Below are 72089 nucleotides of genomic sequence, written 5' to 3'. Positions count from 1 at the left end.
GTGCACTCAAGTTAATTCATGTCAGAAATCATCATCAGTTGGCCGACATATTCACTAAGCCATTGCCTCGTAATGCTTTTCTTAGCATCTTGTCCAAGCTAGGCATCGAAAACATTTTTCTCCCATCTTAAGGGGGGTATTGGATTAATATAGATTAGTTAGTTTTGTGTTACTATTGATAACAGGTTATTATACCTTGTTTACCTATTATTGTAGGTCTTTAATATATATATATGAGGGAGTTATAATAACACCGGTGTAACTTTTACTAAGTGTTACACCGCTCAATAACTTTATATTAAATACGAATTTTGTAAATCCAACCGTTAGATCGAAAGTTCATATCTCTTAGATCATATATACAAAATTTTATATTAATCCAAGATGATTTGATACTTCATTTTTATAAAACAAAATTGACGTAATATATTCATTTCAAAATATACTAAAATATGAACACTTTTATCACCTTCAAAATGTTGTTCAATTTTAACAAAATTTGATATACACTTATAAAGTGATATGAACTTTCAATCTAACGATTGAATTTACAAAATTCACATTTAATATAAAGTTATTGAATGATGTAACACTTGGTAAAAGTTATACCGGTGTAATTATAACCCCTATATATATATATATATAATTATACACCTTCACAAGAATAGAGTGATATTTAAAGTATTCACATAATATTCTTCTTCTTTTAATTTTATCGTATCATGCATTATTCAATAATAAGTGATAAGATGCAAAGGACAATAATAATAGTTTTTTCTTTTTAATTAGTAACTCGCATTACTTACTCTATGCATCAACTGTAGGGATGGCAAACATTCCCGTACCCGCGGGTAATACCCGAACCCGTCCCAATTTTGACGGGAAATACCTGGTTTGACCAGGTATGGGTACGGGTATGGGTAAAACCCGATATATTAAATCGAGTACGGGTACGGGTACGGGTATGTACTTACCCGCCCCGTACCCGTACCCGTCCCCATTCTCATTTTTAATTTAATACTCACTTTTAATTTAATTATATTAAAAAAATTTAATAATTTTTTATGTGATTATTTATTATAATATAAGATAAAGAAATAACTTAATTATGATTATAATATAATAAAAAAATAAATTAAAAATATCATTTTTTTTATAAAAAATAAAAAATAAAAAAATTGACGGGTACAGGTATACCCGATACCCAACAGGGACGGAGATGGAAATGAAAATCTATACCCGACAGGTATGGGGACGGGGACGGAGATGAGTTTAACTCGCGGAGACGGGAACGGGTATCATGAAACCCGTACCCGCCCCGTCCCGTTGCCATCCCTAATCAACTGACAATAGAGATTATTTATTTGCATTGCTTGGGATGAAAGTTTGGCTTTTGAGAAGTTCATGTTACCAATAAGGGTAACGCTCCATTTACCAAGAACGCGTTATACTCCTTTTTTTCTTCTTCTAGGATTCGAATACTAGTTTTATGAAATACATTAGATAGAAGATGTATATTTATAGTCTTTAATAAAGATTAATTATTATGAAAATGGATATTTAATTATTATTTATGACATAGATATTTTATATTAATATTATAATTATTTAAAAATACCTATTTATACTTCTTTCACATAGTTAACTCATAACACAAATCTTTCAACTAAAACGGAATCTTGTAATGTGTAGTTGTTTTTATTTTTTATTTTTGAAAAAGCAAAAACATTATTGGATCAAGGGAATATTTAGTGAAGGGCAAAAAATATTGAAAATCGTGACTTGTAAATTTTATATGTACGATTAGATCATATAAAACACTAGTAATTGAATATTAGTTTGTATTTGTAAGCTATAATTTTTTCTCTTTAAACATCAGTTTAATATTGATGCGATTTTTGTTTCCATTGCCATCAAATATTAATTTTCTAGTCATTCATAAAAATAATTAAATTATTTAGTAAGCCATAAACATTTTAAAAAAATGTTAACACATATTTCTTATAAAATATATTACATGTATTTTTTTCCCGATATCTAATTCTATTTTTTTTTATATATAATAAGTTAATTTTAAAAAAATTATAATAATCATATTAAAAATTATACTAATAATGATTTATGATTGGTTGACCAGGTTAAAAAAATTATAATGTAATTTTATTATATTAAATTGATGGTATATAAAAAATTAAACTCAAAATTCTTATATTTAGTTTCAATAATTTTTAATATATATATATATATATATATATATATATATATATATATATATATATGAGGGATCCGCTTACTTAAGGAGTAAATCTATCTATACTTACTTCGTTCAATAACTCATGTTTTATATCAAATTTTAATAATCTAACCATTGAATTTAAAGTTCTTAATATATAGATAAAGTCTGCAAATTTTTTAAAAAATTAAAAATTATTTGATACTTTATTTTATTAATTCAAATTGACGGATAATCATAAAATTATTTTATACAATGATTTGAACTAATGAAACTAAGTATCAAATGATTTTTAAATTTTTTAAAAATATGCAGATTTGATTTATGCATTAAGAATTTTAAATTCAACGGTTGAATCGTTGAAATTTGATGTAGAACATGATTTATTGAACAAAGTAAGTCTAGGTTGACTTACTCCTGGAACAAACAAATCTCTTTATATATATATATAGATAGATGGATGGATGGATGGATTTTGTTGGCAAATAACTTTTAATAAAATAACTTCATTCAATATAATTACTTTAAAAAATTATTATTTTATTATTTATTTATCATATGAGAATATTTATTACTTTCTTTTATTTTTAAATAAATCATTTTTAAAAATATTTTTATAATTTCACAAGATATTTTTTCATACATGTGTATTTTTTTAATAAAATTAAAAAAAAAACATTTATAGTTTTCACAAAAGTAGATCTAAAATAGCTTTCATTGGATACTTATTTATATATAGATGTAGTCCGGGAAGTGGGGGATCATTGAATCATCACAAGTAAAGTAAATACACATTATTTTTGCAATAACTTAATAAGAAGCAGACAAAATGGTCATCACTAACAATTTTTTATTAGAAAATATTTAATTTAATAAGATAATAGTTACATTATCTTATAAAAATTAAATAATTTAATAGTTATATTATACTTATGTAAAATTTATTTTAATTTCTTATGTAAATTATTCATCATTAATTTTCCTTATGTCAATTGATCTATATATATATGTATATGGTTTGAGCAACTTAAGATTTGGGTCTGGTGTTGTTATTGGATATTTTGATGGGCCATGGTGTATAAAAAGTTGTACAAATATCCTTCTGCCATAGAATTGAAACAGTAAAGTACTCTTGTTATTGGGTTTTCATGGATATGGGTAGTTAAATTGTTGCTGGAGAGTCCCTTTCACCTTCACCCTCTCAACCACACTTTCATTGCATCATCGTACTACTACTATGGATAATTTGTTTTATTCTATATGTGGACACAAAATTTTCAAAATATTAATAATAAATGCCATGGGAGCGTTAATCACGCTGTGCCCTTTCTAAATACTTTAAGATTGGGGCGTGGAAGACGTTAGATCATTCTTGTTCGTTGGATCTAGAATATGAGTGATGAAAAATTACAAGTGTTAGACACCTCAAATAATTATTAGGTGATATGATACAATACGAAGAAAAAATACATGTTTAAAAACTATTATTCATGAAAAATCAAACCAAACGGTCCAAATAAATGTTTTATTATGTGACTAAAAGTGTGGGGCAAGCCTAGCTAGATGTGGACATGCAAATAGAAAAAGAATTCAGCAGAAGCTGCATGGTAATTCAAAGCTCCCCGGACTTTATGGTCAAACTTTTTTTTTTCTACGTATTTTTTATTCTTGCACAAATGATAATGGTGTAAATATTAAATAGCGACATTATTAGAAAAGTATTATGTCCCACCAACTTCAATTATACTCTTTGTTAATTGAAATATCAAATGTGACCTAGGGATTTTGGCACTGACAAAATATGTGTACCTTTAAAAAAGTACCCTTAATGGTAAGATATTTTCTTTTGTGATCTAGTAACCACGTGCCTAGTGGATAAACAATGGGAGGTGCAACAAGCACACACGTAGATTTCACGTAAATTACTTTCTGCACCGTTTATAAGCCTCCCTTAATTTTGGGATTTCAAAATCAACTCCAAAACATCCATTTCGATAAGGGTGACGAAATTTATTAAATCTCTTTGTTATTACTAATTAGAATTTAAGACTGAATCCAACTTCTCTCGTCTCATATTGAAGATGAGGTAAGTAATTTGTACAACATTAAAAATATTCAAAGGAATTAGTAAATGACTTGAATTTAAATTCTATATGGAGTTGTATTTTATTCTAATTTATTTTTTTAAAATAAAATACATTTATATATAAATAATGCTGTCTTTATTCAACTTACATAATTAAAAATGTAATGTAACAAAAATTGATAACAAAGTCTATGTGTTATATTTGAGTGTATAAATAATATTAAATGTTAATTATAAAAAAGTGATTAACATTTAATCTCATTTATATATACTCACAGCTATAAAAATAAAATAAAATGAAGAGGATATCGATTCATATAGGTTTTGACCGTTACCTTTAAGAAACGTACCATAGGGAAAAAGACACTTACTCTCAACTTTTGCGGTTCTTGTGTTATTTCTCTCTTTATGATGGTTTAAGGACCATGTGTTAATGTTTCCTTGCATTAAATCAAAGTGGATATATAAGATTATATAGTGAAAAGGCTACAATGAAAACGTAAATCACACTCAATGTATGCGTCACGGAGACCTCTTATAAGTAATTTCCTATAATATTGAATGCTCAAACTAAAAAGGGAGTTGAATCATTCGAATTCACCAACAAGGTTTTCATTTCTTCGTTTTTCTTCTTATTTTTTGATAAATCAAAATTAAGTCGAGTTAAATGATTGGAACTCATCCAAAGTTCTTATATTGTTGATAAAAAAATGTCTTGTAAACACTAAATAGTGTTTGCTTGTTAATTTTATTTTTTTTTCGTCCATGAAATATCCACCGTCGATAGCGATAACTAATCTCGTAGGTTAGAGGCACTTCAAAAGATGAGATAGATGGTCCCAAGATTTAACGCGACTACATACAATCTTATGTTAGTTTTATAATATTACATAAATTATTTTCATGAAAAAAAAAATATTATCAATAAAATTTGAATGCACGTTTTATACAATATAGTTTAATCCTTATTAAGATAGATTCAAAAAAAAAAAATGAGATGAGAAATAATCCATAATATTTTCGCAGAAGAAAAACATAATATATTTTATAAAATGCATAATTTTCTACAAATAAAAATTGTCTCAGGAATAAAATAACAACTTATCATTTGTGTAGTTAAAAAAATATTTCCAGCCATAAATATTTGTATAGATTTTGTGAGAAAGTTTATTAGTTATAAAAAAAATTGTTTTACATTTTCTTAATTCAAGCAAAAAATTACATTAAATTGAGTACAGAAACTATATTTTATAAAAATAGTTTTATTAAAAATGTTTGAATGAAAATAATAATGACGAAATCACACATTCAGTTAAAGATTAATTATTTTAGTTTTAGTTGTTTTGTATTTATATTGTGATTTTTTTCATCTCTTATTAACAATTTATTTTTAAAAGTTAAATATAAAAACTCTTTGAACCTGTTTCTTTGAAATCAATATTTGAAAATTTTAAATGATAATAAATTAAAAAATATTATATTAATTTTGAAACAAATTTAAACTTCTGTAAACATATTTGATATTAGTGGTCTTAAATTTTTTTTAATTGAAGATACTAGAAAATGCTAACAAAAGAAAATAATATTTGTTGGCCCATTACAAACGTACTAATGTGAACTTTTAGTTAAACAACGAGTGCAAGTCCACCTCCTCATAATCTCATATACTTGATTGTTTCACAATTATATTACTCAAGTAAATAATTTTATTCACAATTATATTTACAAAGACCCATTATTTAATATAACAAGAGATTAAGCAAGAAACAAATTAAGAGGAATTCAGTAGTAGAGAATTTGGGATTAAATTTCGCATACTACACTCCTTTATAATGTCAACAAGCATATATGTGATAATTTACGATATTATTTAGTGTTAGTGCGAATTCTTTAATTGCATATTTTTCCATTTATATTTTATTTTATTATCAAACTTTTGAATTTGTATATTTTGTCATCCAACTTTTAAAAAATTGTAAATTTTATTACTCTAATAAATTAATTATTTGACATTATTAACTTATTAATGATATGATACTATTTACTAAATTAATTGTTGATATGATTAGTTTATATTAGTAATTATCATATTATATCAATACATTATATCACTAATTAAAATTTTTAATATGCACTTTTAATCATCCAATATAAGATATATATTTTTATTTAGTGGTTAAATGTTTCATCATTAAAAATTATAACTTTAAGTCATGTTAAGTAATGTTTAACGTTACAATTTTAACGAACAACAATATCAAAAGATAAAAATCATGAACCATAATTGTTATTAAATATTAAATTTAATTGCACATTTTATTACTCATGATTTATGAATTTTTTTTTAATTTTATTACTTAATTTTTAAAATTATACATTTTATGACTTAACTTCCAAAATTTCACACACTTCATTATTTCATAACTATTTGATTTAATTATTAATTAATCATTAATATGATACAATATTTAATAATAAAATATGTTAATTATCAATGTGACATAGCATGTTACCTCATCAATTAACTTTTTTTTTTGTTCGTTCCTGGAGTATCCACCGCCGATAGCAGTGACTAATCTCCTCGCTACGTTGGAGGCACCTCAAAAGGTGGGATAACTGGCCCCAAGATTTAATGCGGCTGCATACACAAGGCAGGATTCGAACCCTTGACCTTATTTAAGCGTGGATCAACCCCTACCGCTGAACCACACGCTTGGGGTTACCTCATCGGTTAACTTGAGCACATGAAGAAAATTTAATCCAAAAAATTAATTCATTAAGTAAGAAAGTTTCATGGATTTAATATTATACTAAATTTCATATTATAAACTTCTAACATGTCTCATGTAAGACAATTAACAAAGAGAAACAACTAATTAATAAAATAATAAACTATGCTAAAATGTAAGAGTTAAATGATAAAATATATAATTTCAAAAGTCACACAGTAAAATTATAAAAAAAAAACGTAAAACTTGTGTTGTAAAAGGCACAATTAAACTTAAATATTATAAAAAAGAAACTAAAACTACAATTTATTCTACATAAGAAATTTACAAAATCAAACGCTGGCCTTAAAGTCTATCTATATTTCATCATGTATTTTACAATAGTCTTTTGATTGACATGAGTAAATCTGTTTTTATTAGAAAAATAAATTTGTTTTGAAAAAATGTGCAATATTAATCTAATATTTAAAAAATGAAAGTAGAAAAAGGGGAGCAGGTGAGAATAATCGGGTAAGACACATGGAGTGCAGTGTGCGGACGCAGAATCATACTTAAAACCGATTAAATCTTCCTTCGTGAAGTGACAAAGACTGTACTCTTCTGTTTTCTCTTTTAGCTTCTCCCTATCACCATTCACCATTCACCATTCACCATTCATTGTTCACCTTCCTTTCTTACCCATCTTCCACTCGCACAGCAATGGAACCAAACCAGACACATCATTATTAACACACAACAACACAACAACTTCACTCTCTAGGTAAACACTTAACACTCATGTCCCCATTACTTCTTTTCTCATTGCAAACCACCACACACCTCCATAATGCACGTCACATTAACTTCACATTTGTTTTCACTTTTTTTTATGAAACGGGTTTGGTAACTTTGGTTCTTAATTTTCCAAAATAAAGACGTTACTTTCTTCAACCTGAAATCTGTCACGTTCCTTCTTTTCTAGCTCTTCCCAAAAGTGCTTTTTGCCTGTTAAAACTTCAAAGTGATGCCTAAACAAACTGGTGGTGCTGCAAGGTTTCGTTGCTTTGCTTTCATGTGTCACATATTTTACTTACCCTTTTTTAAAAGCAAAGGGAATAAATTAAGAAAAAGGGTTATTCCACAACGTACTTCTTTTGTCTGTTTCTTTCTGTGCTTCTTCCGCTTTTCATTTCATGCTTTAGTAAATTAATATCTCTCTCATTTCTATTCTCAAAAGATGGGTTTTTTTCTTTTCAGTCTTTCTTCCTTCCATTATCTTCTTGTGTTGCGGACTTTAACGTTTCTGCGTGCTTTCTCTTTTGTTGTAATGCAACATTCGATTCCCCTTGTTCACAATGAGATGAGATTCCTTGCATGAAGTGACCTTCCGCAGGTTTTTCCTTCTCCATTTTGTCGTGTTTCTGTTCTGCAATGCACATGTTATAGAACATGTTTTGCTACGAAATTCAGCTGCAAAGCCATCTTGTTTGTTTCCTCGTTGAAACAATCATGTGAAACATGTCAACGGGTTAGAGCCTAGTGATCATTTGGCTTTCGCGTTTGGCAGACAAAATCACAAGGTTTGAGCGTTTTTAGATAAATTTATTGGTGTTCATATCACACCAACTTCACATCCAAAACTCCCATTGAATAGACTTGCCTTCTTTCACGGCAAAAATGGGGGCTTAGAAAATTTTGTGTTTTTACTATAATGCCCCTTGTACATGTATGAATGAGAATAGAGGTTTCAAAATGAGTTATCCAACCCATTGTGGGCTGTGGATTATAGTAGGTCAGACTTAGATAGTCTAGATTCAAATTGGGTCTCCAAAATGAAGCCTAAACTTTCCGATTAAAGCTCAATTTTTATTTTTTTTCGTGCTTTTGTCAGGTGTTTTGTTCATATCGAGCTAAAAAATCCGCATTTAATTCAAACATTTAAAGCCTAGCATTACATTTTTTTTTTCTGCAAACCTCACGCATTTTGTCACCTCTAGTTTGGGATGAAATTGGTTCATTAGCACATAGGGGCAAATTGGTATTTTGTATTTGAGATGGGGGAGATTATGGGCACCTATGTAATTTCATCATTTTCTGTTGTTGTAGTTGTAGGCCCCTCTTGATCATTACTGGCTGCTTGTTAGCCTGAAAGACCTTATCATAGCATCAGTTGGTAGTAATGAGAACAATTTCCCTCATGTGTGGACCTCTGCTTGACATTTTGTATTAATGCCAATCTGCTTGACTTTTATTTTTCCATCCTTTGATAGTGGTGCCCATCCCCCCTACCTGCACACACCTTTCTAGTGATATCTTTTGACACATTCTGCTTTTATTTAGGATGGAGTGAACTATAGTGAAATCCGGTGAAAATCTATGAAGGGTTTTCTTTATTAACTATCTTGAAAAAGTAGTGATATTTTTAGGTACTTAGTCACTAGTAAGGTTAAGGTGCTTTTTAAGCATTTAAGTGAAAATCACAGTGAGGAAATCTTCTGCATTTATAGCTAAGGCGGTGAAGATAAGAAGATCATCCCATCTTGCATGAACACATTTATTTTTTTTCCCATTATTTGAACAACTGAACCTTCTCATTGGATTCTCTTGTCTCAGTGTGAGATATTTGTCTGAATTGCCACAGTCCTTGTGGGTCAGGGAGCATTCAAGCAGTGAGTGAGGATCAAATTATTAACCCATTTCTCTTTACTTGATAGAGGGTAGTTAAGCCATGCAGACCCCGAAAACAAGGTAACTTGAATTTTTTTTCCCTTGCTCTTTTCCTGATTTATTAATGTTGCTTCTTTGCTAGTTCAAAAGGATGTCTGCTCTTAAAATGCAATTAGAAAGCTATATCAGCTCTCAGTGGTATTGTTTAACTTGATATGTGTTTTATTTCACTATTTTCTCATATATTAAAATTTAGTGTCATTTAGTATTTCAAAAATAGAAGAGAAAATTTTAATCAATAATAGGCTTTATATTTATTTTTCATGTCGCTAACAGCAATTAGTGGACCAAATGTTCGTCAAGTCTCCTCCTTCAGGCTTCAAGCTTGGGACACTTGCTGTTAGTGGACATTTGTTGGGAGTTAAGCTTCCTTTTATTTTCTTTTGCCTTTTCTCGTTCTAAAAAAATCTCTATTGGCCACGGTAGAGAATGCTTCTGGTGTTTCTTTGCGTCTCAACATGCGCAATGCAAGATCTCATGCAATATTAATTTTGCTGGAGAATTTATCTTGAAATATGATCAATTGCTGAAAGCTAATCAAGATAACATTACTCTTCAACCAAAGAGGAGTATTGAGTTTACCAAAATAATATGTTATTGATCTATCTGGCAGACAAGTTAGGTCAATTTGTGTTTTAAGAAAGAAAGAGTTTGATGGCTAAGCATATTTGTCTCCAAAAGGCCTAATCATGCCACATTCCCACTACGAGTTTCTTTTTTGGTTCCATTATGTTTCGTTATTTGACTCCTCCCTTTAACCGCGGAATGGGAGATTGGGACCGGGCAGTTATTACCTATTCTAATGAGGAGTCACAAAACATTGATTTTTCCATGGATCAACAACCTTATTATTACTTTTTTTTTTCTCTCTCCCAAATGATTACCAAAATTAAAAAGCATCACATCATTTGGTTGGGGCAGCATGTAGCACCAACTAACTGCATTGAGCAATGGTGATGATATATCTTGAAAGACCAAGATTCTCTGCCAATTAGTAGAAATTTGTAACCGAAAATACACTGTTAATCACCTTGTTGATTAATAGTCGAAAGTATCTCACTGTTTGTGCTTGGAAGACATTTTTATTTTCAAACTGAATTTATGTAGTTGATGACACCCAAGTTATATAGGAAGACTTTCTTGTAATTTGTAGAAAAAATTTCAATTGTGTTTGGTAGACATTCCATTTTCAAACTGAACTTATGACGTTGGTGACTCTTATGCTATACTATTAGGAAAACTTTCTTGTAAACTTTTAAGAGTCTTCTATTTTGTGTTTAGAAGGCATTTTTCATTTTCTAACTGAATTTATAACGTTAATGACTCTATGTTATATTAGGAAGACTTTCTGAATCATTCTCACGTGGTTTTTGCACTCAATTACTTCGTTTTCTTTAGCCAGTATTTGTGTATTTTTAAATTAGTCTTGAAAAATGGTTCGACTTATCTAGTCTCAATTCTATATCATCTAAAGAAATTGCTACTACGATGTGACTGTGGGGATATTGTTTAATATGGCTACAAGGTATTTATGAGTAGAAATTGAGAGATATGGATTTCCCTTCCCCACAATGCAATTCACTTGCTTACATTTGTATATTCTGATTTCAGAAGTGGCTCCTCTGAAGTGCCTCAAAAGGTGTCTCCACGTGCTGTGCGCCAACTCAGGCCTACTACTCTGGACACAGACTCTGTATCTTCTTTAAGTCAGGCTACTAAATCATCAAAGGAAAGAAGTCCCAAAGTCACTGAGCGCAGATCACCCAGAAGCCCAATTATTGAGGTAACAATTATTTTACAAATATCATGATATGTTGGAACTGTTGTCTGTCAATGAGAACCATAATCCCTAGATGCATTTTTTCCTTTGATATTTTAGTAGCTTATGAAAGAAGCTGCCCCAAAGGTGTTTTCAAGTGTAGTATGGGACTGTTTCCAGGTTTTCCTTTCGAAAGTACCAGTTGATGGGTGCTGTTAACTATTTGTCTGAAGCTTACTTTAAATTCATTTTAGGATGTAGATTGTCCTAGTGCACTTAAGCTATTTACTGGATGGGTAATAAAGGGACCTTTTTAAAGGATTATATGCATAAACATTTTAAGAGTATTCATATCACTGAAGAGAGTGAGTAGAATAAACTACTGGCGTGTCATATAACTACTTGTTATTGTTTTTATTTGTGCGTTTGACATTGTACATATATACGCGTGAAAGCCTTGTGTGTATATGTTCCAGAGCCTCTAAGGTATAAGTTATCTTGCGTCATTTTTCAATTTTGTTCTACTTAGAAGATGCACCACTATGGTGTGTTGTTTTCTACAATTTGTCTGTACATCACAATTTTCCTATTCTTGATATTTGTGGAGAATTTTAAACCGTGATTTTATGCTGCATTAGAGGAAGCGCCCCAGCAAAATATCGGAATTGGAATCTCAAATTTCTCAACTCCAAAATGATTTGAAGAAGGTAAAGGACCAGCTTATTTTATCTGAATCAAGCAAGAAGCAAGCTCTGGAAGATGCTAAGGTGTCCAAGGAACAACTATTAGCCATATCTGCAAAACTTGAAGAGTCACAGAAACAAGTTCTGGATCTCTGTGCTGCTGGAGAAGCTCGTGTTGTTGAGCTCCAGAAAATTATAGAAGAACGTGACATGGCATGTCAATCTGAGCTTGAGGCCTCCAAAAAGCAGCTCTCAGTTGACTCTGCTGCCTTGGCCTCTGCAATGAATGAAATTCAGATGCTCAATGCCCAACTTGAATTGGTAGCTAGTTGTGAGAATGTGCAATCTCAACATGCAGAATCAGCAGACATTGAGCTACTAAACCTGAAGCAGTACTTGTCAGAAACACTCTCTCTTGTGGACAACATGAAAAACCAATTGATGGATTGCAAAGAATCTGAAGCTCAGGCCCAAGCATTGGTCAATGAAACCATGTTGCAACTTGAGGATGCAAAAGGAACTGTTGAGCTCCTCAGGTCTGATGTTGCAAAAGCTGTTGATGGCTACAACTCTATTGCTCTAGAGTTAGACCAATCCAAAATGCGGGTGAACTCACTAGAGGAACTTGTTGGCAAACTTGAGACACACCCCATCAATAATAAATCCGCCCCTTCTGAAAAGGATGATCATAATTTTGAGCACCAACCTGAAATATTGAAAGAGGGAGAGGATACTAATCAGCTAGAAGCAGAAGTTGCTTCATTGAAGTCAGAGGTTAAATACCTGAGATCTGCTATAGAGACTGCTGAGACTAAATACCAAGAACAACAGATTCAAAGCGCGGTGCAGATCAGGAATGCCTATGAGTTAGTAGAGCAGATAAAATCAGAATCAGGTCAGAGGGAGTGTGAGCTAGAGGCTGAGTTGAAAAGTAAGAAAGCTGATATTGAAGAGTTGAAGGCTAACCTAATGGACAAAGAAACTGAGTTGCAAGGCATTGTGGAGGAGAATGAGAACTTGATCCTAAAGCTTACAGAGAGCTTGTCATCCCAAAATGAGCATGAACATAAAAGGGAAATTCAAAGATTAGAAGACTGTGTGGTGGAATTGAAGGCAGATATGATGGACAAGGAAACAACCCTGCAAAGCATATCTGAAGAGAATGAAATGCTGAAGATGGAAATCAACAAGCTCTCAGGTGGTGGAAAATTGAGTGAAGAAGTTGCAGCAGAAGTGGAAAGAGCTAAGGCTTCGGAACGCGAGGCGCACATGAAACTCAGCATTGTGATGGAGGAGGCTGATAAGAGCAACAAGAAGGCTGCAAGGGTGGCTGAGCAGCTAGAGGCGGCGCAAGCAGCGAACTCGGAAATGGAAGCAGAACTGAGAAGATTGAAGGTGCAGTCTGATCAGTGGAGGAAGGCTGCAGAGGCTGCTGCTACTATGCTTTCAGCAGGAAGCAATGGGAAGATCACAGAGAGAACCGTGTCTTTGGACAACAACAGCTACAAGTGCTCACCCTATGCTGAAGACATGGATGATGACTTGCAGAGAAAGAAGAATAGCAACATGCTGAAGAAGATTGGGGTCTTGTGGAAGAAGCCTCAGAAATAGTGGCACTCTGATATGTATCATGTGTTGTGAAATTGTAGTCCAATAACAAGTGTGTGTTCATGTCATGTTTATTATGTCTTTTGCAATTTTGTCTGACCACAAAAAAACCTTCCTTCTGCACTGCGCTGTAAATCCTGCCTCCATCACAAACTGTTTGTGAACTGTACTTTAAGCATTGCCGTTTACTTATTCAATGAATTAAGCACTTGACATAATTCTCCTTCTCTTCGAACTATGTTTTACATGTTTATTTTGAACAACACCCAGAATTAATTTCTCTCGCCGAGGCATACATTGTTATTTACAAATTACAATCTATATATGTTGGGATTCATTCCAAGTCTCACATCTGTAAAATAAAGGAACATTGACTAGTTTATAAGGGTGTTCACCATTCCATATAGTATGAGACTTTTTGGGAAGGAGTCCAAAAAATAAAACCGTGCGAGCCTATCTCAAAGCGACCAATATCATACTATGATGGAGCAACAGGTGGACTATCGGCCCAATGATATATTTAAGGATATTCAGTACATTGGGTAATTTTTTTATTTTTATTTTTGTAATTTTATTGTTAAAAAAAGTAGTATATAGCCTTTGTTTTTTTTACTATAGTAATTACCTTCCTCATAAGGATATTCACTAATATTTGACTAATTTTTCGGTTTCCTAAAGGCTATCTCGTTTTACAGTGAGCGAGATGTTAAAACACTTGTGCTAATAAGTATAAAAAATAATAAAAAAATTTAAGTGTGTGGTTCAGCAGTAAGGGTTGATCTACGCTTAAGATCAGGGGTTCGAATCTTATCTTGTGTATGCAGTCGCGTTAAATCTTGGAATCAGCTATCCCACCCTTTGAGGTGCTTCCAACGAGATTAGTCACTATTATCGACGGATTATTTAAATGGGAAATGGCCGTTTTTGTCCAAGTAGGCTTTCGACCTAGCCCATATAATATACATTTGGGCCGTTAAGATGTTTTCAGTGGGCTGAGTTAAAATATTGCTCAGAGAAGGAGAAAAAAAAAACGTTATTAAGGTTACGTTAGGTTAGGGTTTGAGTGTGAGGAGGTGAGTTGAGTGAGTGAGTAGCTGTAGGTGGTTCTTACTTCCCCAATCCGTCCGGTTCAGAAGTTGCGATTCGTACTCGCCACACGCCACCATGGGGTCAGTTTCATTTGGCTTAATGAAATTAGTTTTTTGAGTTTGAATTGTTATTTATGTTTCAGCATAACAATCATTACCTGCTGCACAACAATTAGTTCATTCCATTCATCAACTCACTTAAAATTCGTGCCATAATTTCTTTGCTCTTACCAATTTACATAGATGATTCATGATTAAAACGGGGTTTGGAATAGTATTTAGCCCCGCGCCAGAATTTGAAGAAATTTTAAAATTTGATTTTTTCTTCTTTATATATAACTATATTCATTCTGTGTAATTTTCTTATTGTCTCTATATATGTTTGTTCCATTAAGAACTGGTCTTGAATTTTGATGTTCTTTGTACTTAGCAGTTCTAGTTGTGGAACTTCTTAAGAAAATTATGTTTCACAACAAGAATTGCCAAAAAGATAAGATTTTTCTGCAATCAAAATATACTTTTCGTCATAGATTTGTGGCCTTATATCAAGTTGTATGCAATGTAGCATGGATTCAAACACGAGAAAGACACAGGATCCAATAAAATCAAAAAACATAAGAAATGTAGACATGACATATATATAATATATAATATGAATAATATGATAAAAAAATTTATATATTGATACGAAGGACTTTGGTTCCCTTACATGAAGGTTAAGTAAGGAGATTTTTGTTTCTATCGAGATTTTTCTTTTTAAAAAAAAAAATCTCAAATCCACGCGTCCACACGTATTGGGGTGTTTGACTGTGTCCGTGTCTACATGTCCACGACTGGGCGTCTTGGTTAGGTGCTTGTTTGCAACTGGGATGTCCATTTTGTATGTGCTAGCGATTAAAATGTGTCCAATTTGTGCCGCGATTGTGGCATGTCCGCTCCAAAACAGTGTCGGACTTGGGACACAATACCATGCCGTGTCCATGCATCATTAGGTTCTATGTATAATTTAGCTGAGTGTTTGCATTACTGTTAGAGTATTTGCTTTAAGCTGAAAATGCTTTATATTTGTCCAAATTATTATTTACGTAGTCTACTTTAGTTGTCCATGGATGTTTACTTTTGGGTTGTGGAAGGAGCAACAAATGGAATATTATGTTTCAGGAGCCATTTTCATGTTTGGATCATCTTGTGATTCTTGTCCTTTAAAAACGTCATTTTGTGATAAATTGACATCCATTGGATAGCAACTGCAGGAGGTGCCCTTCATCTATAGTCAAGAAATTTTGTATTTAGTGAAACTTAATTTGTTCATTAGTTCATACTTCATGGGGAATATTAGCATAGAGTCTGTTTGGATATATGTTTAGAAGAACTTTTCTACTGAAAATAAAGAGTTTTTCCTAATAGAGAAGTTCTTAAAAGCTCTTTTAAACTTATATCCAAACAAACTTGTATAATAGCACAACACCTTCCTTGTGTATTGCTTTTGTTAATTGAGTTGCTGTTTAATGTCGTCTTCAGTAGTAAACTTAAACTTCCATTATCGGTGGACTAATAATGATTATATGCCCTGTGCTTTTTTTTTTTTTTTAATATTTTTTTAAGAAATGTAAATTAATTAACAGCGGCTGGCATTTTTTCCTTTGTCAGGAAAACACGTGGTATGGGAGCGGCTCGCAAGTTGAAGTCCCACCGAAGAAGGCAGAGGTGGGCAGACAAAGCATACAAGAAATCACATCTTGGAAATGAATGGAAAAAGCCATTCGCTGGATCCTCTCATGCAAAAGGCATTGTTCTTGAAAAAATGTTAGCCTAATTTATCCTTTTCTTTTGATGGCATCTTGAAAATTTTACATAAGCTTTAATGAAGGATTTGTCTAAATTTGACTTCTTTTACAGTGGCATTGAGGCTAAGCAACCAAACTCTGCTATTAGAAAATGTGCTCGTGTTCAATTAATCAAAAATGGAAAGAAGATTGCAGCTTTTGTGCCAAATGATGGTTGCTTGAACTACATTGAAGAAAATGTAAGTTTTCCTAAAACAGGATGAAAGGGAAGGTGTTGTTGGGGTGAGTTAATTTTGTTTCTCTTTTCCTTTCTGCTTAAAGATTGATGTTTGTTATGATTATGCAGGATGAAGTACTTATTGCTGGTTTTGGCCGAAAAGGGCATGCAGTTGGAGATATTCCTGGAGTCCGATTTAAGGTTGTGAAGGTATCTGGGGTGTCTCTTCTTGCCCTCTTTAAAGAGAAGAAGGAGAAACCTAGGTCTTGAATTGATGCTTTTAGGATTCCCAATCTTTGGTTTTTCATGATTTTCAATTTTAGAATTTGGGAGAAGTAGAACATGGTTCTCTTTATCCCTTTTTGGCCCTAGTTTCTTTCTAGTGTTTTATCGAACATTTCACTCATGTGTCGATTTGCAAGAAAAACATGTTTATTTGTTAGGTTATTGATTGTTTTGTAAACATGGACTATTTGAATACAAGCTTAGAAGTGTCTTTCGAAGGTTTTTTTCCCCAAAAATTATTCTTTATTTTTATTAGAGAAACTTTTAAAATTGTTTCAAACTTGTATCTAAACATACTTATAATATAGCTTCTATGTTAGTCTTTTGCCAGTTTGCTCTTTCTTCAATCACCTATGGTTGGAACTTGGCATTAAAGAGTGCAAAATTCAGCAATCGTGTTTATGGCCCTGCACGTATAAGCATTTTCCCTACCTTATTGCCACTGTGGTGAAAAATACAAATCTTTCTAAAGTTTATATAATGAATAAACCATCACTAATAATATGCTCCGTTAAGTATCTCTCTTTCCTAAATAGTACAATTATCAAGTAGTTCTTAAAAGTATTAAAAATTTATCAATTAGTTCCTACATTGATATATTTTATTAACATTGAGGGATTAATTTGAATTTTTTTTTAAATAAGGAATATATAACGATTTAATATTTCAAGGATTATTTATATAATTTTATTATTTAAAGGGCTATTTAGGATAGAAATTAATACTTTAATGATTAAATTAATGGTTTATTCGTAATATAATGATATAGGTTTGTTTGGATTGATAGTCAAAATCATTCACGTGGAAAATTTTAAGATGTTCTATATAAATTTGATCATTTATGGAGATGTATAATGTACTTGATACAATCTGGAGATGTATAATGTATTTCAAATTTCACACGTTACTGTCTCTGCTTTGGACCTTATTGGGGTCTCATCCCCTCGTTCCATTCCTCTTTAGTATGCGTTTTACCTTTCTGCATATTAAAATAAATAAAGTTTTCTTAACAGATCTTAGATAATCACATTACGATCATTACTTATTTTTTTATTAATATTGTTTTAAACTTTTTCTTTACATCCAATCACTCACAATTCCCTTGTGGGATATCCGTACCTATACTATAATGCTTGCACACGTAATTTATGTAAGTTGATATCATGAAATTAGTGTCTATGTTTTAGTGGAACCTGAAACTTAGGTTCTACAGGAACTTGTCATTTAAATTTAGATATTTTGATGTAATGATTATCCAACATCGGAGATTTTTAAAGACAAAATATCTTGTTAGTCTTCTCTGAGGATTCTCTCTGTCGTTAATTTGTCACATTTTAAAAGTGTATTAATAATACTATTAAACTTGGAAGAACATGTATGTCTGTGTTTTGTGCCGAGTGACTCAAGTGTCAAGACAATTTATACGTCCCTTGGGCCATTAGTTACGTTACGCATCAGCATTTCTTTTTGTTCGAAAATGATATGCTTCAACTTGGATCCCAAAATTAATACCTGGAGACTGCTGCATCATTTTCTGAAGTGTTGTTTTTGGTTAGGTTGGAGTATGTCAAAAATCTTACACCTGTTTCCAAGAAAAATAAAAATATGGTAATTATTTAGAGAGATATTTCGTTATTATCAATTTTAAAATATTTTGTACTTAATTCCAAGGAACAGAACTAAGTTTTTTTCTCCCTTTTTCCCTGACATTTCCAACTGCTATTAGAATATTAACGTATATCAATTTTCTCTTTAACTTCCTTCCTATTTCTCTTTCCGTCACATTACTTATCACATGTATATTTTAATTCTTTACTCTTTGTTTTTTCTTCTTCTTTTTCATTGGAATGTATCCAATTCCTTCAAAAACACACAAGGGTAGACCATTATTTAAATTATAAACCCTTGTGAATAACAGATTTAGAAAATAAAAGAAAAATAATTTTACTGTTGATAGCGACCACATAGAATAATATATATCAAACCATGTTAGTGCCATGTTCAACAAGGAATTAAAATGTTGACAACCCTTTTTGGTTATTTACACTGGTGCTTCATTTTCTGAAGGGCTATTTTTGGCTATGTTGAGTGTGTTGAAAATCTTTCCCAAGAATATTAGAATATATTAACTATTGAGAGATTTTTGGCTATTGTTAGTTCCGAAATATTTTATTCACTTTTAGGAACAAAGCAAGCATTTTCTTTTGTTCCCTAACACTTCCTACTCCTATATATATCAAATTCCTTCAAAAACACAAAAGGATAGAGCATTATTTAAATTGCGAACCTTGTGAATACAGATTAAGAATCCGAAAGGAAACTATTTTTACTTTTGATGGCAAGCTCATAGAATAATATCCTACCATGTTTGTGCCATGTGCATGTCAGATAAACAAGAGATAGTGCTAGTTGAAGACTTTGACCAGTTGTACTTGCTCCACCTTGTTCTCATTTGAAGTCTCAACCAAAGTAGGCCCAGTACTTGAAGTTGTTGCTCTTTGAGCTGAATGTGATGGTCATTTTAAAATATCACCTTTTTTTCTGTCATTTTCCTAACTCACATGATTAAAGACTAATTCTGCCCGTAGTATTATGATTGTAATTAGTTGATGAGTTTTTATACATGGTAAGAATTAAACATAAGTTTTTCATTACATGAATTACTTTCACAATGGATAAATGGATTGTATTTAATCACTACACCAATCTATTGGGTTAAAATATTATCAATTTAAAATATAATCCTTTTAGTTCTATTATAATTTGTCACAATCATTTAATTAAAAGATCAACCCTTGGCCCTTCTCTTCCCACTAATTAAGGACAAAGCTGTAATCTCATCTAAACCAACCAAGAGGAAAATCACTTCGTCAATGCTATACAGCTACACCTATTTTCATGTTTTCATACGAATTCTCGATTAGTGACAGCCAAACAAATCAGATTCTCCCTCTGACTATATTGAATTTTTTATGCCCCAGAATCCATGTCCTGTTAAATAATTCAAACTATGATGTTGTAGTGTAGCTCATTATCATTGATTAGTGAGGCACATTCAAATAATTTTCAAACTTATTACTGACGATTTTCTCACGCCCAAATCCTAAGTTAGATTTGGTCTGCCAAGTACCAAAGGGAGAAAAAATCCCCCCCAAAGTTGGCGCTCATGCTTCACTGAAATTTCTATTCTAAAATTCTCATCAGCTGATTCAGCTCCACTATCATATCATATCATATAATGTCACATTGGTAACTGCTTTAATTTCATTTAATAATGCATAATAGTCAGTAGTCAGTACAAACATGTTCTAAGAATCTACCCTGGTGAGAATAAGATGCAATCGTAGAAGAATATCTTGAAACCATCACAGAATTATAAATCCAAAGCTCCTGAATAAAATTGATTCTAACTGTTCAGAGAGTTCAGGCTCAGGCTGCATTGAACCATGAAACATCACACTCATTCTCTGTCTTTCTCTCTCTCTCTCTCATGTCAAATTAGGAAATAATGCTCTATATCTACTTCTCTCCAACTTCATTGACTTAGTTAGCAAACAACCTCTTAAATTCCATTAGTCTATTCACCAATTAAAAGATAGTAGTAGTACAAAAAATTTGACAATTTAAGGGGCAAAAAAGAAACAAAAAAACAAACAAGAAAGAAAAAGGAGATGATTCAAGTGAATCAATCAAACCCCTATTAACTCAACACTCAAGAGGATTGAAAGTCCTAATTAGACTGATATTTTTTCATCAAACATCATGAGAGGGAATAATAATTATCAGTGCCTTGTTGTGTCTACATTAGGGGACTATTGATAAGTCCATGCCATGATGGTGTGAGTCCATTCCAACTAGCTCTCCCTGAGTCAATTTCACCCATGTTGGTGTCTCCATTGAGTTGCCAAGGGAAACCCCACAACACCCTATTCTCACTTTGTTCCCTTCCATTGCAAAGTTCTTGTTTCATGGTAGTGACTGACACTGCCTGTGTGGTGGCAATACTCATTTCTTGATCATAAGGCATCATCATGTCTCCACTAACCCCAACCCCACCACAAGCATTGCCATTGTCCACCTCCCCCATGTCCCCATTCCCATATCCATAGTACATATTGTGCATGTTACTTTGGGTTCCAAGGAACCCACTTCTAAGGGCATCCAAGAACCCTGGGTTTGTGGATGAGGGGTTCATGCCATGATTGCCAAGGATGTCACATGGGGTGCTTGTGGGGTTCCCCAAAATTGAAAGGTCATGCTCATCATAACTCAATTGCCCACATGACTGCTTTTGAAGCCTTGCTAGTGCAAGGGTGAGGTCATTAGAGTCATAAGACAGTGAAGGGAGGCCAGTGAGAGGGTTGTGATTGGGTGTGAATGCTTGATCTTGAACTCTCTTTGATGTTGAAGATGATGTTGATGATGACCTCTTGTTCTTCCTGCACCCTCCTCCCACAGGAACATTCCTCAGTGTCCCTCCTTTGGTCCAATATCTCCTGCAAGACTTGCAGAAATACCTTGGCTGAGAGAGGCTATAATTGTTGTAGTAACAAAATTTGGTGTTGGTGGAGTCACATCTGGGGCACTTCAGAGCTTGCTCTGGCTGAGGCCTTGGCTTCCTATCCTGTTGTGCTTTTGAACATGCCAACATGTTCTCCAATGACTGGTTAGACATTTGCTGCAACAAACAAAACACAACATATCCAAATTAACCAATTGATCATCACATGATAAATCATACCCAATAACCAATTAATACTCAACCCAATTTCATGCTTACATACATGTACATAAACTCACAAATGAAGGGCTAATTTTAATATTGAAAAATTGCAATACATACATCAAGTATACATTTAATTAAATTTCCAATTTTTGTACTTTACTGACACTGAAAGAGAATTTCCCTCATATTTCTAGTTGAGACACATATCAATTACATACCCCAGCTGTATTCAAGTATCAGTTTCATAAAAAGACGCCATGAATAGTATAGTACATGGTGTAGAATAACAAGAGAAGGACAGAACTTTCCTATATAAACGTTAAACAAAATAAAATCAATTATTAGAAGTGTGAATTAAGATCATTTCCTTGTTCACTCATCCAAACTATACTGATCTTAGGGAAGAATCAGAACCCAATCAAAACCAAGTAATAAAAAACCATGAAAGACTAAAATGAAAAGGCATAATTATGTAAGATAATAAGACAACATTAAAACTTGTTTGCATACTTAGATATAAATATTTTTGAGAAAAGAAATTCTCAAAAATCTCTTTTAAACAGTATCCAAATAGACACTACTACTAATTAACATGCATGATATTATGATATGCAATAATATTTCACCTGGTGTTGTCCACTAGAAGGATCCATCCATACAACAACGAAATATGAACTCCTGAATTAAGTGATGAGTTAAAGAAGTTGAAAGTAAGTACAAGGTTTAGCTTTTGAGTATGTGGGTATGTGTAGGTAGCTTGGTGTGTAATTTGTATGATGGTACTTGGGGAAGGGAGAAAAGGGTAAGAGAGAGAGGAAAGTGGAGAAGGGATAAGAATAGAGAGAGTTTAGGAAGTCATGCAAAGTGAGGTAATAGAAACCAGAGGTGTAGGGGTGGTTATATATAAAGCAATCCCAAGAGAGAGATAGAGAGAGAGGGTAGTGTAATGATGGGTGTTTGCCGTACGAGATGATGGATGAGGTTGGCTTGCACGCAGAGAAAGCATTAAGAAAATTCGAGTGCCTTCATTCACTTCCCTACTACTTCTGTTCCTCTGCAACGGTTTCATACGAACCAAAAAACACAAAAACAAAAAGAAACAAAAACACACCGTGGGACCCACTCTCGCGTGGATGCAACTATTAGTGGGCCCCACCTCAGCAACGGTCCCCACACATCCACCACTCCCTCTTCCATGATCCACTCCACAATCCATCGCCCAAACACCCAAAAACACCAAAACCTCTGCGATCTTCTCAGCCCCCAAACACAAAACCTCGTCCACCCGCGTCCCCATGCTGTTTTTCTTTAAAAAATTGAATTTTTTAATCATTTCATCTCCCCCATTTTTCTTTTCTATTTTGTTTTTCAAAAGACACAGATAATAAATAAATAAACAAAACACAATTTGGTGGAAAGAGGGGGTGGTGATGGTTTTTGGATTTGTGTATGATGAGGTGGGACCCAGAGAGAAGATGTAGGAAGGAGATATTATTAAATGAAAATGATGGAAGGGAAGGATTGTCGTCGTTTGTTGAATGTCCGAGTGATGTCGACTTGTAATGATGTTGGGGACAGGCAGGGGGACACTAATGACAGTGACAGAGGATCTCCATTTTCATCTCCATTCTTCCTTCGTCTTTTTGGTGCATTCATTCTCTTGTGCACACTCACTCACTGTTTCCCCATTCCCCTTTTTTTCCTACATAATTTCCTTTTTCATCAACAATATTTTCAACCAATAGGTAAAAAACTAATTTCTTACGTAAACAATTTGTTACATTTTTCCTTACATCATGTGTAATTAAGTTAACTTAAGTATGAGCATGTTAGCCGGAATGCCACTTGATCACCTTAGACATCACCATGTTATTTAGAACTTGATTTCGAGAGTCTAGCTTTACTAAAATCTCTTTTGAATATAGAAATCAATGAAGTATATCACCATGAAACTGATTTTTTTTTTATTTATTAATATGCTTAAGGGTTTGTTTGTATAAAAAAAAATTAATTTATACCTAAGTGTTATTTTATACTAAGTTTTTAAAATCTTAATTTTTTTATTTTTTATTTACCAAAACATGTTCCAAGAAGGCTACTATTGTTGATACATAGAAATACCAAGTACTAACATAGATACATACATACATGGGGCGGAAGACGATGTGGGTGGCAGAGGGTCATTGGTTTATTCATTCACACCTAACCAGTACTATACTGTCACCACTCACTCACTTGTTCACTCCATATTCATCAGTCAATTTTGCTTTACCTGTTTTGGGGTCTCATGGCCCTTCAATTTTGGTGCTGGTGGTGGTCCCTATTCCTGATCATGATCAATAATAATCTGAAACACAGTCTCTGACTTGTCTTACTCAACTCCCACTTATTGGATGCAACTCCTGCATGCACTTTGTTTTCCTTGTCACTCTACACCCATTACAATCACTTCAATCCACAACCAATATCTTTTGCCAAAAATAATTAATATACCATGCATAATAATACCCCCCTCAAATCAAATATCTTTTTACATAGCTAACTAATGCTGTGATGTCTCCCCTGCTTGTGCGTTGGTTAGAAAGAATATTTATCTATCTGGATTCTTAGACAACATTCATTAATGGATAAGTTTTGCTCGGATCATGATGTATAATAAACTTTTTTAGAAGTGAAAGAAATTAAAAAAAAAAATCATACTTATTTTATAAATTAATTATTATCAAATTGTTCACCTCAATTTGTGGGAAAATTTCTCTCATTTTACTGTTCAAACAATTAAGGTACATAAGTTAATTTTAATTTATAAAAAAAAAATATTTTCTTTATTGAAAAATTATTTAAACTAATTCCAAAAAATATACATGTCAAATTATAACATCTGATAATCTTCTTTATTCATACATTAATTCATTCAAAATATTTACATGAATTTAAAGAATGTAAAAACTTCTAACTTCACAATAATGAATGATTCTTTTTTTTTATTATTTATTATTTATTCATGAGTTTATATCTTAAAGTTAACAATTAAAAAAGGATATTATTTCTATTGATTAAACATTATTTTAATATTTTAAAATTCAATTATGGGAATATCAAGTTAACTTACATATTCCAGAAAGATCTTACAGTGTCACTGGTTCAGACTTCCTCACAATTAATAAATGATAATTAAAATCTTAAGTACATTTGTTAATTTAGATCAATAATTTATTAAAATCTGCTAGGTATATGTCCAGTTGTTATATTATATACATAATTTATACTTTATTTGTATATACACACTATAGCTAGAGCATATCCTTGCAAATACAGCATGCACGATTGGTCACTCTCCTTTCTTTCCAACTGTATGTAACATAATTTAGCAAAACAACAGACTCGAAGATTCATCTGAACCGCCAAATACATAGGACATGATTGTATGATACTTACCATTATTTGCCAATACAGAATCGAATGATTAATTTCGTCTTCTTCTTTTCTTTAATCCATCTGCAGATTAATTATCAGATGTATTTCCTCACACATGCCGTTTTGTCGCTTAGCTGATAGGAAGAAAAAAAACACAGAAATACTTTCCTTTTTTCACAACCGATCTGTATCTTTGGACTCGTTCTTTACTCAAAAAATAATTAGAGAAAAGTTAAGAGCCATCATTGCATTTTATAAATTTTTAATCCCAAGTTTACATGAATCATGGGGCACACTATTTCTTTCTCTTTAGTTACAATCAAGACCAACATGCAAAAACCACCCGAACTGATTGCTACCTAACAAATCATAGCTATTATGTATACACATCCCGGGAAAATAGTTAAAAGGAGTAACAAATATTCCATGCCATAGATAAATAGATACACATATGATTAAAAAAAATTAAATTCAACTAAATTATATAGTCATATTAATGTTTTAAACTATAACATAGTTGTATGAAAAAATATTTGTTGAAAAATGTTAATTTCATAAATAGATGTTTGTACTTCAGAAAATTAGTTCTTAGTTTTCAACTAAATGATATATTGGTATACCAAAAAAAAAAAACTCATAGTTTTGCTGAATTTTTTGTATTGCAAAAAAATTATGGACAAATGCAACAAATATGGTAATAATGGTGGTTTTTATTGTGCTACAAACATCCAAAAATCTTGATGTTGTAACCGAAATTCTCATTGTAGAACAATTTTTGAAATCTTACTACATATCATAAGGCATTTAAGTATTCTTCCCACCAAAAAGAAAAAGTAGAACAATGGGCCAATTATGTCATGCCACAGTACATTCTATACCGTATGATTTGTTCCTAAATTGGGTGTTATGTCTCCATAGCCATTCTCGTATATATGAGATTCTTGAGAGTGGCTAACGGGTAATAGTATAATACTAACTATAATTCATACTGTCATTATCGTTTTGGAGTACTTGTGGAAAAAAATTAGCAAACAATGATTGATCCCACTTTGGGATCCTTTGGATCCCATGGAAATTTAGCTTTGAGTGCACCCTATGTAACCTTAATAAGTCCCTGGCTAGCTAGCATTCAAAGTAACCATAGATTGAAAGGGAAAAAAGAAAATAATAGTATTATTATATGTTATCATGTGGTGATTGAAATGAACATGTGTGTGAGAATGCAAAAATATGTGGTGGGGCATGGGATGTAGGTGGGGTCATGAGGCATGAACATCATAGGGATCAGTCATGTTGGTTGACTGGTCAAATTTATATCAGTCAAAGGAAACACTGAGGGCAAAAAAAAGTAAAAGTAAGTGATGGGAAACTGTGCCCAACAGCCCTAGGCACACAACATATACGGTAACGTTGTTTGTATTAGCATTTGTGTGAAGAAAAGAATCTGGTGTTCCCACTTCACTCTTCTTTCTTCCACGCAGAATCTTTGTCTCTATGGTTGAGGTTGATATGTCATCTGATTTTGTGTGCTGCTTCCAGTTTAATAATCACAAATCATGCTAATAATTAACGAGTAGGATGTGATGGAGGAAAATAAATTATGCGAAGAAAAGTGGGATTTGAAACAATGAAAACTGTGGAATGTGGATCGTAGAGCTAGCTAGAGGCGTGTGGAATGTGGCATACAATTTCATTGGATTGGCCAATCAACATAACAAAAGGGAATAATGTTAACAACAAATCACAATGCTTACGTTCTTCGTTTGGAACGACTCCAAGATATATATGATAATAATCATGGTGCACTATTAGTCATCGATGTGAAAAGTCGTTTATTTGCATCGTTATCACTTTTTAATTACGCATCCCTTGTTGCTCATGATTTTAAGACCATGAGGTCCTGTTTTGTTTGTTGGGCAAAATTAACAGTAATAGTGTTATGTTGTTTGTTGATGTTTAATTTAATAAATGTTCCATGATATAAGTTAACTATCATAATAATTGGTGAGTACCTAGTAATAATATTTTTTATACATCAAATTGAACAAATTTAAGAAATGAAATGATAACAACACTCTTTCTAATGATCTCTATATTGTTCATTAAAATTGATTAGAAATTACAAAAATTGACGGATCATTTTTATTAAATGAGTCCACTAATTTAAAGACTAGATCTATTAAAATTTGTGACCATTTTAATTAATTTTAACTAATAGTAGAGAAACACAGAGTGGCAAAAACAGTTTTTAGCATTATATGAATTATTTTCAGTTGTTATGACTCGAGAAAAATGATTATTATTTTTATTTATTAAAATTATAATAACGAAAGATTTAAATCTATGATTATATGCATCCTATCCAAACATTTACCACTTTGAAATTTGAAAAGTGATTAATTTGAAATTAACTTTCATTCTATCTATTCATGTAAATTGAATATCTCTTATTAACTTCATTAAAAAAAATTTAGTAGATAACTCTCTTATAAAAAACCTAAAATAGTATTTGATGATTAATTAATCATCAATATATATATATTTTTTTTATCAAATTATAATAACAATAACAAAATTTGAATATAATAAAATTTTAAAAATAAATCTATCCAAATTTACTTTATTTTATAACTCATATTTTATATCAAATTTTAATTATTTAACTGTTAAATTTAAAATTCTTAATATATTTACAAATTTTAAAAAAAAATTAAGAAATATTTAATATTTTATTTCATTAATTCAAATCAACGTATATAATATTTTTATAATTATTTATTAATTTAAATTAATAAAATAAAATATTAAATATTTTTTAAATTTTAAAAAAAATTATAAATTTAATTTATATATTAAAAATTTAAAATTTAATATAAAACATAAATTATAGCATAAATTAAATTTGGATGAACTTACTCTATAAGTAACGTATATCCTTCTTCAAATTATATATACCCACGTAATAATCTTCTGACTGAGTGACTACTACCAACTTCAACGTACAATCAGCATATCTTGTGTAATATTGGGAAAGGTTCTTGTTCTGCCACTTTATTACATTAAAAAAATTGAATACTGTTAAGTTTCTTTTTAAGTAGGGCGAAGAATTGATAACGGAAAAATGAGTTAGATTTCCAAAGTTTTGTTTTAGAGGGACGAATATTTGAAATTCACTTTAAGCCATCAAACCTCATTTTTGGAAAGACCGCGCATGTTGGAGATCGTACATAATATTTTTTGTTTTGCACAAAATGGCAAAGAAAGATTCTAGAAATTCTACCTATATAAAACTCTTTTTAATAAAAAAAAATCCATTTTTGCCCCCCAAAATATGATATGAAAAGCACTTAATTATTATTTCTTTTTCACTCACGTCTAGCACTTTCTTCATAATAAGTTTTAAACATCTATTTGCACAAAAGTAGAACCATTGTGCAAGTTGTTTGATTAATAGATTACATCGTTAATATAAGTTTATACTATCAAAGTAAATGTTATATCTCTTAACAAAACATTTTTCCGTATATATAACAAGATAATATAACATGATTAAGAAAGTCAATTATTTACCAACTTTACTAAATCTTGTTGCTGAGAGAATCTTAACTTGTGCATAAATATTGGAGTGATGACTTATAACTATATTTCACATATTTGTGTAACCAAAAGAAATATTTCACATATTTTTAGTGCAGATAATGCTTTACATCATCTCACAGGTTTTATTAATTGTTTAAAAAAATAACTTTCATTTTTTCAAAACGTCTCTAAAAAGATGAATTATTTCTTCTATAGTTTTAGATAATCTTGACAAATTCAAATAAATTTATGAGTTTGTTACTTTGTTTGTTTGAATTTTTCTTAAAAAATATATATTTGAGTAAAATAAGTAACTTTTTTATATGTTTCTCTAAAGTTTTTTTAAATAATTTAAAAATAATATTTAAATAAACTGTCCTTGTAACTATTCATCGTTGCGTTTTTTTTTTATTTCTAAATTTTATGTTTTTTTATTAGAGATAATTATATTCGACTTGTATAAACTCCTATAAGTTACAAAGTTTTTATTTTCAGTATTTAACATAACTACATGATCTATATTTAAAATTTGAAATCATTGATTAAAGTAAATAATTTTATGCCATTTTTTTCATATATAAAAAATGGTAGAATGTAAAGAAACTTTCATACTTGTCCAAATAATTCCGCCTTTTTTAACTATTCAACTAGTCCTTAACAATTAGAAGATCTCTTTGAAAATAATTTTCTAAAAATGACATTAGAAAGATTTGAAACCCACATCTATAAAAGAAAAAAAAAAGTGAATGTTGAAATAAATTTTTAGTTATATAATTCTACTTTATCTTTTAGTCATTATAATTTAAAATAAATATTTTTAATTTTTATATTTAATATTTTAAAATTATTTTGATTCTTATCGTTAATTTTTTTATAATATTAATTTTTATAAGTGAGATGACTTATTAAATCTACATAACAATAATATATTTAATTTTCTTAATAATAATATATTATTTATTCATTTATTATACAATCATCAATAATTAAATTATTGATTTAAATTACATTTAATCACAATATTATATCGTAAGTTCTTCAAAAAAAATTTCTCTTTCCAAAACCATTAAGTGACCTTAATTAAAAAAAAAAAAAACAGAAAAACATCTGCCTTGATTCACGTAGTTGTTGTACAACATTAAGTTTTGTTTGAAAGAACAGTGTATTTGAAATGAGACATAAAAAAATTAAAAATAAAAAAAGGGCGAAGAGTTATGGTCGGTGTGAGGTGGGACTTGTGACAATGGCAGGTGTGTAGTTTGAACACGTGGCATGGGAAATGAGACGAATATTGCAGTTTACGATGAAAGAAAGAAAGAATGAACTATGAAGAGTGAATAGATAGCATAGCAATGTGCATTATGCATTATGCATTATGAATTATAGAGAGAGAAATTGAAAGAGAAAGTGACACACACCATAGAAATAGAATGATAGAATAGCATACCACTGTCAAATCTTGGATTATAGTGCCCTTCTAGTGGGTCCCCACTAACTTCTCCTCCCTTCTCAAGCAAAGCATCACAAATTTCATACATCATAATCCAATTCCAACAACCCTATATTCATTCCACTATATATTATATTATTGCCTTCCCTCCTTCTCATCCAAACTACATAAATTAGTTTTGCTTTTAATTCTTACCCACCTATTTAGATTTGGGTCAGATAGATTAGTAATTATTGCGAGAAACAAAATAATCTTCCAAGTCTGATTACATTGTCAAGGGTCATCACATTATTGTTTGCTTTATTATTAGTGTATGTAGGCCATCATATAAAGTGCTCATAAATTATTCTTGGTCAGAACTCAGAATGTGTAGGTGTAGCGGAATAATATGGTATTATAAAGTTAAACGTATTTTTCAAGAGAAAAAAAATATTAAATAATTTTTTTTAATAAGCTAAAATTGTTATATCTAAAAAATTTGTAACAACTTTCTCTTTTTAACTTACCTGAAATCTTAATTTTAACTTGTACATAAACTATGATTATTTTTAGAGAAATTTATATCATTTCTTTTTCTATTTTTTCTTTTAAAAACATTTTCTAAAAGATTTATTTTGAATCAAAGACAAGGATTAGTAGGTTACACGAACACATGGGTAGTCTAGATCCTTCTTCTAATTTTAATATATATTCTACCTTATAATCCACATATCTCATTTAAGATATTGCCTACTTTAATGTTGTTTTCAAGTATTATAATTTTGCCTTAAAATATGCCTTGATGAGTTAAAAAAAAGTGTTTATAAATTATTTTTTTACCTTAATTCATAAACAACATCAAATCATATTGATGTATATTGTAACATCTCCAAAGAAAACACACACAGATATTGACAAATATACCTTTAAATATGGTTCAATGAATTTTGAATTATATACATTGACAACATATTTAAAAAAGTTATATGACAAAATATATTAATGTAAGAGTTCAAGTATGAAGAGAGTCTCACATAAATTAGAGTTAGACATACAAGTAGTATATAAGTGTGAAAAATTTACCTATCTAATATCTTAAGGTTTTGGGTTAAAATGTGGTGTCAAACCCACTTGTGTAGTTTACTCACTACCTTTGGATGAAGTTCTCTTCAATGTTTAAACTCCCATACCAAACAATGTTATCAAAGTCAATTCCAATTAGGTGATTGACTTAGACAAGTATTGACAAAAAAAATTGGCAATAGATCAAGAGTGAAATCTTATACAGTATAATTGGTAGAAAATCCAAGAGTGAAAAAATGGATTGGATATCCATCCATGAAAAAAATGTTAATGGATGGATTGAATGAATTTTTTACTTTAAATATATTGGATGAATTTGATTTTCATGTGATTTTTTAATAGACCTAAATGGATTAATGAATTATTTTTATATAATCCAATATAATTTGTCTAAAAATTTATTCGATCTATCCATTTGTCACTCCTATAAGAGATTCACATTTGAGGGAGAGTATTAAAGTTTATGTGTGAAGAGAGTCTAACATCGATTAAAGTTAAACATATTAAATAGTATACAAATAAAAAAGATTCACAACCTAATGTCTTAAGATTTTAGGTTGAGATGTAATGTCAAACTTATGTGTAATTTACTTAATATACATGAATGAAGTTCTTCACAATATTTAAACTCCCTGATCCAACAATTGATAGGATAAATATTTTGTATATTTTTATTAAATAATAATTTTTTACTCTCGATAAGATTGTTATTTTTGTAATAACTATTTATATATAAAAAAAATATCTAATGTAGTTTTTAATAGTTAATACTATAAAAATCTGTATACTTACAATATATGAAAAATAGAAGTCATGTATGCCCTTTTAATTTTAGAAAAAAAACATATTTTTTTTTTATAAATAACTCCTTTAAAATATTTTAATAAAGTAAAAGTTATAATCATTGAACATATTTAGAAAAACAAGTAAAATATAATAATAAACCTATGACATAGAGATATATAATGAAACAAATAAATATATTATGTGGTTGGTTAGATGAAATGAAAGGCTAAGAATAGGAATTGTGAATAATGTGAATTGGGAAAGAGTGAAGGTGGTTGGTGAGGGGAATGAAATGTGTCACGTGGGGAGAATGATGGAAGAGACGCCAGGCACCAATGAAGGAAGTGGCAGTGTTTGGTAACGAATTGGGATTGTCGGATCCCCAAATCCTCAAGTGAGAAATCAAATCAAATAATGAATTACAATTTATCATGCTTATCATACCATTCCTTATTAATATTCCCTTATTTGTATAGTATTACCTATATATAAAACAAAAGAATAATTTTTTTTCTTCTAAATATAAGAAATATGGTCATATTTTTATTTACATTAATTAATAGATTCTTTTTATACCTCTAATTTATTAAAAGAGAAATATCGATTAACTTCTCATATTAGTGACTTTAATTTATTAGAACATTTTCATTTTATTAAGGATGTCAAAATGTGTTCACTATCTTTACTTAATGTAGGTCTTTTTTATAAAAAATATATATATATATTTCATGCAATTTTGTCTTTTGAAAAATTTTAATTATATTTTAAACATTCAATTTGTCAAATTGTTGAATTAATTATGCAACTCAATTAATGATATCCATCAGGAAAAACTAAAGACTTGGAATGATGAGAAATACAATTAGTGACATTACAGCATTTAATTGTATAGGTATTTTAGTAATAAGATTTAAATTTAGTATATATTAATCACAATTAATAACTTAAATGACATTTTCTTAGTTTGTGTGATTTTCTTCTTATGTTTCTTATATATAAGAACGAGGGAGTAACTAATAAAAGTATGTCTATCACATGAATTTATTCAAAAATAAATAAATGATATATATAATTAAAACAAGAAAAACTAGTCAAAGAAATCCGAAACGGCATGAGAAACATTGATAAAAAAAATGGGTAAGTAGCAATTAAATACTAAATACAAATAAAAAAGGTTTATAATTAAGGAAGAGAGAGAGGTTAAATAAACATGTGAAATTATTGTATTTTCCAATCTCTCATTATTAATTAGATGAGAAAAATATTTTAATAATGGATATTTAATATTCGTTAACACTTGAAAAGTTGTATAAGAAAGAAAAACTTAAATAATAAACATATGAATATATATATTTTTATCTTATTTTTAAGGAATAAATATTTATTTTAAGTTGTATTAAATGTTGATTTTTTTTTATACATTCATACATTTATTAATCTATTAACAATACAAATTATATTTATTGGTGATAAAATTTATTTCTTGAATTAAGTAAAATTTCATTTAATGCAATTACTATTTAAATCAATCCATCTAAATAATATTTTAAGAATAAACTTTAATTTTATGAGATTATTAATAAAAGTTAACTATCTTAATTTTTTTTATTGATTTTGATAAATTAATTATTTATTTATTATATAAAAGATCACAAACGAAATTATTTTATATTTATAATTAGACTATATAATTGTTTTTTCTATTGTGTCGATTCATTTTAAATATCATTAATGTTAAATGGTACAAACTATTTGATACAAAAGTTTTTGCGGCACACGTGTTCTAATATAATTGGTTGAAACATAAATTAGAAGATAAAAAAGAAACCTTGATAACTAGTTGAAATCATAGATGATTACTTGCATAGACTAATTTGTATTAGACCAATTTATACTGATAGGATTTTTCTTAAAAAATAAAACATTATTTTTCTTCGTCACTTTATATCTAAAAGTCAAGACAAAAATCAAATCTTGATACTCAAGTTATGAATATAAGTGTCAAAATATTTGGAGTATTAACTTTTAGCATACTATATGTATTTCAATTCTATTATTATTGAGCAAACACATTTTTCTTGGGTCTTAACACATTAAAAACTAAAAAATCATGAGAAATTCAATAAATAAATTGTGAAGTTATCAAAATTTATATTTTTAAATAAAATTTTAACTAATTAAAAGGTGTGTTGAAAAAAGAGTAAGAGAATGTAAATATGTCGATAGAATTTCCCTTCTTCTTCTTTTTTTCTAATTTATTTTGTTGTTATACTGTGATGGTGATTGGGAGAGATTAAATCTCTTAATTTCAACTATTTTGTTCAGAAAAGAAATTGTTCACAAAAAAAAATATGTTTGAAACAATAGGTTAAATTTATAAACAGATTTCTTTTCCTAAAATATAAGTTATTCTTGTGAAATTGAAAATTTGAAGCTTATAAATATTTTTCAGCGGTGTTTTTTTTGCCTTCTTTTAAACTGATTTACTAAATAACTTTTTTTTATCACATATAAAGAAAATTAAACATTTTAAAATCTCTTTTCTATCAACGTATCTAAACAAAATTTTATTTAATTATATCAACTATAAAATAATATAATTTTCATATAATAAATTATTGAAATAATATAATTTTCACAATTAAAAAAAATGCTGCAAACAATAAAACAACTTCTCTTTTATTAACGCAGCCCGGAATCCCAAATTGATAAATAGGCAATGCTCATATATTACAAATTCAATGGATTCCACCCATTCAGTTTTAAGCTTATGATTCGGTCAATGTATGGCTACATTCGTAGCACTTCAAATTGGATTTCTAATATAATATTAGATTATCCAAAATTGCATTAAAATATTAATTATAGTAATTTTTTATAAATAATAAGTTATGAAATATATTTTGATATGAAGCAATTTGAGCGAGTGAGTATTGACGAAATTAAATTCTATTTTTTACAACGAATTTTCTTGTATATGATCTTTGTTCTATTAGTAAAATATCTTGGTAATTAATGGAATACATAGAATATATAGAATATATCTTTGTAATTATTAAGATATTCCACTAATATGTTATGATTCCAATTTAAAGATATCTTTACTATATTAGTGGACTTGATCTCCTCTTTTGATTTTCATGTTGGTGAGTGATAAATAATAATTGTCTTACTTATATTTTTTTTTATCGATTGTAAATATTAAACTTTTAAGATTAATTAGTTTTTAATCTAGTTTCATCTCATATTTAGTGCATGATTAACTATAATATTAAGCATCTAATTCTATATTCAATATTCGATAAAGTAAAGAAGATAAATTGGAGAATTGTTAAAGTCTGATTGTTAAACGATTTAACCCATTTAAAAGATTATTGTAAAAGAATTTCATTTAACAAAGTTTTTATCACTAAATAAGTAAAATATGATTTTATAAATTTTTTTTTTGAAAAAAATATTGCTCGAAACTATTACTTTCAAAGAAGATGATAATTATTCAAAATTGAATCTTAATTAATATAATAATACGTTATTATAATAATATGGAAGCTATATTTGATCACAATATAAAAATAAATAACTTAGCTGAGTTATCTTTTTCTGAATAATGAGAAGTTGAGAGGAAGAAAAGTTAAATGATGTTTAACTATCATTAAAAATATGTCTAACTATAAAATATATATTATTGGATAACATATTTAAAATTAGTCTAAATTATTTAAAATTTAATATATATAATTACGAGTATAATATCATCAAATATAATAATTAAATTTGTTAAACTTATATTTTATATAAAATTATTAAATGTATTATTTCACTAATTTGATCTCATAGTATTAATAGATCCTTACCCATATGAGTGCATAATTGAATCAGTTAAATTTATATTTTATAAAAAAAGTATTGAATGTATTAATTCATTAATTTGACCTTAGTGTCAACGAAACCTTGTTTATATGTGTATGCTTTTGCGTACTTGACACAAATAATTACAACTTATATCTCTTAATCAAATTATCTATAATTTAAATCTTGATTTTAAATATAGAAAGTAATATATTAAAAAGAGAATATTCACCTTGTATATTTAGGAAGATATATTTACTTTATATACATCTATAAATCTAGATATATTTCAATGATCAAATTCTAATGTATCAATTTACATGTCACTTACACTAATATATATATATATATTACTTGGATATATATGACCTCTCTGTCACAGAGCACCAAATTTGCTTATGCAAAGTGGAAGTGGAGAGGATTAAGGAAAGAAGCCAAAAAGGACAACACTTCATCATTAAGTATTCTTTTCCAAAATCCATTTGGTCGTGATTAAAGCCGCAAAACCAAACAATTACATGCACCAATAGTTTCCTCATGGCATAATATATAATTGGATTGTTGATACCAACAAATTATAGATGAAGGGTCTTCTTATAAAAATTTAAATTACATATATCTGTCGGTTCGAAGGTACTATTGTCTAGTATTTTTGTTTCTATTTCTGATGGAGTAATGGGTTAGTTTGTTTCCGCCACAGTTTAAATATTGTGAGCAAAGAATAAAGCATGCGTGTGTTGTCGATTTGGTAATAGTTGTTTACTGGAGGATCTTGAAAAGGTTCAAAGAATGTCTATTGAAATGCATACAAAACATTACACGTGTCTTTATCAACTCGTTTGCGAAATCTTGATTCGGATTTTTCTGAATGATCCACTTTGTTTGTTCTGTGATATTTTAGAGCATAATATATTATATTCTAATTAAGATCACGTTTGAGCTGTTACTCATTGACGTTTGGACACCGCAGTCAAGTCATAATCAGATATTAACATTAGTTTAATAATTTAATTAAGCGAATGCATATATCTGCAATAAATATTTATTTAAAAGAAAAAGACTTACAGAAGCTTTTATATATACAAATAAAAGTGATTAATTATATATGAGGATTTATTTGCTCCAATAAATTTTAGTAAATTTCCTATATTCATAATTTTATTATACATTAAATTTTAATAATTCAATTATTAAATTAAAAATTATTAATACATAAATTAAATTTATAAAATTTGAAAACAATTTAATAATTTATTTTATTAATTTAAATTGATAAATAATCATAAAAATATTTTATATATTAGTTTGAATTTATATAACAAAATATCATATAATTTTAATTTTTTTTAAAAAAATATAAACTTATCTATATGTTTAAAATTTGAAATGTAATGATTAAATCATTATAATATATATATATATATATATATATATATATATATATATATTGACTAAAGTAAAAATATTTATTAATATCATGATGTAAGAATAACTAATAATAATTTTTTAAAAATTAAAATCATCATTGTAATTACTTTATTATTATATTATTAGTAAAAAAAGAGACACTTCATCTCTCTATATATTTATTGTTAAAAATATTATGAAAAAATAAATTTTATTAAATATAAAGATAATAATATTAATATAAAAATTAAAATTAAAATGATAGTTCTTAAAACCTATTCCCTTTATAGATATTAGAGTATAGATATTAGAGGGATAGAAACACTTCTTGCCTCTAATATTTATTCACTAATAAAATATTAGAAAATTGTGTATAATTATTTTAAAAAAATTTAAGATTTTTTACATTTAGAGAAATAACGGTCCACTATAAAATAGAGATCAAAAAATAGTTACATCTCTTATATCTCATTTATAATAATTATAGATTTCTTTTTTTATATTTAAAAGGTATAATAATTCACTAAAAAATAGAGACAAAAATAGTTACATATTTATCTCTTTATAATAAGTATAGATTATTATTGTCACGGATGCGGCGCCACCATTTTATAGTAAGGACAAATATATGCTTAAAGCGATTTATCAAAACTTATTTAAAGTTCTCTATTTAGTCGATGTCTTGTGTGTTGTGTCCATTGTGGCAATATATTAATGGGATATTTCCTGAATAATGCCTTTATTGGGCTTTTGTGATTCATTGTTATGGGCTTTTCTAGGCAGAAGAATAGTGGGCCTGACTTCCAACATGGATCACCGTAGGGCCCTTTCTTTTTGCACCCTCTTTTTTTCACACTATTTTTTTAGTTTCTTTATATTCCAAAAATTCCCCTTTCACTCTCACAGTCAAGCCCACTTACTTCTCACCTCCTTCCCTCCCCTGCAACCCCACTTACATTAGGCTTTAGTCACCTGTGCCTTTAAGTAAGCCTTACAAAATCTTTTAGGGTGTTTGCTTTTTCATTCCTGGAACATAAATTGACATGGAAACAAAAGCAACAAATTGTTACTTACTAAATATAACTTTAGAACGAGTGCCAATGGATACACAAACATGCTCTTAAACTTCAGTCAACAATGCATTTAAGTTAGCCTTATATTTTGAAGATGCTTCGTTTAATACAAAGCTAATTGGTGAAGGTAGGTTGTACGTTCAATTAGGATCTATGTTCAGTGTAGCACCAATCATTTGTTACTATAAGATAAAACTAAGTCAGATTATAATAAGCATATGGGATGAGCTGTCAGTTTGTTACGTCTGTTAGGGAATTGATTATGGGAATATTCAGGATTTTGGGTAGTCATATAAGGATGGGAAAATAAATAAAAGTGGGGAAGATTTTATTTGGTTGGACCCTTGGTGGTGGATAATTTCTCTGAGGAGCCATAGGCATTGCGCATTGTATGCAGTTTTCATTACCTTTCATATCAATAGTGTTCAGATAATTGTTGGAGTAATTTTCTGGTTTCCTAACAGGCATATGCAAGGAGCAAACAGTGAATATTAAAACACAAGAAACCAACCAACCCGCATAGCAATGATTCTGATGGAGTATGGGAACAGACATAATTGAGTAAAGGTTGGAAATTTCAATATGTACACTATGGAAGTCATCTCTACTTCCTAGGTTAATTCTGTTAAATGTTAATTGAATTCTGACAAAAATAATTGTTCAAGTTCATGTTGATTTCCTTCACAAATCATAATAACATGAATATAGCACACCAAAGAATTATAGGATGTATGAATAAAACCGATCTTCACGATCCATGTATGAAAGCATGGCCAAAATCAATTCCAAAGTTTGTATAACTAACTGAGTTCATGATCGTTCAAGAAGTACTTCAGTCTCATTTGACATAAAAATGACCTTAGCATATGCTCAAGAAATGAATAAATAAATGAACCTCATGCTCTCCCTGTCACTGAATTATTTAAAGAACTCATTGATCTATAAAGCACAAAAACAGAGTTCCATATGACACCAACACCACCAATCAAAAACAACAGAAGCCAGTCAATTACGATATAAATATATATTTTTGATTCCAAAAGTTTCAACAATCGCACATGTCACCTCTTGTAAATCAAGAGTTTCTCCCTATACACCATTTCGACAAATCACACATTTCACCTCTTCTAAATCAAGTTAAAGAAAATTCTTATACAACAAATCGGTACGTAACATATCTGCCAGCAGTTTCACTTGGCCGGATTATCTTGACAACTTGTCCACGCTTCAGTCCATAATACCTTGCAACAGGATCTGTCACCTGAATCCTAGGTAGCTGAAATTGAGAACCACCCCATAAAAATTAAAAATAAAGCACCGTATCAGTATCCACAGAAATACGTAGGACAATATCAGAATTGCAACCCAAAATAAATACAGAAAATTAAGATTAACTACAATATTTTTACACAAAAATGAAAAGAGTTCAATTTTAATGCATTATAATTAATCAACTGAAAATTAGAAATCACCCTTAAAATAGCTTCTAAATTAATTATTACAAAAATTAATAGTCATTTGCACATAACCATCAAATGACAATGTAAAAAATATATGAAATGTCGGTGTATTCTAATTAAATTCAAATAAAAATTTGAGTAATCCACCAAATGAATTTCCGAAAATAAAAATGTCATCTCAGATAATTACCAAATTTCAGTACCCTAAATTATTTACATTACTTCAGAAACACCAAGGGACTGTTAACTAATTTCAAAAGATGAATGGATAACCTTCTCCATAAATGCACACAAAACAATAAACAAAGACGAAAAAAATTGAAATCCATAAACTAAAATTAGCTATTTCAGAGAAGCTAACACAGAGACCTTCCAGTTTTATACATAATCTGTTAATGCGTCGTTGAGAGCTTATAAGCTGGTATCCAAAAAACAGATTCATAAGCAAACTTCAGCTTCAGAAACTCATTTTATACATTGCAAACCCTAACCGGTATCCTACATTGAGATTTTCCACCAAATGAGGACAGTTACCTGAGTTTCTTTAACAGTGTATCTCTCAAGCAAGGTTTTCTTCTCCGCGTCGGTGAGAACCTGGTGTTCGGGGACAAGCACGTGCTCTTTAATGTTCACCAGCAGTTCCGCCTCCTGAAATTTCACAACCATTGACTCCGTCAGAACAATCACATTCACGCAGCACAGAACCAAAGCAATGAAATAAAATAAAATAAAATAGAATGGAAAGCGACCTGAAAAACCTCCAAGTGAAATCTGGAAGAGATTTCGCTGATGCAGGTTCTAGCGAAGGGAGTGAGGTTGGTCTGAAGAACGAGGATGGCTCTGTAGACGTTCTCGGAGTTCATGCGGTTGGTGTAGGTCTTCATGGTTTTGACGCCGACCTTGACCTCCTCCGGGAAGAAGACGTAGATCTGGTCGCCGGAGTTGTCCTTCTTGGACTTGTTGATGACGAGATCCTCGCGCTTCATGTTTTCGCCGTACTTTGACTTGAAGTCGTGCTTGGACATGTTGATCTCGAAGTCCCCCACCAGGTACCCTCTGTCCCTCAGCATCTGCATCACCGTCTTCCTTATGCGGTACAGCCTCCCGATTTCTTCCTCCAGAAGCACCATTCTTTCGCCACCGCCACACCACTATTCCTTTCTTCCCACTCTTTTTAGCCCTAGCGTCCTTTTATATGCCTACTTGGAATTTGGAAACGCACTCTACCCTCCTTCAACTCTTTTTCAAATCAAATATTACATTATATTTACAAGATAAATCTTATCCAATTATTAGAGATTATGTATAATTATTATTAAAGATAAATATAGACACCAACTGAATAAATTCTTTTATTCTTAGTATATATTATATTTTATTAATATTATATATATATAATAGATTTAGATAACATTAATCATTACTGAATTTTGAATTTTGAATGATATGTGTCACATTTATAGGAATAACTAACTATAACATTTTTTAACTAAATCTATCATTAACGTTGTAATAAATGATTTAAGATTGAATTGTAAATTATAAAATAAAAAATATATATTAGAGGATATTATGAAATAAATAAATACAAATATTATAGTAAAATATGGTGACAGACGTAAAGCGTGGACAAGTATCAAGATAATCCTCCATTATCTCCCTTTTGAGAAATAATAATAAATAAAAAAAATTAACAATCATATATTGTAAGACATTCCACGTAAGAAAAAATAGTGTTAGAAACACATTAAGATGTCAAAAGTTAAAGAATATCAACATTCATTTTGAATTCAAGTTGGTAAAGACACATTCTTGATAAGTAAATAGCAAGGAGACGAGATGACGCTAATAATGAAAGATACGTTAAAGAAAAATAGTGTAATAGCGCCTAATATTGAATATTGTTGTATACAAAATTTAAGCTTCACTTGATTAAAAATTCTAAAGTTTGTAATTAACTTATTAACAACTAAATATTGATTAGTTGTTTATTTTTTTTTTTTTTTTTGAAAAACTGGTATTTTAGTCTCCACAATATAAATAATTATTTTTATATGATTAACTTTCATAATAAAAATATATTATAATATAAACATGATATTATAATATAAATAATCATACAATATTATTTTGAACTATTCAAAATTTTAATTAAACAAATAATTAAATTTAATTTAGAGATAAACATGATATAGAAAGAAGCCAAATTAAAAAAAGTATATAAATAAAGATAAAAAAATGATATATTTTGGTTAATTATAGGGATAGTATGTAAATATATATATATATATATATATATATATATATTAAAATAAGATAAAATATCTAATTGAGAGAGATACAGATAAAGTGATAAGAGGGTTAACCCAAGTATAAAGCCGTCCAAATCCTAGTTTTAGGCTCCAACAAATATTTTAGGTCAATCTTATGTAAAATAGGCTCCCAAAATGTTTTTTTTACCAATAGAACGTAATAAATTAATTATATTAATACTAACTTTTGTTTGTTGGTCATTATTTAAGTCTAACTTTGGTTCATAATTTTATATTTGATCATAGTATTGTAATTTTTTTGCTAAAAGTTTTTTTTTTAAAATTTTTTATGGGTGACCGTTAAACTAGAGTACTAGACCCACTTTCCTATTAGTTTATCTTTCCCTACTAAATCAGACCCAAATTTTTAAATGTTATTTATCCACTTTCTTATTAATTATTCTTCTCCCACTAAATTAATTCCAAAATTATGAACGTGATTGACTAAACTTACTTTATTCTTCATCTTCTCTCCCTACCTCTTTCTAGTGTCTTTTCTCAATCTCTATTGATTATAATAACTTATTAAGTGATTTTGAATCTCAAAAGGCTCAAAAAATAAATTTAAAATAAATTATTGTTATTAATTTAAAAAATGTTTAATTTTAAAATTCGCTTTAGGCCTTAAAATATGTTGGATCAGCTCTAAGTGATAGTTTCACCTTTTGAATTATGTATTTTAAATTATTAAATTAAATACCATTAAAAAAAAAGTTTACCGATGTAGACATTATTGTTTGTAATATACTAAATTTAAACTTTGTTAATGCTACTTTTATTTTGCACTTTTTCATGTTTTTCAATATATAAATTAACGTGTTTGCTTTACACATCGCTTATTTCATAAATTAATCATAAAGGTTTATTCTTTTAAGAGCTTTTACCTTAATAAATTAAATATATATTATATTGTTTACTTACTTATAAAACGTGCAAAGCAGTCGAGTCACTCGTACAAAACCACGTATATCGTATTAGTTGACAAAAAGGATAAATTTTTAGGCCACGTGGATTTTCCATATAATTCATTTAGAGCATCTCCAGTAGAAGTTGCTTATAAACAAGTTAACTGAAGATGCTCTTAGAATATTGCACTAGTATTTTTTGGCGATTTTAAAATTAATCTTATCATTGAATGAGTTTATACATTAGTCTAAATTTCATTTGTGATTAAACTACGATGAAATCGATATTAATAAAATAATAAAATATAAAATAATATTAAGTAAATATAATATAATTTCATGACACTAAAAAAATTAAATAAATCATCATTTATAAATTTTTTAAAGTCTAAAATAAATATAATTTAATATTTAAGTAAAAAATTTAATGAAACAAAACAATGTCCAATTTTTATATTTAGAATACAAAATGTCAAATCAATATAAAAAACTAAGATATTATATCTTAGTTTTTTCTTATTAATATAAGTGATTAAAATTATATTTTTATAAGAAAAGCATTAAAAATAATTGTTACATAATTTATTTAGATATATTATTATTAAAAAATTAAATAAAGTTTTACATTTAATATATACATGTTTAAATAGGATTGATTCAAATTAATTTTCTATACCGGTTTGACTAATTTTGAAATAATTTGATCAATTCTTTGCTTGTTCAATTCATTTACAAAATATTTTAAATTTTAGTAGTAGTTGGATTGGACATCCGACCGATCGATACGATTCGATAACAATGATATTTTGAAAAGATGTTAGTGTCATTATAATATTCAACGTAAAGACATAATTTATTCAAAATATAATAAAAATAATTATATGACATTAAAAATGTTAGTTTAGTAACATTAAAAATGTAGTCGATATTTTTTGTCATAACAACTCGATCAAACATTTCAAAAGTCCAAATTAATAAAATATTAACAAAAATATCTTAATTTATAAAGGTGTAAAAAATTGTTTGATTCAACAAACTAATTAAATGATTTAATTAATGGAGCCAAACTTAAAAAAAAAATGACTTAAAAAATAATTAATTCAATTTGACTTAATGCATCAATTAAATCACTAATTTTTTAGAGTTGATTTAGTCTAACATTTTTTATTAAGTATAATTTAATAGATAAAAAAGTGAAAGAAAGTCACAAAAATAAATAATCCATAAAAAAATTTCATCGTGCCAAATTAACCCACATATACATTTCAACTTGTAGGGTTTACCAAATCATTTTACTACTAAACTAATTTAGTCCATTAAACTTTTATAGAACAACAATAATAACAATACATCAAATCGTTGATTCAATTTATGCACCAAAAGAAAAAGAGGGCATTATGCTTGACAATGAAACTCACTAACAATTTGTAAAAGGTCAAAACTTAGATATATTAACATATATATTGTTTGTATTAATTTAATCAAAATTAAAATTTTATTTTAGTAATATGTATAAATATATGTTACTAAGATTTATATTAAATATAAATGTATATTATCAAAATAAATATTTATTAGAAAACAATACTAACAAAATAACAATATATAATTTCGTACATAAATTAAATTCTGTCTTCATATAATCTGATGAGAAAGAATTAAAATAAAGAAAAAAACTAATGTTATATTGCCATTTTGACTAATAATTTCAAAATTATATATATATATATATATATATATATATATATATATATATAATAACATATAATAAAGTTTAATGACCGTGTATCAATGTAAAATGATTTTACATTATTAAAGGATCAAGATTTCTATCAATTTTTTTAGATGATTATTGTAAAACTTATAATATATTATGAGTTAATTATCTATACATTGTCAGTGTAAATTTTTTTTACAACAGGCAGTTAATCAGAGTCGTTAATAGTATTTTTTCATCTATTCATTTAATTAAATTAAAAAAAAAGTACTAGTAACGACTCTAATTGACTGCTAGTATAAAAAACTTTACACTGACAATATATAGATGATTAACTCATATATTATATATAACTTTTCTTGACAAAAATAATCATAATGGAATTAGATCTAACTCATTATATTTCTATTGTTCTAATCTTTCTTTCTTAATTATTAGGCTAAGTCAGGAAAAAAGAATTTGATTTAGAAACAAAATAAATAAATTCATTTATAAATAATTTTATAAAATATTTGAATCAGTAAGTATATTTATGTAAAAATAAAACAATCAATATTATGACAAAAATAACTCAAGAATTCAATTGAAAATAATTTATTCAATTCATATCGATTAAATACAATATTAATTAATTTTATATTTAGTCACAATTTTTAAATATTTAATGGTTGTGATTAATTATTAAAAATATGTGTGAGGTAATTTTTTTAACATCTGAAATATATAATGCTGCATTAAGAAGTATATATAATATTACTTTTTATTTAATCTATACTAATATATAAAAGGATATTAATTATTTTTTATTTTTATTTTTATATGTATATTTTTTTTAATAATTATCTTTTTCTTATAAGTAACTTCTTCCTCTTATATTTTTAATTTATTTTTTCTTTTAATAGACGAAGAATACTTCTTTTTCCTAGTTTATTATAATTACTATATGCAGCGTGTTGCTAAATTATGAAAGACCTTCATTTTTATCTGCGAATTAATTAATTATCGAATATTTTAGACACGGGGTTATGGTGATGGCCCCCATCACCGGGAAACAGGTAACTGTGTAGTGTACTTCGCATTTTGCAAAACCAAACACCGTCTCGATGGCGGCGTCGCGAATCGTAGCCCATCCTCCGTCCTATCTCAGCCGTCAATCTCCGCCGTCGGACGCCGTGCCGTCCCTCAACCTCACACTTCACCCAAAACGGTACCGTAACCTCGGCATTCGCGCTTCCCTTCGCGGCCACGAGGAGAAGAAGAACGATCTCGCCGCTAAACCCCACACTGTCGAATTGCGAACCTCCCCCGACGACGTCGTTTCCAGAGATCCACTCGCTCTTCCTCGTACCTTTTATTAATCCACGCTTTCCCCTTTCCGTTTTCGTTGTTGCTATTATTATTATCGATGCCTTTTGCGATTCATTTTTCAGGGCCTTTGACATCGACTCAGTTATCTGCTTCAGTTTCCGATGGTTCTCGGCTTCGTGTTGCGTATCAGGTGTTTGCTTGTTGCATTGCATGTTCTGATTGTTGTCTATTTCCCGTCTATTTTGATTAGTGGAATATAATTCCTTTGTTTTTATTTTATTTTATTTATTTATTATGTATCACTCTGTATGTAAGCACAATTATCAAAATAGTGATCAAATAGATAACAGATCTTGTTTTAAAAGAATTATTTGAATATTATCCTGAGCTTATTTGATTACCTGTGTCAGTGCTCCTGCAAGCATTACTTTCTTCACACATTTGCTTTGTTTTTCCATTTATTCATCCCGCGAAAGAGTGATAGGAGCTAATTATATATGGAATTTAAATTTCATGACATGTTAGAGTAAATTTTTACACCTGACATATTGGATGAGAGTGTAAATTAGGGCGTTGTAATTGAATTTTATATATTGTATGGCTAAATACTGCACTTTCAGGGGGTTCGCGGTGCTTACAGCGAGTCAGCAGCACAGAAGGCCTATCCAAATTGTGAAGCTGTGCCTTGTGAACAGTTTGACACTGCTTTTGAGGTAAAGTTTCGCTGCCCTTTTCTCCTAATAACGCTGAAGATTAAGTGCCTGTTTGGATTGGCGGCATTGATCCACGATTTCATGAATTTGACGCAAAAGCAAGTAATATTAACTTATTGTTTTCACGTTTTTTACGTGAGTTAAGAGTTCTGAACGTGAAACCAAACATACACTAAGATTCATCACTAGTTCAATTGGGAATTCATCATAGCAACATATTTTTTGCGATGAAAGTTATTTAGTACTACACGTTAACACAAGTTTGGGTCTTGTCTTAAATGGAGGAGTTAACTTAAAAATTGTGAATTGTGATTTAAAAATATCAAATATCCTCCCCATCACAATCCTCAAGGGCATATGATGAAGATTGGACAATCCATTTTCATTTTGAGGGTCATTACCATGTCATGCAAAGTCTTGTTGGTAATATCACACACATCAAAATGGAGCTAGAAATTAGTGCAGATCAGGAAATTCACAATCCACTAGGAAATATTTAACTAATTACATATATAATACAAATAAAATTAGTATAAAAAATATTCCTTTCATCATTTCAAGCACTAATATTTGAAACTAAGAAACAAATTAAGAATATTCATTTTTATAATTAATAGAGAAAACAGGAAATGAAAATAGAAGTGTTTTCCCATACACAAAAATCGATCTTTAAGTTGTAAATGTGAATATTCATGAAAACTTTTCTATTTAACAGAGTGACAAAACCTAAGAAAATCCAATCTCCTGTTATACAAACTAGGAAAAGACATTATCTAATACTTTAGAGTGCATACAATGAATTTGTCCAAACTAGTGGTTGAAGGATAAGAAAAAGTAGAAAGGTCTTTTATCTCATTGTGTAGAGGTGTGTAGTATTGGAAGAAATAGATGATCAAGTACTGTACCAGTGTCTGTATTGCCTATTTGCTTTCAATGAAAAGTGAAGGGATTGTGATATGGGAGAAAGAAAAGTCTGGGGACGAATGAAAAACTAAGGAATGAAAGAGTAGGGAAGTCTTAAGGGTTTGGGTGGGATTGTTGAATGAGTGTTATTTATACATTCTACTAAAAGGTCACTCAAAATCCACCATATAACATAATCCATCAAAATCTATATGTTTTTTGAATGTCATAGGACTTTTTGTAAGTTGCAAAAAGTCTCAATTGGATGCCACATTGCCACTAAATTTTGACACACTATTTAAAAATTCTTAATAATCTTGATTAAATACCCAGGGACATAGTTATATAATTTAAAAGTCTTGATTAAATATCATAAAACTTTTTTATCAAAAAAAGTTTTTTAAAAGCCCAATTCAATACACCCTGAGTTTTTTTCAGTTTCCCTTGTTTTCTTTATGGATTTTCATGTTAATCTTGATTGATTTTTGTTGTACTGTACTACTGGTTCTTGTCTGGACAAATTTAACGTATTATTTGTTATTGTTACTCTAATCACTAAAATTCAAAATCACAGGTGCTAGTTCTAGTCTTATTTTATGATTGTTGTTTTCTTACTGGGGTTACCCTTTTTTCATAGACGTTTTCCAAGAGGGTTAATTATTACTGTCTCTACTCTCTAGTCTCTTTATTTACCTCATTTTTGGTTTCCCATGCTAGGCTGTTGAAAGGTGGCTTGTGGATAGAGCAGTTTTGCCAATTGAGAATTCTTTAGGAGGGAGCATCCATAGAAATTATGATCTTTTACTCCGGCACAGTTTACATATAGTAGGAGAAGTAAAATATGCAGTCCGTCACTGTTTGATGGCCAACCATGGTGTTAAACTTGAGGATTTGAAGCGGGTTCTAAGTCACCCACAGGTGTGACTCTAACATTTTAAGCCTTACCTTTTCATGAATCACAAACATATCCTAGACTGACACTTTTTCAGGCTCTTGCTCAATGTGAGAACACACTAACAAAATTCGGATTGGTGCGAGAAGCAGTTGATGACACAGCTGGTGCTGCTAAGGTTAGTATAGAATTATTGAAAGCTATTTAGCTGTTATCATTTTAGGTGTTTCTGTTGACTAATGAATAATGATCATGCTTAAATTTTTAAGGTACAATGATGCTTCTTTCCTTTACCCAATTTTTGTGGTCAGGATCATTTGAACCTTACCCACTTTTTTGGGTTAAGAATTATGCTTCTTTCCTTAAGATTTCACTTTTCAGAGCATTTATATATTTAATTTATGTAAGTAGGTCATCCTTGGTCAAATTCTGACCTGCTTGGAAAATTAGCATATTCTTATCATCTTGTGAAGATATGGTTAGATATTGCACCTTGGGTTATAGGATTTTTATTCAATTTTTACTGGTACTGTTGATTTGTTTTTCATTATCACTTATGCTAACATAGTTACAAATTATAGCATGTCGCCTTCCACAAACTACAAGATGCAGGAGCAGTTGCTAGTTCTGCTGCTGCAAAGATCTATGGCTTGAATATACTTGCTCAGGACATTCAGGTATGGGTCCATGGCGTGAGTGATCTAACTTATGTGGTTGGCAGTTCTGGTTCATGGTAGGTTTGATCACCAATGGATTTGCATTTGCAGGATGATAGTGATAATATCACCCGATTTTTAATGCTAGCACGAGAACCTATAATTCCGGGCACTGATAGGCCATTTAAGGTACTCAACTAATAAATAGATGGAGTTATTGGATGTAATACATCTCATGTCTCAGACTCCCCCATTTATTGGTCTATGCTTTTATCAATGTTGAATATTTCCATTAATTGTGGTGTTGATTTCTCAGACAAGCATAGTGTTTTCTTTAGAAGAGGGTCCAGGGATACTTTTCAAGGCCCTTGCTGTTTTTGCTTTGCGTCAGATTAACCTAACAAAGGTTTGTTGTCTTCCCTAGCATCACCTGTTATATCTTTTGAGGAAGTGACATTGAAAGCGTGCTTTGTAGGCATTCCTGAATCCTGATTATACAATTCATTTGTTTCCCCAACAGATTGAGAGTCGTCCTTTGCGTAACCAACCTCTAAGAGCATCAGATGATAGCAACAATTCCAAGTATAATTACTGAAAATCATAGCTACTGATCTTTTTCTGAACTCAAATACATGCATCATTTAAACTTATTAGTCAAAAACTTAAAATCATTATTATTGTTGTCTGCTAAAAGGTTATATTGTTGATGATTGTCGTGCTGAACTGCTGAGCATAGTTCTTATCTTATACAGGTACTTTGATTATCTTTTCTATGTTGATTTTGAAGCATCAATGGCTGATCAGAGTGCACAAAATGCCCTAAGGCATCTAAAGGTGTGCTTTAATTTAATCCTTCAAAGCACATTGAAAGCATTACTTGAATAGACGTTCTAAAACTGATACACTTTACAGGAATTTGCTACATTCTTGCGAGTGCTAGGGAGCTATCCTGTGGACACCAGCACGTAAATAATCTTCAAAAGATGTGAGTGCCATTTTTCTTAATAATTTTCTTGGAGATTAACCTAGCAAGTTTACTGAATCTAAATGACCTCCAATTTTGGAAATTTGGTACTATACCTCGATTGTTATTGCAAACTGCATGGAACTTTATACATCGTTGCTCTTATGAATATGATATAGTTGCATTCGATGCAAATCTTTTCTGGATATCGTGTCAAATTGTCTAAATTGTCGTGCTTGAACTTCATCAATTCTCTCATATTGGTTCTATTGTGTACGAGTTTACCAAAACCATACTACATGGTGATCGTTAAGAAAATGGTTCAGTGTCTGCATTTCTTGTCCCAGTAATCCCTGATTCCCTGTTGCTTCTGCTCGAATTCCATTATTCTCTCTCTCTTGGTTTGGTTACAACTCTGCATCTTCCCCCTCCTCACCCTCCTAGAAAAAGAAAAGAAAATAGAAAAAAAAAAGAAGAGAGATGTCCCATGTTAATAACAACAATTTTGCTCTCCCGATAGATGTTTGTGGCACTGCTTAAATTGAAGTGGCGTGATGTTGCTATTGGATTATTGCTTTTGCTGGGAATAAAATCTGGACATTTACTTAGTTTGTTAACATGTATGTTAAGTCTAATGTGTGGCTTATGCTAGGTTTTTTATTTTGTAGTTTTCTTTTTTGACTTATTTGCTGTATACTTTTGTTGATGCAGGACTCCTAAGTATAATTACTGTTGTTTGCGGTTGTCAAATCATGTTAATGAATGTAGAGAGCTTACGTTGTTTCTATACAAAATATAAACAAAAAGTTGTATCAAATGTACAAGGTTCTTAAAATTTTGATGGGCCTCCGTTGCCCTTTATTTTCTCACAGCTAGCTAACAATGAATAGACATTTTCCCCCTACGTTAGTTCAAATATTTATTTTCATTGTTCTTGCTCTCAATTTTCGCGTGATGTTTCCACAATGTTCTGGCCTAAATGTGATAATGCCACGGGGACACAGTATTCAGATGGTACCTAAAACTAAAAGGATCCTGCATTTCCTCTAGCATTGACTATTTTTCAAGTAGTCATGATGTACTATTGTAATAATGTTGCATGGTAGATGGCACACATGATAATCACATAGACCGGAAATATGAATAAACTTTGGAGTGAAGGAATTAGAGTCCGTTAATATGAGCATAACTCACTTCCAAATTTAACGTAAGCATTTTTAATTCAAGTTAATATCAAAGTAAAATCAAATCTGAGAAAATCAAACTAGCGTACGGATAAGAAAAAAGTAATTGTTCTACGCCTTGTAATTAAGTGATATATCAGTGCTCACAGACTCTTAAAATTGCATTGTAACGAAGAAAAAACTGAGCAATGTAAAGGATTTCTTACAACTAACCAAAATGTATTTATTGCGAAATTAACATCTAAATGCTTAAGCTTCAGCAGTGACTGGGTAGTCAAAGGCTCAAACGTAAGGTTCAAACAGACTTGACACACTTTTGTTTGGTTTGAGTGAATTAGGAGGGAGTGATTTAAGTTAGAAGGATTTAGAAAAGAAAAAAAAATCATTTCCTTTGTTTAGTGAGTAATTAAGAAAGAAAGTAATAAAAATCTGTTTCACTGGCAATATTACATTTCTTTCCAACACATCCATGATTTCGGATGGAAATGGAAGAAAGTAATTTGCAAAAAAAAATTTCATTGAATACAACCGCGGTGATTGAAAACAGAAAAATTGTCCCCTTTTGCAAATTCTATATTTTTTCACTGGAGATTAAAAAAATACACCCACCCGTGCTTAACCATAATTTTATACTAAAACAGTTTTTGAATTTAATTAAATACGCGATGTTAAAAAAATTAATTAAATAAGATAAATTATAGCATCGTAAGAATAATTTTGTTAACGTAATTAGTTATTTTATGTTTTATGACATTTTAATTAAAAGCTTAATTAAATAAAAATAATAAATATAACCCACATTAATATACGCAACTTATGTAATACTTATTATGCATATTATTGAATTAAATTAGGTTTTAAATTTAATTACATGGATAAAATTAATTTTTTTAGTGTTTCTCATTTCTTTCCATTCACTTTTTCACATACCAAATAAATAAATAAATAAATAACCATTTCATTTCATTTTTTTTCTAATTACATCAATCCAAACAATACAAAATTTCACTTCAAAATCACTTCAATTAATATCCCCTCAATTTCACTTAGTATCTAAAGTCTAAACATAGTGTAAATCAAAGTCTTCTCACCAATCAAGATATAGAAGATGCTCAAACTTAAATTCAATACTTAAAATAAGAAGATGTATTTTAATCTGGAGCATGTTGATCTCAATGTCTTGCCATTAGATCTCTGATCAAGGCCAGGATCTCGCCTCGCATGCTGGCAACGACAGATGGAGAAACCTGTTCCTTCACGACAGAAAACCACAGATCATTTGTATCAGTATTTTTATGATTTACATGCCAGCTACATATTATTCTGGCAATGGCTGTGACATATAAACCACAATCATAGCCATTCTCTTGTAGGGGTGAATCAGTGCATTCCATAAAGCTGGCCTCAGAAGCTGAGCTTGATAACCCCATGTATCCAGAAACAGCTTTATATAGTTGCTTGGCAGGTGCTGCATTCATGCTTCTGCAACTATCATGGTGAACAAACAAATTAGCATTGCGATAGTATGCAAGTAAGCTCCAATGTGAACCACCTTCAGCTCTCTCAACATCATCATTGTCATTGATGGGAAATATAACCAATGTCTTATCAGATAAATGAAGGGGTTCTATGAAATCACTAAGAGCCTCAGCGACAGGGCATTTTAAAATCCAAAATGCAATGGATGGGGGAACCAGCAGAGTATCCTGAGAGGGATGACATGAAGAAAGATAGCTGAAATAAAACTCAATAATTCGATCATTCAAATAATATGGACCACTAAGGATGTCTAGATCCGATCGTCTAAGAACCACATCATTGTAGCTGAGAATCTTCTCATCTGCTTGTGATTTCCCCATCAAGTATATAGAAAAACCTGGTGAAAACAAATTAGGATAAGTCTTGGCTAGATATACAACTTTCAGAGGAAAAGAAAAGAACATGCACGCAAACACACAACCAATACTTAAATTTCAAGCTCTAGTTTAGGTAACACAACATGCAATGCCTAGGTTTTGTCACTTGGGTTTTTCTACACACCCTCATTTATTACTGATCATTAAAACCATGGTTGTCAATTTTTCCAGTTCAAAGTTGAAAATGCTCTCTTCAGACATCCCAATTTCTAACGGTATAATCAATTACATTGAATATGCAACCGCAGCAAAAATAAAATAGAAAACCCAAAAACGAATTCACAAGATAAATCATCGACTGCTGCATAGATGTGTATTAATCTAGCCTTGGACTTTCATTCTATAGCAACTCGAAAGCATTTAATCAAGTCGAACGGGATCGGTGAGGAATGGTTCAAACATTTTTCACCATCAACATTTAACTGATTGAATCCAAACAATAAGTAACTAATCTCCTTACCTGCTTGTTAAAACTTATCTTAATTTAAGTTCATCCTCCGTCCTATCTCCACCGTCAATCTCCGCCGTCGGACGCCGTGCCGTCCCTCAACCTCACACTTCACCCAAAACGGTACCGTAACCTCGGCATTCGCGCTTCCCTTCGCGGCCACGAGGAGAAGAAGGACGATCTCGCCGCTAAACCCCACACTGTCGAATTGCGAACCTCCCCCGACGACGTCGTTTCCAGAGATCCACTCGCTCTTCCTCGTACGTACCTTTATTAATCCACGCTTTCCCCTTTTATGAGGCCCATTTCTAATTATTAGCTGCATTAATTATATATATATATATATATATATATATATATATATATATATATATATATATATATATATATATATATATATATATATATATATATATGCTAAAATCCTATTTTGGTCCCTTATATTAATTATTTGTTTTAATTTAGTCCTATTTTTATTTTTTGTTTCAATTTGGTCCCAAACTAATTAATTAGTTTCAATTTAGTTCCAAATTAATTAATTGGTTTCAATGTGGGGCTTCCGTCCAAATTATTTAAACGGAGTTAACTTTTGGTCATGTGGATATCACGTATATGCATACGTGGATGCCACGTGGATGACAATTTTTTTGAAAATACCTGGACCCAGAACGACCCTTTCCAAAATTGAGAATAAAATATTCTTTGCTTAATTGTGCTTTTGATCGCTCAAGTATTATAATTATGCAATTTTGATCCTTAAGGTTTTAATTGAGTAATTTCAGTCCTTAAAAGATTACAGTTGTGTAATTTTAGTCTCATAACTTTAATTAAACAATTTTAATCTCTCAAATATCATAATTGTGCAATTTTAGTATTTCTTATTAAAAATTTAATAATTTTAAAATTTTAATATATATATATATATATATATATATATATAATGTTTTAAAACTATATAATTGTTTCAGAACGGGCCGTTCTGGTTTCAGATGCATGAAAAAATTAAGCATCCACGTATGCATCCACGTCCACATCCAAGTGGCGTCCACGTCACCAGGAGTTAACCCCGTTTAAATCATTTGGACGGAAGTCTCAAATTGCAATAATTTAAATTATTAGAGACCAAATTAAAATAAAAAATTAAAATGAGATTAAATTAAAACAAAAAATATTATAAAGGACCAAATTAAATTTTTAACCTTATTTATTTTTAACCTTATTTATTTGTCACCTACTATTTACTACTTATTATCTATTACATGTTACGCTCTACATATTGCCCTTTACTTGTTATTTGTTATCTGTTAAGGGGCAATAATAATAGATAACAAAATAACAAGTAATAAGTAATAAATAAAGGAAAATAAGTGACATGTAATAGATAATAAATAAAATATAACAAATAATAAGTAGAATATAACAATAGTAGATAACGAGTAACATAATCAATAAGTGGGGGAAATAGGTAACAAGTAACGATTAAGAAATATCATCTTGCTGCTAGGGTAGTTTGGTGGGTTGCAGACAATAATAACTAGTGTTCATGTTTTTGTATATTTATTTTAAAATAACAAATAAAAATTGACAGTTATGAGAAAGAGAATGAGAGAAAAAAGCAGTTGAAGAGTGACAATGAATGATTTTAAAAACAATAATGAAAGAGAAAATAAAATGTGAAAAAACTAAAGGTAAAATAAAGTTATTAAAACATGCCTGCATTTATTTATAGGTAGGTATATATAGATACAATTATACATGTTATTTTCTTTCGTTTTTTCATAGAACATAATAATAAATAATAATACTCTGCCTGTAAAAATTTAATTTGCTTCGACACATATAATAAACACGTGTGACGAGGATATAAAGAGATTCGACTATAGAAAAGCATGAGCATTAGCTATGGGAATTCTACCACAACAGCAATGTTTATATTTTAGCGAATCAGATTCCGTGGAAGAAAATGTGAAAATTTTCCAATTCTAATCTAATGCAAAATGGCATTGGCAGTTGCGAAAGGGAAACTGAAGCAGAGTGCTCAAGTTTAACAAACCAAAACAAACGCTCCCTTCAAATTCAAACAAAGCCTCACATCACACCACACGCACGCAAGCACTCTCACAGAGAAACGGTTTTCTCAGATCTGCACCCGAAGATCCATTCCCGGGAAAATGGTTCGCTTCATAGAAGACTTGCCGCCAATGGATCTGATGCGCTCCGAGATGATGACGTTCGTCCAGCTCATCATCCCCGCCGAGTCCGCTCACCGCGCCATCACCTATTTAGGCCAACTCGGCTTCCTTCAATTTCGCGACGTAACTTTTTTCTCACTTAGATCCAATCTTCGTTCCTTTTTTTCAAATTGCGTTTTCTTGCTTTTCGCGCCTTTTGTTATTCGTTTTCCGGAAATGTCTTTGTCTGCATTAGTTTTGGCTTTGTTCGAGTCGAGTGCGTGAAGTTTCTTGCGTTTCGCTCGGGAAATGATTGACGTAGCATGCGGCATTGCTTGAATTCGTGTGTTTTGAGTTCAGGAATGTGGTGCTAGTGCGGGATTTGTTCGCACGCGTCGTTCTCTCTTGTTGTTTGTTGCGCGTGATTGATTTGGAATTGGATTTTTGATGCTGGATGCTTCACGCCAATAGTTTATACGAAATAGGATTCTACATTGTATGTTGATGAATCTAGTTACGGTTTGAGAGATTGGTTGATGAACAGTTTTGTTGCATTGTTGCTTACGTTTAATTTTGTGTTTAAAATGTAGAGAAACTCACTTTAGAGGATAAACTGAGTTATCTCGGTTGTTGATTGGAAAATAATGGATGTAGTAGAATATCGAATCCACTCTTTAGATTACTCATTTTATCTTTACTCGCTTTAGAGGTTTCCAATCCACAAAACTAAGCTATTTTTGATAAATAGCTTCTCAGGTTACACAGACTTCCTATTTTTATTGAAGGTGGGTTATACTATATACTTTGTTGTTGAAAACTTGAAATTCTGAAAGGTCTTGTTTACTTTTCTGAGTTTCTCATTTTCAGTCAGTGTGGGACTTAAAATTTTCCAACACTTGTCTTGTATTGGTGAGGATAGGATGGTTTCGGTTTGGGTTCTAACTTCCAAATGAGATTGCTGCTCTCTGTTCACTGTCATGCATTGTTCTTTGTAGCATATAAATTTAGGTTCAGAAGGCGGCTAATTTTAGAAACTTGCTAATGTGGTTTCCTTTTTTACTTATATTGTGCGGCTATGTGTATGTGCTACTGATAGTGGTAAATCCTATTGGTAATCAAGGACAAAATGATGTCACTAATGAATTGTTCACTGTGCCCGTAGTCATGTTAGAGAACTATAAAAGGGTGATCTAGTGCACGAGTTTCTCGCCTAATAGGGTTTGGAGAGGGTAGATGTATGCCACCTTAACCCCACAAGGTGAGAGGGATCTGACCGTGAGACCTCCAAGTCACAAGGCAACAACCATAGAAGGACTCATGGGGGCAAGCAGGGGCCATGCAGCCCTTCCATAAGTCTTTGAGAATTGATATATTATTATGATTTAATCAATATTAAATGATTTATAACTCTGATTATATTACTAAAAAGAATATGCTGATTAATTTTTTCTATACTTCTCTATCTATGTTTTTTATGATGCATATACTATTGTAGTTGTAGGTGAATTTTATGATATATTTAACTATTATAATTTAATTTATTATTAATATTTTCTGGCCTCCCCTTAAATAGATTTCTGGATTTGTCCCTCGGAAGTTGAAGCAATTGTTGTACACAAATCAAGAAAAATTAATAAACAAATGAAAGAGAATACTACAATTTTACAAAATTATGTGAAATTAACTTTTCATTGCTAGAAACGATGTAATACAACAACTTTCTAAAAAATATTACCCCTGTTCCATAATGACTGCATTTCAAAGTTTCTACACACAAATTAAAAAATACAATAAATTTATCATTTTTTGATGTAATTTTGCTAAAATAACTCACTCTATTGATAAATACTTGAAAATTGAGAACATTTCCCGCATACTAAAACTGCAGTCATTTAAGACTGTGAGTGTTAAGAGTATAAATAAAAAAGAAGTAATTAATACTGTATTGAAAAACTAAAATGATACTTATTTTGAGACATTTTTTTTTATCTTACACAACACCTATAATGGGACGGAAGAGTATTACTATAGTTATTTTTCCCGTAATTAGCATCTTTTTTGCATATGAGGATTCTTCTTAGAAGCTGTTTCTTTATGTGATTATGAGAAAAGAATGCTTCTTAGAATTGTTGTACATCTACAGAATTGTAGCTCTTTCGGCTCTAGAGTCTGGTGGATCTAAATATATATGGATATTGGATAAGCAAAAGCTTTGATGCTAATGTTCAATTCGGGTCTATTTTCTCATACATTACACGGACAGACTAAAAGTGGGGGTGTTATTTAAAGTTCCAGGAATATATATTCTTTGCAATATCATATATAATGATGTATCCTATTATAAATGATATTTTGGGTGGCAACTTGCAGGTTTGTTTGAGTGTTGGGAAATGTTTTTAGTTTGTTTCAACTTTTTTCCTTAGCTGTCATATCTTTCTAAAATTTCTGGTTCCGGTGTTGATGGTATAAAATTTTTCTGGAGATTAATCACTGCATTTCTTATGGATTCTATTTTCTTATCTGTAGTTAAATGCTGAAAAAAGCCCCTTCCAGAGAACATTTGTTAACCAGGTAATCTACACTGCGCTAATTATTAGAAACCCTATTGCATTTTGAATGCCCTTAATTTTGTCCCGTTTTGGAATGGTAACTATCAGTATTATTTTTTATGTTAGGACTTAGTCTGCAGTTTGGATTTGAGGTTATTTTATGGGGCCAGATATTATGACACTATCTTCTCAATTTACTAGTTAGAAAAAAATTTGAAAATATCTTCTATTAAGTACATAGTTTATAGTTTATTTCATGTTAAAGAGATTATTATTTTCCAAATTCTCTAGATTGATATCTATATGCGGGCACACACACACACATATATATATATATATATGAGAAGAGATCTTTTTACTCCAGGGGTAAGTCTACCTAGACTTATTCCGTTTAATAACTCATATTCTACATCAAATTTCAACGATCCAACAATTCAATTTAAAGTTCTTAATGCATAGATCAAATCTGTAAATTTTTAGAAAATGTGAAAATCATTTTATACTTCATTTCATTAATTCGAGTCAATGTATAAAATGATTTTATGATTATCCGTCAATTTAAATTAATGAAATGAAGTATCAAATGATTTTCAAGTTTTCTAAAAATTTGCAGATTTGATCTATGCGTTAAGAACTTTAAATTGAACGGTTGGATTGTTGAAATTTGATTTAAAACATAAGTTATTGAATGGAGTAAGTCTAGGTAGACTTACTTCTGGAGTAAAAGGATCCCTCCTCTCTCTCTCTTTCTATCCTCTCTCTCTCTCTCTCTCTCTCTATATATATATATATATATATATATATTATATTTTAATCTGTTTCCATCTATGCATCTCTTAAGGATAAAATTGAGATAAAAAAAAAATATGTATACAAGAAGTTAACTGCTCACTCTATGACGAATTGTCTATTTATTTCTTTATTTTGTTTTTTTTGTTTTGTTTTGATGGAGATACGTAGTGCCTTTCTTCGTGTTAATTAAAATAAGGAAGAAACTGGTTCAAACTTTGGGAAGAAGTTTATTTTTATTGTTTTCCTCTCTTTTGTGGAATTAAAATGAATTTGGTGTATAAAATATTGTCATTGTTGAAATTGTTGGGATTAAGGTAGAGGAAATGGAAAAGATAGATAAAAAAGACTGGAATATGCTCTCTGATGTATATTGATGTGATGCGATATGTGACTTGAAAGACTAGGCACTAATCTTTGTTATATATTTGGCTCGTAATCCTTATTAATTAAGAAAACAAATGATGAAATATGAGACACTCCTAAGAGATCATCAAAGTTATTTTAAAATATTAAGAAATAAATAAAATGATATTATGAGATGTTTTGATGTTTTAGCAGAAAATTTAGCTTTTTATAGTTTCTTTGCACTGGATATATTGTTATCTATCTTCATAAGTCATGATAGTGATAATATTCTCTAAACATATATATATATATATATATATATATATATATATATATATGTATATATATATATATTATTATTATTATTATGCTAACTGCATTTTTCTTGACAGGTAAAGCGATGTGCAGAAATGTCAAGAAAGCTACGATTCTTCAAGGATCAAATCAATAAAGCTGGTCTAATGTCTTCGCATCCGGTCTTGCAATCAGATATTTATCTGGAGGATTTAGAGGTCCTTCTCTATTTCACTTTTTTCCCCATCAGATGTGATCGTTGTCCTTGGGTTTATTCAATATATACATGGCTGGCTGCCAGCAATAACATGATGATGGATCTTATGTTGGTTGTCTTCAATTTTACCTGTTTACATGGGTGGTTATCACTATTGAATCTGACATTGTTAGTTATGCTGTTTTTCTCTTATATCAGATACAACTTGCTGAGCATGAGCATGAGCTAATTGAAATGAACTCTAATAGTGAGAAACTTCGGCAATCATATAACGAACTCCTAGAGTTCAAGATTGTATTACAAAAGGTATTCTCCTTGGATATTGTGGTTAGGATAGTCTCTTTTAAAGTTCTGTAGAGGTTTTGATATGCTCTCTATTATTTCTGGTTACGCTAGTTTTTCCTGTTTTAATTCAATTAGCCAATAGGGGTCTTTTTTGATTGAAACTCAACATTAGTCATTGGAGATATTTTGTTGATCTGCTTTTCTGCTATACTTCTGATTTTAATGTATTCTGTCTTGTTCAATGACATTTTATCTGTAATCTATAATTATAAATGTAATTCTGTTCTTTTCGATGGAAAATACTCCTACATACTTTCTCTCATGTACGGATGATATAATTTTGTGGGCATGTTTCAGGCATGTGGTTTTCTTGTTTCAAATCATGGCAAAGCCATTTCAGAAGAGAGAGAACTGGAGGAGAACGTTTTCTCAAACGAAAACTATGTTGAGACACCATTTTTGTTTGAACAGGTTCCTTAACATCTTATTACTGTTGATATTTTTCTACTACAGAAAGTGTAAAGGTTCTGTTACAAGTTTTTTTCAATTTTATTTTGACATGTAAGGGAACTGTAATAAATGGTTTATTTTCAGGAAGTGAGGCCTGCACCATCAAATCAATCTGGTTTAAGATTTATCAGTGGGATAATTTGTAAATCCAAAGTTCTTAGGTTTGAAAGGATGTTGTTTCGTGCTACAAGAGGCAATATGCTTTTCAATCAGGCACCTGCTGATGAACAAATCGTGGATCCTATTTCAGCCGAGATGGTTTTCTTCCTTCTTATCAATTTAATGAATATTGATAATTTATCTTTAGTTTTGTTAATCAGTATTTAACTTATTACTTTAACCAATCCCATGCCCAGTTTGTTTATTTTTCTAATAATTTCTCTGTCCTCCTGATGACACAGATTCCTGATCCTCTTTTCAGGTTGAGAAAACTGTGTTTGTAGTTTTTTTCTCTGGGGAGCAAGCAAGAACAAAGATTCTGAAAATTTGTGATGCATTTGGTGCAAATTGTTACCCTGTTCCTGAAGACATAAGTAAACAGAGGCAAATAACTTCGGAGGTATGTATGCTCAGATTAAGAAGATATTTTTTCCTCTTCGATTTTATATACCTTTGTGTCATAACATAGAGGTCATATGTGCTCCAGTTTCTAGATAAAACTGAACTTTTTGCTGCTACAGTTTCTTTGGGGAAAAGTTGCTGTCTGAACTTCAATATTTTAATATTGTTGAGATCCCATGACTACAGATATATGAGTAATGTAGTCCTTATAAGGATTAGATACTCCTCTCTTTATAAGTCAATTTTGTAGGGTTGAATTAAGTCCTAATTCCAATTCTAAGATGGGAAAAGCATCCAAACACTAGGGAACCCTCCCTTAAAAGCTAACTGTTAAGGGGGGAGAATCAAGCAGTTAAATACTCAAGTCACTACCAGTTTCTTTTGATGCTCTTTAAGATTTTCAGTATTCAGTACCATAATGTTTCGGGGGATCTTTTCCATCAATATCATTCAAGGGTAAAGAGTAGTATCAAGTAAAAAAAAAAGGAGCACAATAACAACCAGGCCTTAACTCATGATAAGCACCTTAACAGAATCACACCACAAAAGCTGGTTGTTAGGAGAGCCCAGGCCTTGTAAACTCCACACTAGAATCCCAAACTTTCAATGTGGGACTCGAGTCCCATACTATGGAATTGAATCCTAACACATCTCACTAGGTGGTGTAGACTACATGGACCAATGATAAAAGAAAAAAGGTCTACCATTCATTAAATTGAAATCAACGGTGCCTTGTTGCTTTATATCATTACATGTTATAATTGTTGACTGTAAAAATGGGAAGTTGGATATTGTTGAAATTATTGGGTAAGTGTATATAAAAAAAAAAAAAGAAACTAGAGACTAAATAATGTGAAATTGATGGATTTGACGTGATACAACTGACAAACACTAACCCAAATTTACATGAATACTAGATTCCTGATATTAATTTAATAATGAAACAAGTCATGAAATATAATGAAGTATGGAAACCACTCTTATGAGATATGTAACATACTCCAAATTAGTATGAGATACAATAATGATATTATGAGATATTTTTAGATATTCTAACACTACTCTTCAAGTTAAAATTTAAGCTTGTTAAAAAAACAAATGAAAAATATCACAGTGGCAGGCAACAAAATCTGAAGATGGGACCATACTACATTTTGGACTGGAGTTTGAGGCAAAAGATAGTCATCAAACTGCTCTGGGAACAAATGTAGGGGCTAGAATGCATCAGGGGCGAAGATGCAGTTTATGTGAGATGTAGCAAAAAAAAAGTCAACATTGGAATGATCTTGGGAGTTGGGAGAAAAGTCACCATTGGTATGATCATTAGTGGACTATTGGACTTATTGTCAACAAGAGAATAACTTTATATTATCAAAAAATTTTGTCTTTACCATTTGTATCCTCCACATATTTTATATTATCAATAATAACACTAAAAGGGAGGGGCGTAAACCAGGAGAGAGAAATAATCAAGTGTGTAAAGAGATAGAGAGAAGGTGCCAGAAGTAGAACATGACAAGAGAATGAGTAATTGGAAAAAGAAAATAATTGTGGAAATAAAGTGGACTTCCATATTTATGGAAATGCAGCAGCTGAATAGTGGCAGGCTGGTGGTACTGCTCCAATATCATGTTTAGATTATAAGGTTTAGGTAGGGAAAAAAGGAAAGGACGACGGAGAAAATGGAGATAGAATAATCTGAACTTGAATTGATTTGATGCTGTACAAAAAGACAAAGCAGTAACCCCTATTAATATGAATGCTAGACTCCTAAGTTTAATCAAATAAGGAAACAAATCATGACATATAATGAAATATGAAAACCTTTTCTAAGAGATATACATGATATTCTAAACTATTCTAAGATACAACAGTGATATTTTCTGGATATTCTAATAGAGATTGTATGATTTCTAATTAAAAGAATAGTTTTTGGTTACAGGTTTCATCACGTCTTACTGACTTAGAGGCAACTCTGGATGCTGGGATTAGGCATCGGAATAAGGCTCTAGCTTTTGTAGAAGCCCATTTTTCAGAATGGATGGACATGGTTAGAATTAGCTTCTGAATATATTCTTGTTCCTTGGGATGTAGCTGCAAGGCATTCCTAATACCTGATCAGCTTTTGATGGATATTTAATATGAACCAATACCTCTCATTCTTTTCATCTTGTCCTAGGTAAGAAGAGAGAAGGCTGTGTATGATACCCTGAACATGTTAAATTTTGATGTCACCAAAAAATGTCTTGTTGGAGAGGGCTGGTGCCCTATATTTGCAAAAACACAGGTATTCTACCCTCCTTAAATTTCTTTGCCCTTTAATTTTTGAAAGGTTCAAAATATCGGTGATTTATATTGTTTATTAATTATTAAAGAGATTGCAACTTTTGATATTCCAGATTCAGGAGGCACTGCAACGGGCAACTTTTGACAGCAATTCGCAAATCGGCATAATCTTTCATTCAATGGATGCACTAGAATCACCACCTACATATTTTAGAACCAACAGTTTCACAAGTCCATATCAGGAAATTGTTGATGCATATGGGTGAGCCTAATATTTAATATGTTTATTAGCGGCAACACAAATTGATAATGTTTTTGAAATAAATTTCTTTTTTTGAAGTTAGGAATGCGTGGCAAAGTGCTATGCCTGTGTCAATAGATATAGATAGACAAATCTATATTTATAGTTCTATATCTACTAAAAAGGGAATATGTTTTAGTAATTACTTTTTTGGTATCTACTTTTGATTGGACAGTTTTACACCAAAATAAAACATTTTTAAATTACCCACTCTATAATAAAGAGAGAGGAAAAAAAAACCACCCATTCACTAATATACTTGGTTACTTGTTTTCAAATCTTAATTTTTTTTTTTGCTATAACTATTTTAATACATAAAAATAATAAATATAGAAGCACAATACAAAGTGTCTGTTTAGGATAAATCCAGTTTAGGATGGTACCCTTATTTTCCAATTTTACTATAAAAACTAAAAAATTCCTAACACTAATGATCCCCCCTACTTAGCAGTGTTGGATCATAAATGTCTTCCTAGGATGCGTTTGGTAATCAGGATATGAGAAGATATTCTATTATATGATCTATTGTTTGTTGTACCAACAAAATATGATAAGATCTCCTCCCTCCTCTCTATATATTATATTGTATATATAATTTAATATAATATAATATATATATTATATTATATAAAATACAATATATTATATATATATATAATAAGTATAACATATATAATATTGTTTTTAAAGTTTAAAAAAATACGTTTTAAATATTAATTTATATAATATATTATATAAAATTTGCATTCATTATTTTTTCTTATATAATTATAATAATTTTGACACATAAAATTAAAGTATATTATCAATTAAAATAAATAATTATTATATAAATAGTTTATAAAGAAATTTTTTTGAATAATAATTATAATTTTAAAAATATTATAATTTTTATTATTTTGAGAAAAGTAATCACATAAATAAAAAATATTTTTTATAATATAGTTAAAATTAATTTTTTAATTTGAATAATTAAATTAAAACTTATTTTTTAAAAAAATTATATGTAATTTTAATGAAACAATAATTTTGTTATTTGAACATGATTTATTTTATATGATGATGTGTACTAAACATTGAATAGAAATAAAGTTCATCATGCTTTTGTCATATCATACACTTATCTTGTCCTATTCTCGTATTGTACCCTTTCCTATCTCACCACTAAATATGCCCTTAATGTACGGAGTTGGATAAAGCCAGTTTAAGGTGGTACCCTTATTTTGCTATAAAAACTGAAAAATTCCTAGTCCTAACGAGTCCTTGTACTTGACAGTGTTGCAAGATATCAAGAAGCAAATCCTGCAGTTTATACAACTATTATATTCCCATTTCTTTTTGCGGTTATGTTTGGCGACTGGGGTCATGGAATTTGCCTGTTGCTGGGAGCGTTGATTCTTATAGCACGTCAAAGCAAGCTCAGCACTCAGGTATTTTTCATTCTAGCTTTGACATAAATAAAGTAGTGGTGGGAGGATTATACCAAAAATTCATAATGGGTGTTATATCTATTATGGTTAATCTTCTTTGCACAAATACTTGTTAGAGTTGTATCAAATTTGATCAAGATTCATTTCCATCTAATTGTAGTAGGATCATCATATTATTGTTCAGAGTTTAGTATCCAATGTTTTCTATGATTTAGTTGATAAATAGCACAATAATTAAGTTACACTAAATTTATGTCCTTAAATATCTTAATGTATTATGGTAATCAATCTATTGTACTGCATACAAGTGCAAAAGAGTTGCACAATATCCTGTACTTTTCTTTTACTCTTGGCTTTGGAATTAAGTACTTAACAATTCTATTTTATTTCTTCCAGCGACTTGGAAGCTTTATGGAAATGTTATTTGGTGGGCGTTATGTGCTACTTTTGATGTCACTATTTTCAATCTATTGTGGGTTAATCTACAATGAATTCTTCTCTGTTCCTTTTCACATATTTGGCGCATCTGCTTACAAATGCCGAGATAATTCATGCAGGTGTCTTTTATTTTTCTCTCTTTTTTGTGCCAGTTTTTTTTTTTTGGGGTATCATTACCTAGATATACAATGCATTAACTGTTGGTGTTTTATGTTTTTTTAAGTGAAACAACCAACCAACCATTCAATTCCTGCTAAATTCCATTTTTGCTACAATACAAATGTTGATTCAAATCTTTCTGCTACTCACAAGTCATGTACCATGATGCTTCACCAAGCTTTCCACTTGTTTTTTTCAATGTTTTCCATCCTCTTCCTTCTCTTCTACAAATTAACATAAAAAAACTTGTAAATTTCCTAAAAGTTTAAGTTATAAATTAAAGTTAACTTTCTACAAATTAAGATAAAACTAAATCAAATGAATGACTCAAGTCAAAGAAAATTAAGATAAGTACTTCAATTTATGCCCCAAGATTAAAGCAAATATGAGATTTATCATACCATCAATTCCATCCTGGGAAGAATCTTTAGGTTTGACACCATCAGTCATCAGATATGGTTGGGGACAGTTCTAAGTGAGTTGCCTTAATGTCTGTATATTATGATTGTTTCCTTGAAAAACTGAAGTTCTATTTATTTAAAATTGATTCACATTTCACTCAAGAGTATCACCTTCAAATCTACATCATCCGAAATAATTTGATTGACATCTCTTCCACAGTTGCACACTTCAGTTATGCTTTGTCTTTGCTCCTTTCCTCCTTCAAAATGGTGCTAATTTTGGGTGTTTATATTGTCAGAGCTTGCAATTGGAATGTTGTTTTGTAGCCATGTTTTAACTTGGTGGTGTGTGGTTTATATTGTCAAAGGGATGCGCATACTACTGGCTTAGTAAAATACAGAGAACCATATCCATTTGGTGTGGATCCCAGTTGGCGGGGAAGCCGTTCAGAATTGGCTTTTCTAAACTCTCTCAAGATGAAGATGTCCATTCTGTTTGGTGTGGTGCACATGAATTTGGGAATTATATTAAGTTACTTCAACGCTTGTTTCTTTAGCAACTCACTGGATATAAGGTGCTCACTTTTCTTCTAACTTCTCCTAGCAGTTATTGTTTTGCTTTGCTTTCATTAGAATGTTGTAACCTACTCGTCATGGTGCTTTTAGGTACCAGTTTGTGCCCCAGATGATTTTCCTTAACTGTCTATTTGGATATCTTTCCCTTCTCATCATTGTCAAGTGGTGTACTGGCTCTCAGGCAGACCTTTATCATGTAATGATTTACATGTTTTTAAGCCCTTTCGACAATCTTGGCGAGAATCAATTGTTCTGGGGCCAAAGGCCACTTCAAGTAAGATTCATTTCTTTGCTGCTTTGTTACTCAATAATTGTTGTTCCATTTCCTTGTTTATATCATTTTAAATTTCTTTGTGTTCATGATATGCAGGTTGTGCTATTGCTTTGGGCTTTAATTGCAGTTCCATGGATGCTCTTTCCAAAGCCTTTTATACTAAAGAAGCTTCATAACGAGGTGCCACTTTTGCCTCCCTTGTGTATGATTTTCTTGCTTGAAAATTAATTACTTCTCCAAAATTATTGTTTACATGTTAATATGTCTACATTACATACATATCCTTGTCGGTTTGATTTTCCTCTTTTGCTTGTATTTTTTTATTGTGGTTGTCAAATTTCAATTCTTCATGAGGTCCACCATAAGACCGTTCTTCTTTAGACAAAACCATGTTTGTTTTTAAATCACTTGCAACTTCTATTGGCTGCACCGACATTTTTTTAGCTGTATATAGTTTCCCTTGTCCTATACTTTTGTTACGGTTAGTTATTAAATAATAAATTCCAAGGAGTTTGTGAAGTTTAATCTTTTATCTTGATAATATAGAGATTTCAAGGACGCACTTATGGTATGCTTAATAGCTCTGAGGTTGATCTTGAGTTGGAACCAGATTCTGCCAGGCAACACCGTGAGGAATTCAATTTCAGTGAGGTCTTTGTCCACCAAATGATTCACTCCATTGAGTTTGTTCTAGGTTCAGTTTCAAATACAGCCTCATATCTACGACTTTGGGCATTAAGGTTTGGTCAGCTATGATTTTCTCTCATTGCCTTGGGTCCGTATTTTATCATTTTTTAAACCTTGGTTGATATTTTTTACCACTTTGCAGCTTGGCGCACTCTGAACTTTCTACCGTTTTTTATGAGAAAGTCCTGCTTCTTGCTTGGGGGTGAGTTTGATTCATAACCTTTCATTAATATGACATACTATTTTTTGAGCTTTTCATTGAGATGTTTCCTTTAATTTTTTTTAACACCCCCCCCCCCCCCCCCCAAAAAGATGCATCCTGTAATAGACAATAAAACTATAATTTATAATCAAAGTTGTCTGAATGGTTATTACGAAATAGCAATTAAAGGAAGGTTTTCATAGTCCACAAAAATGTGTGATATTTTTATTGTGTGAGCATAAAGAGGAAGGGTGCTGGAATAAATTCCATCATTGATATTTATCAAATTGCTTAACTTTGTGATGTTAAAGTACTGCTTTATGTTTGGTCTTGGGTGGCAATAGCATACGTTAAGTTCTACGTAATTTCTTTATTTATCATGAAAGTAACCTTTATTAATATTATTATTCCTAGTTTGAGATCATGGTATGGAATGGGCATCATTGTTACTGACAGTTAGGAACTTTTTTTAATAGGGAAAAGTCAGTAAGATATTTTTATGCTTCAGAGTAGTTTTTGAACAGATAATGTGTTTATACCTTATTCTACAGGTGCTATTTTCATTAAGATCATGGCTGATAAAATTATCTTAATTAATGACAGTGCATCCATTAATTTATTGTGCACGATCCAATTGCTAGTTTAGAATAGTGTGAGTTCTGAATCTTCTGATGAGTTCCTGATTAGAAGTTGTGGCGATACCAGTACAATTATCTAACTAGTCTCCACATATTGTAAACATAAATATTTTGTATGTTTTTTGAGTTTGAGTTGAAGAAATTTTAGTTGAAGTTAATTCAGAGCCGTATGAAAAAACCCTCCGTCGTGTCTGCATTCTTTTGTTGGATATTTTAGGCTCAAGAATTATCCATGTATCATGCTTGCATTCCTTTTTGGCATTTATCTTTTTTAATATCATTTTTTTTATTTAATTGTCGATGTCATCGCTGATTACCATTATAACAGGTATGACAATCTTGTCATTCGATTAGTGGGGCTAACTGTTTTTGCCTTTGCAACTGCCTTTATACTATTAATGATGGAGACTCTCAGTGCTTTTCTTCACGCCTTGCGTCTTCACTGGGTAGAATTCCAAAATAAATTCTACCATGGTGATGGATACAAGTTCAGACCTTTTTCCTTCGCCTCCTTAACAGAGGATGAAAATTGATCCATTCTTGTCTGTCTTGGTCTTGGCAAATATGTGCAAAGGATATATATACATAAGTAGAAGGAACACAGAATATTTTCTTTTGTAATTTTCTTTTTCTTTCTTAGAGTAGGAAAATGGGAAGAGTTTAGGGAGAAGGAAATTGTTAGACTAATTTTGTAAAAGAGAAGTCCATCATAGTTTAGCTATTGGTTATTTGGGGTTACACACATACACATAATGTAGCGTGGGCTTTCATAGGATGTAGGTATTTACTCTGAATTCTTTTGTAATGATTAACTACAAGTTATAGTCCCTTCCTTTTTATTAGTTTTAATCAGAAAACACTATGCCATCTGTATGAACTCGTGACATGATAAGCAGACTGTAGCCCAGAATAAAATTTGAATTAATTTATGCACCTCTCTGGCTCTGGGAATCAAATAAAGTGACATTACACATCTTTTTTACTACTTTTATCTGCACTTCTGTCTAGCTTTATATATCTGAGTAATTCATTAAATTAGTTATTGAAAATGTAATTATTAGTCATTTTAGTCGTTTAAATTATGAAGGAAAAATAAAAATTGTCCTCAAAATCATTAAAAGTGTCAGCCAAAGATTAACGTTTGTCACACTAAACCTAAAAGAAAAATGATAGAATCTCCGAAAGGATGATTCGAAAATCATTCGAAGTGATTAAAATATTAAATTAAATAATTATTTTATAATAAATTTATAAAAAATATAATAATATTTTAATATTTCGGAAGATGATTCGAACTGTGTTTCGAAGGATATATCATTACTCAACCTAAAATAACTAACTTTTGGATCTTTTAGGTGGACTTGACGTGAAAAATTCGAAATAATTTTGTAGGAGGAATCAAATATGTACTCAATAAGTCAATATTAATCATATTAGTTTCAATATTGAAAATTTACCAATGTGTTAATTTTGATAATAATTAGTCATTTATTGTTTGACAAAATATTTGAGGAACTTGTAAGTGTTTTTAGAATGATTTATAAATTTGTTTGAACAAAATAAATTTATTTGGTACTGGAACTTATTTAAAAAAATTATAATTTATTTTCATAGGTTTATTGTAGTTTATAGTTTATAAGTTGTTAATTTCTTTTATTTTTTATTTATTCATTTATTTGATTTTTATTTTTTTAATTTAGAAATTATGTTATTTATCTCATCATTCTCTTATTCTGATTATCAAAAAATAAATAAGTATATTATTTTATATTTATCAGCTAGTTTTATTAAACTCAGCTTTAATGAATATTAATTTAGTTCTTAATTTTGTTCAACATGACTCCCCGTCTTAACATCATAGAATAAATTGGCTTATGATTGTCAAAATTTTTATCTATATTGAATTTGTATGTTAAGGACTATATTCATTGATGGTATCATTTCCAATGTGAGAATTGTAAAAGATTTTATTTTTTATAATGCTAAGGATTAAATTCATCAATGTTTATAATTTCATGGATTAATTTAATGTAACTCTTTATATATCGTATTATTAATTATGTCAAGTCAATCCTAGTAGGATACCAAATTTTATCAATGTAATTTAGCGGTTTATTTATCCACAACTATTATAAAAGCAATCATAACTTGACTATTATAAAGACAATATCTTATTTTTATATACACATTTATTTTGACGTTTTTATTCTAAACAATAATATGCTAGTTATTAAAGAGTAAAATTTGAAAATAAAATAACTGAGATTTTTTAAAAATAAATAACTGCTTGATTTTTCTTCCCTGTTTTTTTTTTACTCTTATTTTATTTTTTAAACACAAAGGCACACAATACTTCTTTTTCTCCAGTATATGAATAATTAAAATTGATTTTACTTAAATCAATATTAATATGATATTAAATTTATTAATTCTTCTCATGTTCTAAAATTTTATTGGCTTAATTGCATTTTTGATCCCTCAAGTATTGCAATTGGGCAATTTTGATTTCCAAAGTTTTAATTGAATAATTTTAGTCCCTAAAAGATTGTAATTGTGCGATTTTAGTCTTTCACTTTTTAATTGAACAATTTTAGTCCTTCAAATATCATAATTGTACGATTTTAGTCTCTTCCATTAAAAGTTTAATAATTTTAATATATATATATATACAATATTTTAAATTTATACAATATTTGTCTATTCAAGTTAACGCATATTATAATTTTGGCTTAATTGTGCTTTTAATCCCTCAAGTATTGCAATTGTGTAATTTTGATCATCAAGATTTTAATTAAGTAATTTTAGTCCTTAAAAGATTGTAATTGTGTGATTTTAGTCTCTTAATTTTTAATTGAACAATTTTAGTCGCTTAACTATTATAATTGTGCAATTTTAGTCTTTTCCATTAAAAATTTAGTAATTTTAGAATATATATATATATATATATATATATATATAATGTTTTTAAATTATACAATTATTTGCTTATTTAAGTTAACATATATTATAATTTTTGTTAATATATCAAATGATATATATTTATTATTACTAAATAAATTAAATTT

General features: G+C 30.1%; 7 protein-coding genes across 15 annotated transcripts; 4 read left to right on the top strand and 3 right to left on the bottom strand.

Annotated features, from left to right (window-relative positions):
- The first annotated feature begins 7620 nt into the window (after positions 1 to 7620).
- Positions 7621 to 14022, top strand: RIP5 (ROP interactive partner 5). Of its 8 annotated transcripts, none has more exons than XM_083062011.1 (5): positions 7621 to 7808; positions 8285 to 8420; positions 9669 to 9775; positions 11366 to 11537; positions 12152 to 14022. In XM_083062011.1, exons 3-5 carry the CDS (start codon positions 9756 to 9758, stop codon positions 13805 to 13807), a joined length of 1848 nt encoding a protein of 615 aa, XP_082918137.1. In that variant the 5' UTR covers positions 7621 to 7808; positions 8285 to 8420; positions 9669 to 9755; the 3' UTR covers positions 13808 to 14022. The 8 variants fall into 8 exon arrangements, with proteins under 8 accessions (XP_082918137.1, XP_082918135.1, XP_082918138.1 ...); XM_083062009.1 differs by having other exon boundaries at positions 9641 to 9775; XM_083062012.1 differs by lacking the exon at positions 8285 to 8420.
- Positions 14023 to 14816: 794 nt separating this feature from the next.
- LOC109798928 (small ribosomal subunit protein uS12) lies at positions 14817 to 17399 on the top strand. The gene is made up of 4 exons (XM_020359364.3): positions 14817 to 14973; positions 16543 to 16698; positions 16792 to 16918; positions 17026 to 17399. Exons 1-4 carry the CDS (start codon positions 14969 to 14971, stop codon positions 17164 to 17166), a joined length of 429 nt encoding a protein of 142 aa, XP_020214953.1. The 5' UTR covers positions 14817 to 14968; the 3' UTR covers positions 17167 to 17399.
- Positions 17400 to 20728: 3329 nt separating this feature from the next.
- Positions 20729 to 23015, bottom strand: LOC109798666 (dof zinc finger protein DOF2.1). The gene is made up of 2 exons (XM_020359014.3): positions 22534 to 23015; positions 20729 to 21859 (listed from the first exon to the last, which is right to left on the bottom strand). Exons 1-2 carry the CDS (start codon positions 22558 to 22560, stop codon positions 20981 to 20983), a joined length of 906 nt encoding a protein of 301 aa, XP_020214603.1. The 5' UTR covers positions 22561 to 23015; the 3' UTR covers positions 20729 to 20980.
- Positions 23016 to 39515: 16500 nt separating this feature from the next.
- Positions 39516 to 41175, bottom strand: LOC109798885 (DNA-directed RNA polymerases II and IV subunit 5A). Its single transcript, XM_020359314.3, has 3 exons — positions 40740 to 41175; positions 40525 to 40638; positions 39516 to 39806 (listed from the first exon to the last, which is right to left on the bottom strand). The coding sequence occupies exons 1-3, from the start codon at positions 41118 to 41120 to the stop codon at positions 39681 to 39683; spliced, it is 621 nt and encodes a 206-aa protein (XP_020214903.1). The 5' UTR covers positions 41121 to 41175; the 3' UTR covers positions 39516 to 39680.
- Positions 41176 to 45907: 4732 nt separating this feature from the next.
- LOC109798661 (arogenate dehydratase/prephenate dehydratase 2, chloroplastic) lies at positions 45908 to 51304 on the top strand. Its single transcript, XM_020359008.3, has 12 exons — positions 45908 to 46268; positions 46355 to 46422; positions 46853 to 46945; positions 48566 to 48766; positions 48838 to 48918; positions 49322 to 49417; positions 49508 to 49585; positions 49713 to 49802; positions 49917 to 49978; positions 50149 to 50230; positions 50309 to 50381; positions 51072 to 51304. The coding sequence occupies exons 1-11, from the start codon at positions 46028 to 46030 to the stop codon at positions 50363 to 50365; spliced, it is 1149 nt and encodes a 382-aa protein (XP_020214597.2). The 5' UTR covers positions 45908 to 46027; the 3' UTR covers positions 50366 to 50381; positions 51072 to 51304.
- A 1178-nt stretch (positions 51305 to 52482) lies between these two features.
- On the bottom strand, positions 52483 to 54208 carry LOC109798663 (Cysteine proteinases superfamily protein). The gene is made up of 2 exons (XM_020359009.3): positions 53921 to 54208; positions 52483 to 53420 (listed from the first exon to the last, which is right to left on the bottom strand). Exon 2 carries the CDS (start codon positions 53401 to 53403, stop codon positions 52717 to 52719), a length of 687 nt encoding a protein of 228 aa, XP_020214598.1. The 5' UTR covers positions 53404 to 53420; positions 53921 to 54208; the 3' UTR covers positions 52483 to 52716.
- A 1591-nt stretch (positions 54209 to 55799) lies between these two features.
- LOC109798881 (V-type proton ATPase subunit a1) lies at positions 55800 to 69957 on the top strand. Of its 2 annotated transcripts, none has more exons than XM_020359307.3 (18): positions 55800 to 56223; positions 58606 to 58650; positions 60158 to 60277; positions 60475 to 60582; positions 60919 to 61032; positions 61156 to 61329; positions 61493 to 61630; positions 63575 to 63682; positions 63812 to 63919; positions 64032 to 64180; positions 65496 to 65649; positions 66046 to 66206; positions 67016 to 67222; positions 67314 to 67497; positions 67594 to 67677; positions 68044 to 68237; positions 68327 to 68386; positions 69353 to 69957. In XM_020359307.3, exons 1-18 carry the CDS (start codon positions 56080 to 56082, stop codon positions 69555 to 69557), a joined length of 2457 nt encoding a protein of 818 aa, XP_020214896.1. In that variant the 5' UTR covers positions 55800 to 56079; the 3' UTR covers positions 69558 to 69957. The 2 variants fall into 2 exon arrangements, with proteins under 2 accessions (XP_020214896.1, XP_020214897.1); XM_020359308.3 differs by lacking the exon at positions 55800 to 56223 and adding an exon at positions 58341 to 58449.
- The last annotated feature ends 2132 nt before the right edge of the window (positions 69958 to 72089 follow it).

The sequence above is a fragment of the Cajanus cajan genome, chromosome 8 (genome assembly GCF_000230855.2).
Source record: "Cajanus cajan strain Asha chromosome 8, NIPB_CcT2T_4, whole genome shotgun sequence".
NCBI classification, from domain to species: domain Eukaryota; kingdom Viridiplantae; phylum Streptophyta; class Magnoliopsida; order Fabales; family Fabaceae; genus Cajanus; species Cajanus cajan.
This window is presented reverse-complemented; position numbering and strand designations above follow the sequence as displayed.

Coding starts and splice junctions, on each gene's coding strand:
- LOC109798661 (XM_020359008.3), top strand. CDS start 46,028: ATGGCGGCGTCGCGAATCGTAGCCCATCCTCCGTCCTATCTCAGCCGT. Junction 46,946..48,565: donor AGTTTGACACTGCTTTTGAG/GTAAAGTTTCGC, acceptor TTCCCATGCTAG/GCTGTTGAAAGGTGGCTTGT. Junction 49,418..49,507: donor TACTTGCTCAGGACATTCAG/GTATGGGTCCAT, acceptor TTGCATTTGCAG/GATGATAGTGATAATATCAC.
- LOC109798881 (XM_020359307.3), top strand. CDS start 56,080: ATGGTTCGCTTCATAGAAGACTTGCCGCCAATGGATCTGATGCGCTCC. Junction 61,330..61,492: donor ATCCTATTTCAGCCGAGATG/GTTTTCTTCCTT, acceptor TCCTCTTTTCAG/GTTGAGAAAACTGTGTTTGT. Junction 68,238..68,326: donor CTACGACTTTGGGCATTAAG/GTTTGGTCAGCT, acceptor ACCACTTTGCAG/CTTGGCGCACTCTGAACTTT.
- LOC109798928 (XM_020359364.3), top strand. Junction 16,699..16,791: donor GGCATTGTTCTTGAAAAAAT/GTTAGCCTAATT, acceptor CTTCTTTTACAG/TGGCATTGAGGCTAAGCAAC. Junction 16,919..17,025: donor TGAACTACATTGAAGAAAAT/GTAAGTTTTCCT, acceptor ATGATTATGCAG/GATGAAGTACTTATTGCTGG.
- RIP5 (XM_083062012.1), top strand. CDS start 9,756: ATGCAGACCCCGAAAACAAG. Junction 9,776..11,365: donor ATGCAGACCCCGAAAACAAG/GTAACTTGAATT, acceptor TTCTGATTTCAG/AAGTGGCTCCTCTGAAGTGC. Junction 11,538..12,151: donor CCAGAAGCCCAATTATTGAG/GTAACAATTATT, acceptor ATGCTGCATTAG/AGGAAGCGCCCCAGCAAAAT.
- LOC109798666 (XM_020359014.3), bottom strand. CDS start 22,560: ATGGATCCTTCTAGTGGACAACACCAG. Junction 21,860..22,533: donor CTTCTAGTGGACAACACCAG/GTGAAATATTAT, acceptor TGTTTGTTGCAG/CAAATGTCTAACCAGTCATT.
- LOC109798663 (XM_020359009.3), bottom strand. CDS start 53,403: ATGGGGAAATCACAAGCAGATGAGAAGATTCTCAGCTACAATGATGTG.
- LOC109798885 (XM_020359314.3), bottom strand. CDS start 41,120: ATGGTGCTTCTGGAGGAAGAAATCGGGAGGCTGTACCGCATAAGGAAG. Junction 40,639..40,739: donor TTCACTTGGAGGTTTTTCAG/GTCGCTTTCCAT, acceptor GTGAAATTTCAG/GAGGCGGAACTGCTGGTGAA. Junction 39,807..40,524: donor ACACTGTTAAAGAAACTCAG/GTAACTGTCCTC, acceptor TCTCAATTTCAG/CTACCTAGGATTCAGGTGAC.